The sequence below is a fragment of the Oryx dammah genome, unplaced genomic scaffold, assembly GCF_014754425.2.
Source record: "Oryx dammah isolate SB20612 unplaced genomic scaffold, SCBI_Odam_1.1 HiC_scaffold_29, whole genome shotgun sequence".
NCBI classification, from domain to species: Eukaryota; Metazoa; Chordata; class Mammalia; order Artiodactyla; family Bovidae; genus Oryx; species Oryx dammah.
In genome coordinates, this window is record NW_024070213.1 from 21216521 (window position 1) to 21277468 (window position 60948).

At 42.7% G+C, this 60948-nt stretch overlaps 1 protein-coding gene and 1 pseudogene across 1 annotated transcript; one reads left to right on the top strand and one right to left on the bottom strand.

Moving 5' to 3' along the window:
- Positions 1-30597: 30597 nt before the first annotated feature.
- MANSC1 (MANSC domain containing 1) lies at positions 30598-54116 on the bottom strand. The gene is made up of 4 exons (XM_040235200.1): positions 53901-54116; positions 46775-47087; positions 41757-41897; positions 30598-31942 (listed from the first exon to the last, which is right to left on the bottom strand). Exons 2-4 carry the CDS (start codon positions 46995-46997, stop codon positions 31065-31067), a joined length of 1242 nt encoding a protein of 413 aa, XP_040091134.1. The 5' UTR covers positions 46998-47087; positions 53901-54116; the 3' UTR covers positions 30598-31064.
- A 3102-nt stretch (positions 54117-57218) lies between these two features.
- On the top strand, positions 57219-57576 carry LOC120858860 (annotated as a pseudogene).
- The last annotated feature ends 3372 nt before the right edge of the window (positions 57577-60948 follow it).

Genomic DNA, 60948 nt, shown 5'->3' on the forward strand with positions numbered 1-60948 from the left:
GGTCAGGAAACTAGATCCCACATGCTGCAACTAAGAGTTTGTATGCTACAACTAAAGATCCTGCAGGCTGCAACTAAGATCTGGTGCTGCAAAAAAAAAAAAAAATTACTGCATTTAAATTATCTGTGTTGTTGGTCATCTCTTCCAGAATATATTTTACTCCTCTGTAAAGCATCTTTTTATCCCTATTCCTAGTAGAGTTCCTGGCTTATGGTAGGCAGGTTATAAAGGTCTACGAGCAGATCAAATGGTACTAGAACTCTGTAAGAAATTTTCTCAGTTCCTTCCACATACTTCTTGCCAAACAGAAGAGGTCCCCCTCATGATTCATGCTTGCACTGCAGGGGGTGCAGGTTCAATCCCTGGTCAGGGAACTAAGATTCCACATGCAGCGTGGTGGGGCCAAAAAGAAAAAAAAAAAGTGTGTGACTTTTGTCCCGTAGGCACAAGGGAATCATTAAAAGGCTATAAGTGGGGTGTGATCTGACTTGGCAGATAGTCAAGAAGTGGGCAGAGGCAAAGTCACAAGAGCCTTGACCTTCCGTTCTCAGGAGTACAGACTTTCATGGTTTAGCAATGGAGACTCATTCATGGAACCGAGATGCACATAACACAATCAGTGGGCTTTTCTCTCTGAACACAAGAAAAGCCTGAGTAAGAATAAAGGAAACATGGGTAACCAGCCCCGCTGGAATAGAAACAAAGATGCTACATGGAATACTTCCTAGTCTATCTAGGGAGTTCTGCACACCCTCCTCAGAGGTAAAAGCACCTCAGAATGTGTCTACCTGGGCCCACAGGTATACCTGGCTGGAGTGAGCAGTGAAGAACAAAGAGGGAAACATTTCCCGACAAGAAGACCTCAAATAGTTCAGTTGCAGAGGCACGCAGAAGGCAGATACTGTATAAACAATTTCCTGGCACAGTGGTTCTCAAACTCTGAGCGTGCATCAGACTCACCTGTGGAGCTTGTTAACACACAGATGGCTGAGCCCGTCCCTGAAGATTCTGAGTGGGTGGGTCTGAGGTGTGGCCAGTGAATTTGCCCTTCTAAGTTCCCAGGAGGTGCTGCAAATGAGGGGACAATAACATGAGGACCACCGCCCTAGCATCCACTCCATGTCTCTCCTCAACAGGCCTGTCCTTTCACAGAGGCCAGCAAGGTCTCCTGTGAGCCAAGACTTAGCAAGACCTCTGTCTTTGCTAACAATCTCCATCATTTTCACCGACTCATTTTTCTCTCCACATTGTCAGATCTCTGCTATGGGGGTTGAGGGGACAGGGGACAGACAAGAGCACCTTCCCTTAATAGCAGGGATGGACAGTTACTCCTTGACTGTCACTCTATTCCTCTCTCTTTTCCTTGCAAACTTTTTTTTTTTTTTTTGGCCATGCCACATGGCTTGCAGGATCTCAGCTCCCTGACCAAGGATTGAACCTGGACCATGGCAGTGAAAGTCCAGAAGCCTAACCACTTGGCCACAGGGAACTCTCTTTTGCAAACTTTTAAAATTGTTTACAGCAGCTATTTTTATTTCCTCACCCTTCATCTCTCTTTAGCGTCCTGTAATCTTTCTCCTACTTACATCCTCCACTTTACTGATCGTCAGGATTATTTGTAACTTTATGATCACCAGATCCAGTTGTTGTTTTTCAAATGTGTTACAAGATACAAATTTGATTTTATCAACCACTCCTCAGTATTTATAAGCAAAAGCTCTGTGTTTAGAACTTTCCCCAAATGCCTCCATCCCTTCATTAATTCATGTTACTTCTGCCTACTACTACTATTAGCTTCCCTGAAATATAGGCTCAGTGGTAAAGTATCCACTTGCCAGGGCAAGAGATGTGGGTTCAATCCCTGGGTCTAGAAGTTCACTTGGAGGAGAGAATGGCAACCCACTCCAGTATTCTCGCCTGGGGATCCCATGGACAGAGGAGCCTGGCGATGTTACGGTTCATGGGGTCTCAAAAAAGCTGGAGACAACTTGTGACTAATCAACAAGAACAAGCTACTTCCCTGACACGGATGAATGCTCCTTGATAACAGAACCCCAATTTGGTTCAGGTGTCCAGATGAGAAAAGTTCCCCTATCTCCAGGGGATAAGCCATGATTGAGCTAAGCCACCACATTAATCGCTTTGCCCATTACCAGTGATTAGTTGATCATTCTGCTCTGGCCAACGAAACAAAGGAGAAGCCTGGTGCGGAACTCCTGGGAAATACTTTTTTTCTTTAAAAAAAAAAAAGCGCAAGGAGAGATTACTTTTCAATGCGGGTGTGATGGAGCTGCAGCAACCATTCTGTTACAATGAAGGGTTATATCCGAGGACAATAGCGAACACGTGGAAGATGTGAAAGCAGAAAGTTGGAAAGCGTGTGGGTTATCAGCAACATCATTTTGCAAGTGAATTCACAAACCCCAGAATTATCTATCTCCAGACGTCTGCTACGAGAAATAATAAGCCCCTCTTTGGTCTGAGCAAGTGCTTCTCAAACTTTAATGTGCATGTGAGTCATCTGGGGTCTTGGTAAAATGCACCTTCTTCTGATTTAGTAGGACTGGGGTGGGGCCTAGCTTCTGCAGTTCCATTAAACAGCCAAGTGATGCCTCAAGGACCACACTTTTGAGTGGCAAGGATCTAAAGTATTATTCTCAAGCATTCTGTTACTTGCCACATAATACATCCCGACCTCTTAGGAAATCTGATTATTTGTTACAAATGCAGTTGAAGTGCTCCTCACGGATTCCTTAAAAAAAAAAAAAAAAGCTTAAAGGCCCAAATCAAAGGAAAGAAAAAAAAAAAAAGAATTCTGAAGGCCATAAGATCCAGAATATTTTGGGTCCTGGGTATATGTTAGTCAGACACAGATAATTGTATCATTGTATTTGGGGTGACCATGAATGAGGTTAAGGACTAATTTTTTTTCTCATTGCTTAGGTAGACTTCTGAGAAACATTTCTCTTCCTGTTTTCACATAGAGAAACCTAATTTCTCTGTGCTTTTTTTCCTCCCCATTGGAGTTAAAAATAGCATGGATCTATTTATTTTGTGCCAATTTCCCTTAGGATGTCTGCAGATGGTAGCAGATACTTCAAAGTCGATAAAGGAACCTCAGATTTTCACATTGGAGTGGGTGGAGAATGGAAGCCCTTGATCCCTATTAATTAATCTAGCTGGGTGCCACCATCGTTTTTACTGCTAAGAAATTTTTCTTTAATGAAAATATGGATATTTAAATTTTAATGGCAGTTTTATATCTACAGTAAACTTACAGGCATTATGTATACTTCTCAGAAATGTATACTTCTCAGAACCAAGACACACAGGCCATTTAACAAGATACATTTAACATAAGAATAAATTAGACAAGCAGGAAAAATGAAAATTACATCCATCTAGAACTAAAGAAAGGACTTCAAATCACCAGATTGCATGTTACTGCCAATTTTTTTTAACACTAAAATAAAATACTTTAATTAATTTATTTATTTTTGGCTGTGCTGGGTCTTTGTTGCTGCCAAGGCCTTTCCCTGGTTATGAAGAGTGGAGGCTACTCTCTAGTTGCAGTCCACGGGCTTCTCATTGCAGTGGCTTCTCTTCTTGTGGAGCACAGGCTTCAGGGCACTCAGGCTTCAGGACTTGTGGCTCCCAGGTTCTAGAACAGAGGCTCAGTAGTTGTGGTGCACCGGCTTACTTGCTCCATGAAATGTGGTATCTTCCCAGGTCAGGGATCGAACTCGTGTCTCCTGCATTGTCAGGCAGATTCTTTACCACCAAGCCACCAGGGAAGCCCACCAATTCTTAATTAGTGATATTCGTGCAGTCAATTCATTTATTGATTCATTAAAATCCTAACTGAGCACCTCTTTGTACACAGAACTTAGGTAACACGGATGAATACAAAAAAACAGATCTTGAAGTCAATTACATTTTAGAGAAGTGTAGTGTAGTTGAAGACATTTGACATATGCATAGGAAAAAACAATTAATAATTCATAATGGAAAACAACCATATAAGATATTTTGAGAAAGAGTGTGCCATGTAAGTGATGAAGACAGTCAGTGCTTGGAAATCACAGACATTAGCTCCTTCGTGACTTCATGAAGTAGGTGAGATTCCTTCACAGGAAATAGAGGGGGAAATAGAGTTAGAAAATATCTAAGATTTCATCAGCCAGTTCCCTGGAAGAAATCAAGATTGGAAGGTTAGTGTGATTGATCAGCATCTAGTGAAGATGAAAATGCACATCTCATAGGTACCGGTCAGTGTATTGGCACAAAAAATGTGCCCTCAGCCTGGGTCTTTGTGGAAAGTTTAATAAAAGGACTATTTACAGGGACTTCTCTGGCAGTCCCGTGGTTACTTTGTGCTTCCACTGCAGTGGACATGGGTTCAATCCTTAATCAGGGAACTAAGATCCTACATGCTGCACTCAGCCAAAAAAAAAAAAAAAAAAAGATTATTTACAGACACATGAATAGGGTTAATGGAAACTTTAAAAAGTAATAGTAGGGTAGTAACAGTGGGGAGTTTGGGGAACTTCATTGCTGCCCTTAGGCCTGCAGGGACAAAGAAAGGAGTATCACCAGATCCAGACCCCAAGGGTCAGCGGCCTTGGGGAGCCTCAGGAAGGGGAATGCTGTCCATTTACAGACATCCAGCAGGAGGGGAGCCAGGAGGATAAATGCTCAGATCTCACTTTGCTCTTCACCCACCCTGCTTTCCTGATGATACTGCCCACTGGCCAAATGGCCAACAGGAAGCCGGAAAGGAAAGGGAATTCACTGGTGCAATCCATAGAGATCAGTGCAAGTGAAGGAGAGAGTGGCTCTGAGGAGCAAATGGAGATACCATGCGACCCACAATGCCCACATGACCCAGGTTTACACCATACAGAAAGTCTTCCAACATGTGTACAAAAGGACATGCACAGATATTGTCTTGCAGAATTGTTCACAATATATAGCGGGGAAACCTGAATGTTCATTAATAAATGGCCAGATAAATTGAGATATTTTCATTGGCTAAAATATCATGAAGCCATTAAAATGAATGAACTATATATACATATATACATGTAAGTATGTATGTACAGGCTCATGTATGTGTATTGTGGAGAGATACATGCAGTATGATAGATAACTGTATACAAATACTTATATTTGTAGAGAAGTAGAGAAGGCAGATGTTTACACCTACGTATATGTAGTAGAAGATCTTCCCTGGTAGCTCAGTGGTAAAGAATCCACATGCAATGGAGAAAACTCAGTTTCAATCCCTGGGTTGGGAAGATCCCCTGAAGAAGGAAATGGCAACCCACTCCACAATTCTTGCCCAGGAAATCCCATGGACAGAGGAGACTGGCGGGGCTACAGTCAATGGGGTCACAAAAGAGTCGGACACAACTTAGTGACTAACCAACAACAATATGTAATAGAAGTACCAAAACGTGAGAAGAAAAATATGTGAAGTCAGAGAGACCAGAGTTGGTTTTCTTTGGTAGAGCAGGGAAAGGGAATGACCCTGGGGATAGATGGACTAAAGGACCTTCATGTATATTCTTTACTTTAGAAAGATCCAAAGCAAATATGGCAAATATGATAACTTCCAGGAAGGGCAGAGGGAGAGAAAAAAAAAAAAAAAAAAACAGAGAAATGAGACAGAGAATATGGTGGATAATACTTAAAATGTAGATGGAATGATTACAAATGGCCCCTCTGGGGAGGTGACGTTGGAGGGGAGATGTAAACGAAGGGAAAGAAAAGCAGGCAAACACCCAGGGCAGGCATGCTGCAGGCTGAGCACAGCAAGTCAAACACTGAGGGGCAACGGGTTTGGCCTGCTCAAGTTCAAGGCCAAGGTCAAAATTTTATAGTCACATTATTCATAATAAACAAAAGATGGAAACAATTCAAATGTTCATCAACTGACAGATGGTTAAACAAATGGTCTGTCTGTTTGTTGTTGTCATTGTTCAGTCGCCAAGTTGCATCTGATTCTTTGTGACCCCATGGATTGCAGCACGCCAGGCTCCCCTGTCACTCACTATCTCCCAGAGTTTGCTCAAATTCATGGTCTGTCCATAAACAAATATTCAGTTCAGTTCAGTCTCTCAGTCGTGTCTGACTCTTTGCGACCCCATGAATCGCAGCACACCAGGCCTCCCTGTCCATCACCATCTCCCAGAGTTCACTCAGACTCATGTCTATCGAGTCCGTGATGCCATCCAGCCATCTCATCCTCAGTCGTCCCCTTCTCCTCCTGCCCCCAATCCCTCCCAGCATCAGAGTCTTTTCCAATGAGTCAACTCTTCACATGAGGTGGCCAAAGTACTGGAGTTTCAGCTTTAGCATCATTCCTTCCAAAGAAATCCCAGGGCTGATCTCCTTCAGAATGGACTGGTTGGATCTCCTTGCACTCCAAGGGACTCTCAAGAGTCTTCTCCAACACCACAGTTCAAAAGCATCAATTCTTTGGCGCTCAGCCTTCTTCACAGTCCAACTCTCACATCCATACATGACTACTGGAAAAACCATAGCCTTGACTAGACGGATGTTAGTTGGCAAAATAATGTCTCTGTTTTTGAATATACTGTCTAGGTTGGTCATAACTTTTCTTCCAAGGAGTAAGCGTCTTTTAATTTCCTGGCTGCAGTCACCATCTGCAGTGATTTTGGAGCCCAAAAACATAAAGTCTGACACTTTTTCCACTGTTTCCTCATCTATTTCCCATGAAGTGATGGGACCAGATGCCATGATCTTCGTTTTCTGAATTTGAGCTTTAAGCCAAATTTTTCTCTCTCCTCTTTCACTTTCATCAAGAGGCTTTTTAGCTCCTCTTCACTTTCTGCCATAAGGGTGGTGTCATCTGCATATCTGAGGTTATTGATATGTCTCCCAGCAATCTTGATTCCAGCTTGTGTTTCTTCCAGTCCAGCGTTTCTCATGATGTACTCTGCATATAAGTTAAATAAGCAGGGTGACAATATACAGCCTTGGCGTACTCCTTTTCCTATTTGGAACCAGTCTATTGTTCCATGTCCGGTTCTAACTTTTGCTTCCTGACCTGCATAGAGATTTCTCAAGAGGCAGGTCAGGTCGTCTGGTATTCCCATCTCTTTCTGAATTTTCCACAGTTTATTGTGATCCACACAGTCAAAGGCTTTGGCATAGTCAATAAAGCAGAAATAGATGTTTTTCTGGAACTCTCTTGCTTTTTCCATGATCCAGCGGATGTTGGCAATTTGATCTCTGGTTCCTCTGCCTTTTCTAAAACCAGCTTGAACATCAGGGAGTTCACGGTTCACATATTGCTGAAGCCTGGCTTGGAGAATTTTGAGCATTACCTTACTAGCGTGTGAGATGAGTGCAATTGTGCGGTAGTTTAATCATTCTTTTGCATTGCCTTTCTTTGGGATTGGAATGAAAACTGACATTATCTAGTCCTGTGGCCACTGCTGAGTTTTCCAAATTTGCTGGCATATTGAGTGCAGCACTTTCACAGCATCATCTTTTAGGACCTGAAATAGCTCCACTGGAATTCCATCACCTCCACTAGCTTTGTTTGTAGTGATGTTTTCTAAGGCCCACTTGACTTCACTTTCCAAGATGTCTGGCTCTTGATTAGTGATCACATCATGATGATTATCTGGGTCGTGAAGATCTCTTTTGTACAGTTCTTCTGTGTATTCTTGCCACCTCTTCTTAATATCTTCTGCTTCTGTTAGGTCCAGACCATTTCTGTCCTTTATCGAGCCCATCTTTGCATGAAATGTTCCCTTGGTATCTCTAATTTTCTTGAAGAGATCTCTAGTCTTTCCCATTCTGTTCTTTTCCTCTATTTCTTTGCATTGATTGCTGAAGAAGGCTTTCTTATCTCTTCTTGCTATTCTTTGGAACTCTGCATTCAGATGCTTGTATCTTGCCTTTTCTCCTTTGCTTTTTGCCTCTCTTCTTTTCACAGCTATTTGTAAGGCCTCCCCAGACAGCCATTTTGCTTTTTTTGCATTTCTTTTCCACGGGGATGGTCTTAATCCCTGTCTCCTGTACAATGTCACGAACCTCAGTCCATAGTTCATCAGGCACTCTATCAATCAGATCTAGGCCCTTAAATCTATTTCTCACTTCCACTGTATAATCATAAGGGATTTCATTGAGGTCATACCTGAATGGTCTAGCGGTCTTCCCTACTTTCTTCAATTTGAGTCTGAATTTGGTAATAAGGAGTTCATGATCTGAGCCACAGTCAGCTCCTGGTCTTGTTTTTGTTGACTGTATAGAGCTTCTCCATCTTTGGCTGCAAAGAATATAATCAATCTGATTTCGGTGTTGACCATCTGGTGATGTCCATGTGTAGAGCCTTCTCTTGTGTTGTTGGAAGAGGGTGTTTGCTATGACCAGTGCATTTTCTTGGCAAAAATCTATTAGTCTTTGCCCTGCTTCATTCCGTATTCCAAGGCCAAATTTGCCTGTTACTCCAGGTATTTCCTGACTTCCTACTTTTGCATTCCAGTCCCCTATAATGAAAAGGACATCTTTTTTGGGGTGTTAGTTCTAAAAGGTCTTGTAGGTCTTCATAAAACCATTCAACTTCAGCTTCTTCAGCGTTACTGGTTGGGGCATAGACTTGGATAACTGTGATATTGAATGGTTTGCTTTGGAGATGAACAGAGATCATTCTGTCGTTTTTGAGATTGCATCCAAGTACTGCATTTCGGACTCTTTTGTTGACCATGATGGCTACTCCATTTCTTCTGAGGGATTCCTGCCCACAGTAGTAGATATAATGGTCATCCGAGTTAAATTCACCCATTCCAGTCCATTTTAGTCCACTGATTCCTAGAATGTCGACGTTAACCCTTGCCATCTCTTGTTTGACCACTTCCAATTTGACTTGATTCATGGACCTGACATTCCAGGTTCTTATGCAATATTGCTCTTTACAGCATTGGACCTCGCTTCTATCACCAGTCACATCCACAGCTGGGTATTGTTTTTGCTTTGGCTCCATCCCTTCATTCTTTCTGGAGTTACTTCTCCACTGATCTCCAGTAGCATTTTGGGCACCTAACGACCCGGGGAGTTCCTCTTTCAGTATCCTATCATTTTGCCTTTTCATACTGTTCATGGGATTCTCAAGGCAAGAATACTGAAGTGGCTTGCCATTCCCTTCTCCAGTGGACCACGTTCTGTCAGACCTCTCCACCATGACCCGCCCGTCTTGGGTGGCCCCACAGGCATGGCTTGGTTTCATTGAGTGAGACAAGGCTGTGGTCCTAGTGTGATTAGATTGGCTAGTTTTCTGTGAGTATGGTTTCAGTGTGTCTGCCCTTCGATGCCCTCTTGCAACACCTACCATCTTACTTGGGTTTCACATGCTACAACATGGATAAATCTTGAAAACCTAGTACATGGAAGAAGCCACACAGAAGGCTGTGCATCTTATGATTCCATTCACATGAATTTCCACAGCAGGGAGATCTACAGAGATTGGAAGCGAATTCGTAACTGAGGAGCCCCAGGTGGCTCTAGTGGTAAAGAGCACGCCTGCCAGTGCAAGAGATGTAAGAGACGCGGGCTCAGTCCCTGGGTCAGGAGGATCCCCTGGAGAGGAAAATGGCAGCCCACTCCAGTATTCTTGCTGGAGAATCCCATGGACAGAGGAGCCTGGCTGGCTATAGTCCATGGGGTCACAAAGAGTTGGGCAGGACTGAAGCAACTTAACACAGAGAACAAGGCTGAGGATGCCGGGGACATATGGAGGTGACAGCCAAAGGGCATGGGTTCAATCCAGTGATGATAAGATGTTTAAAAATTGAGTATGGTGATGGTTGCACATATTTGTGAATAAAGGAAAAACCGTAGAATTATCCACTTGAAATGGGTGTATTGTATACCTATGGATTATATATTAGAGTTGTTTTTAAAAAGGAGGGGAGAGATGTTAGAAAACAGAATTTTGAATTCATGAGCAACTAGTTACGGTGCTAGAGGAAAAGGAGACAGAAAGTGCCTAATACCAATCCATAATGACAGGGAGAATGTGATAGAAATAGGGCAGTGTGGAAACAGAGGCAAATAAAAAATGCAGGAATGTAGGAAGAAGAGCTCTAATAAGGTTAAGGAAAAATATCAGCACACTCTTATTTTTAGGTTGATTTGAATTTTCCTAGCTTCTTTCCCAGAAGCTCCCAGAAAATGTCTTTTTCACATATTTTTATACCACATGGGCCTATGTTAAGTCATGGCCCTGGACCAAACATCAAATCAATCTAGGTGTGACTCAGTTGCCCCACTTCCCTTTTTCCACTTAACAGAACCATCCCTTGCTCCAGTTTTGGCTGAGAACACGGCCATTTCCCAGCTTCTCTTTCACCTGAGACTGAGTTCAGCAGGGAAAATGATGTTCTACAAGTTCTAGATCATCTCCCTAAGAACAAAAAAACTGCTGGCCGTGAACTCCCTCTGCTCTTCCTTCAGACTGGAATGTGGACCTCAGCCTCCCCTGCAGTATATGTAGTTTTATGGAGAAAAGGGAACATTTGAATGGAAAATCAAGTTGCTTTTCCAAAGAAGAATAGGGGATGGACACTAAGCCACCAAAAGCAGAAACTGTTTACTAAACCCTAGATCAGGGTTTCTTACCTTCGGGGCTGCTGTCATTTGGGGCTAGATAACTGGGCTTCCCTGGTGGCTCAGACAGTAAAGTGTCTGCCTGCAATGCGGGAGCCCCGGGTTCGATCCATGAGTTAGGAAGATCCTCTGGAGGAGGAAATGGCAACCCACTCCAGTACTCTTGCCTGGAAAATTCCATGGATGGAGGAGCCTGGTAGGCTACAGATTGCAAAGAGTTGGACACAGATGAGCAACTTCCTCGGTTCACTGGAATTTTTTTTAATTGGGTTATAGTTCCTTTACAATATCGTGTCAGTTTCTGCTGTACAATGAAGTGACTCCACTATCAGTATACATATATCCCCTCCCTCTTGGACCTCCCTCCCACTTCCCCCATCCCACCCATCTAGGTTATCACAGAGCACCAAGCTGAGTTCCCTATGCTATATAGCAGCTTCCCACTAGCTACCTATTATTAATGCATATATGTGGAATCTAGAAAAATGGTTCAGATGAATGTATTTGCAGGGCAGGAATAGAGACACAGACATCAGAGAATGGACAGGTGGACATGAGGAGCAGGGAGGAGGGGTAGGATGAACTGGGAGATGGGGACTGATGTATATACACTACCATGTGTAAAATGGAGAGTTCTTTACTGGGGCTCTTTATTGCCCTGTACATTGTAAACTGTGAGCTGTACCACTGGCCTCTACCCACGATATACTCTCCGGTTATGAAATAAAACATTTCTCTAGGTACTGCCAAATGTCCCCCAGGATGGGGTGGGGGGCAAAAATCTCCCCTGGTTGAGAATCACTACTCTAGAAAGAGTCTTGAAGCTGGCTTTTCTGCCTCGCATCTTTAGTCTTTTTCTTCCACGGCTGGTAGATAAACATGTCATGCTTGGAAATGATTTTTTTTTTCTGTGTACTCATAGCACAAAATCTAAACTTTCAAGCAAGGCCTACAAAAACGCCTCACCCAAAACTACTTTGCTAATCTTATGTACAATTTTATTCCCACATACCCATTGCTCTGGGGCTTTCCAGGTGGCTCAGTGGTAAAGAATCTGCCTGCTGATTCAGGAGATGTAGGAGACTCAGGTTCGATCCCTGGGTGGGGAAGATTCCCTGGAGGAGGGCATGGCAACCCTCTCTAGTATTATTGCCTGGGAAATCCCATGGACAGAGGAGCCTGGTGGGCTACAGTCCATGGGGTTGCAAAAGAGTTGGACATGACTTAGCAACTAAACAACAAAACGCATTGCTCTAGTGATATTGAATTTCTCACTATTCTCAAAGTTGCCCTGCTTTTTCTTTCTTTCTTTCTTTTTTCTTTTTTTAAACTCATATGCCTTTGTATATCGTATTCTTTCTGCCTAGAATACCATTCTCCACTTTTCTTTTAGGGGAACTCCCTTATACTCTTTAAGACCCAACTTGAACATGCTTCCTGTGTTCAAAAGAAAGTCTTTAATTTTCTAAGAAAACTGTCTCTCTGCACAGCTTTGCTCCTCCCTCTAGGGTCATGTATGGCACAATTTGTTGTAATTGTTCATTCATTGTGTTTTTTTCATTTTGGGGGGCGGGGTTCTGGCCACACCACAAGGCATGCTGGATCTTAAGTCCCCCAACAGGGCTTGAACCCGTGCCCCTGCAGTGGAAATGCAGTCTTAACCGCTGGCCCTCCAGGGAAGTCCCCATTCCTTGCGTTTGAATCTCTGGTATGCCTGACACAGAGAAGGGGCTCCATCGCTGATGGTAAATGGATGCATGAAGCAAGGAAAACCGTCTCAGGTCCCTTTGGATTTCACCAATACAAAGGCAGCTTGGCTAGAGATCACTGGCTTTTAAGAACTCAGAGAAGTTTACAACAGGCATCTCTGCCACTGAACTGGAAAGCAGGCGGGAGGTGAACCACGGGATGTGGAATTAAATACTTTCTGCCCTGCGCCTTGGTAGCTGATGGATCAGTGAGCACGAAACATGCGAGCAGGCGTTTCCAGCTGCTGCTGCCAGGGAGATAGTGAACGATGTTCCCCAGTGAAGACCATGGTCTAATTTGTTACGGGGGAATCTCTGTGAGACAAAACTGGGCACAGTGTGTGCATTCCAGAGCACGGGCTCAAACAAATCCATGTGTCCATTATCTTTTAAAGTCTTGATTTATTGATATTTTAATTATTTATTTGGCTGTGCTGGGTCTTAGCTGTGGCGTGCAGGATCTTAGTTACATGCAGCATGTGGGATCTGGTTCCCTGACCAGGGATTGAACCCAGGCCCCCTGCATAGGGAGCATGGAGTCTTAGCCACTGAACCACCAAATCTTGATTTAAAGAATTTAAAATATATGTTTTGGAGATAGGACAAGAGGAGTCCTACATCAGTATCTGAATCATAATTCTAGTGTCCATGTGGCTCTATAAGTCCAAAAGTATGTCCTTTCACATACTCACAAGGCTGGTTTTAATATTATTGCATCACAGGTCTATCTCCACTATAGGAGAGGTTTCCTAGTAGAAGATGCCCATGACAACCTAGAAACAGCCTCTGAACTGCCTTTGCTGCTTCTCATCACTAGTCTTCTTGCCAAGCTGGCAGAATAACATTCCCATTAACACAAATATGCCATGTTTGGGAACGGCAGAGTCTGTTTAGGCTAACAGAAACCCAAGTCGGGTCTGAGAATAATAAAAATGTCACAAGTGATTCACCAACTCTGGTGAGTTTTTTTAAAAACTAAAAATCTTAATTCCGTAGAACTTTACAGCACAACTCTCCACTTTATAACACGGATAAGCCAGATGGAAATTCACCAGCGAGAAGATGGAGAATGGGCAGGGGGTAGGAGAGTCCCTTGAGCTGGTGAGAGATAGGCAATCCCAGGGTCCCACTGTCACAGCTTGATTGCCCTGTCTAGTGGATCTCAACCTGTCTTCTGCATACTAGGACCATCTGGGGAACTTAAAAAATAATGATACTCCTGCCCCTGTTGAATCAGACTCTCAGGGCATGGTGAATACAGCCTCTGCTTAAATGTCTAATCATATAATATCTGGAGTCTGAAAAGTCTTCTGTTTCATAAGCAGAGTACTGTGAGAGTTCCACCAAGTCTATATGGGGCCAAGGAGGCATTGACCCTCTGACCCCACACTCTCTGATCCCCTAAGTTCACCAAAAAAATAAAAAGGATAGCATTACCCAAGAAGTAGAAGGGATGCTGGGCAAGGGGAAAAAAAAAGAAAACTAATTACTGTAGGTTTTATAATTTTGCTAGTGTGTAAAGTTCATAACACTGGGCCCAAGCAGAAATTACTAGCTTCCTGAATCCTGGTGGCTCAGTGGCAAAGAATCCATCTGACAATGCAGCAGATAGGGGTTGGATCCTTGGGTCAGGAAGATCCTCTGGAGGAAGAAATGACAACCCATTCCAGTATTCTTACCTGGAGAATCCCATGGACAGAGGAGCCTGGGAGGCTACAGTCCAAAGGGTTGCAAAGAGTCAGCCACAACTTAGTGGCTAAACAACAAGTCCTATTTTAAAATGGTTCCAAACTTGCATGGATTTGAGCTTGAACCTCTAAGAAAACAAGGCTGCGGAGCAGAATCTGATACAGGTAACAGCAAAAGGTGTGGGCTTATTTTCTTAACTTTGAGTGAAGGGCATAGAAATTGGTAGGGGAAATTCCCCCTTTTTTTTCTTTGTTATGGTTCTATCTTATACTGTTGGAAATTTGAAGGTAAACATTTATAACACCTCAAAAAAGGTTATACACGGTCTAGTCAACTGGATTAAGGTATGATTCATAACTTACATGTGTAATTCTGTTTCTTAATCCAAAAAGGCATGATGTTTGTCAGCATTATAGCTTAAAGCTTAGGAGAAGAACGTGAATGCTGCTTTGGCTCCCTCCTGTTCCAGAGACGCAATAATGAAGGTGGTAAAGCTTCATTTTGTGGCTGTGTATACGGGTGTGATGCAGAGACGGTGCTGACACTCCGCATGAGAAGACCAATAGCCAGCGATGTCACTATGAATCACCCTTGACCTTGGTTCCTGTCTGGACGCCACCTGGATGATATTTTTTTAATTTTAATTTTTATTTATTTTACTATTATTGGCTGCAGTGGGTCTTTGTGGCTGCACGTGGGCTGCAAGGGTATCTCATTGTGGTGGCTTCTCTTGTTGCAGCTCAAGAGTTTAGGATCCCACGGCACATGGGATCTTCCTGGATCAGGATCGAACCTGAGTGCCCTGCCTTGGCAGGCGGCTTCTTAACCACTGGACTACCAGGAAAGTCCTCACCCAAGTGGTCTTTAGTGAAGAATGTCTAGGCTTTGTCTGTTAGGCAAAGTGTCACCTGAGGAACCATGATTCTTACTCACATATGCCCAAGCCCATTTTATGAGAGTCAAGAAAGGCAGAACAACAACAATCATAAATATAACAACAATAATGAATATAAACAGTAATGTGCCTTGGATTTAGTTGTACAATGGGGGCTGTCTGCTGAATATTTCACCTGCCATATTTCATCTAACCCCACAATAACCCTGTGCAACAGAAATTAGACCCAGGTCACTTGGCTGAACTTTGTATGTCTGAGTGAGGTCTTTCAAATGTATCTCTGAAACCAGGCTTTCCCACTTTTATCCACGGCCCCTTGAATTGGGGACCGTAGCACTGGCTCCTTAAATGCCTCAGCCACCGCTGGGATCGATGCCTGACGCCCTATTACCATATCTCCCTGTTGCCAATGGCTTCTTTGGTCTTCTTCCAATCACCTGCTGCTGCCTGCCCCACCCCAGCTCTGGCTGACTCTCAGATTCTGCAGGGACTTGGCTTATAGAAGTGAGAGTCCATCTATCTTCCCCCCTCAGGCTTATCTTTTCATCTTGGCATTTTCTCCAAAGCCTGTGTCCTTAGTCATACATCTATACTGAGGTCAATGACCTCTGCCCATTCCCCCTGGTGTGACTGATTTCTGGACTATCCCATGGTAGTTTACAAAAAGAGGTGTTTTATGAAAAAGATGACTTTTCAGACTCCAGGCACATGATTATATATTTAAGCTGTAGCGGGAGACCCGGGTTCCATCCCTGGGTTGGGAAGATCCCCTGGAGAAGGAAATGGCAACCCACTCCAGTATTCTTGCCCGGAGAATCCCATGGACTGAGGAGCCTGGTGGGCTGCAGTCCATGGGGTCACAAAGAGTCGGACACGACTGAGTGACTTTACTTACTTACTTACTTAATTACTTACTTACTTACTTATATATGCTTTTGGCTTCCCTGGTGGCTCAGTGGTAAAGAAACTGCCTGCAATGCAGGAGACGCAAGTTCAATCCCTGGGTCAGGAAGATTCCCCTAGAAAAGGGAATGGCAACCCACTCCAGGATTCTTGCCTGGAAAATCCCATGGATAGAAAAGCCTGGTGGGCTACAGTACATGGGGTCTCAGTGAGTCAGACTCAACTAGGCGACTAACATACATACATACACATACACACTTTCACGCTTATTGTAGCAAATGCTTCTTCTCCCCAAAAACGTAAATTATGGATCCTTGTCCTTTGGGAAGGTTAGATGCTTCTGTATTAAAAATATAAATGTGATGTTCTAAGTGTTTATAAAAATAACTTCTGCATTTTAAAATTATGTTGTTATAATTATAACAACATTATAACCTCAGATATGCAGATGATACCACACTTAAGGCAGAAAGTGAAGAAAAGCTAAAGAGCCTCTTGATGAAAATGAAAGAGGAGAGTCAAAAAGTTGGCTTAAAATTTAACATTCAGAAAACTAAGATCATGGCATCCAGTCCAATCACTTCATGGCAAATGGGTGGGGAAACAATGGAAACTGTGACAGACTTTATTTTCTTGGGCTCCGAAATCATTGCAGATGGTGACTGCAGCCATGAAATTAAAAGACTCTTGCTCCTTGGAAGAAAAGCTATGATCAACCTAGACAGCAAATTAAAAAGCAGAGACATTACTTTGCCGACAAAGATCCATCTAGTCAAAGCTATGGTTTTTCCAGTAGTCATGAACATATGCCACAGTTGGACTATAAAGAAAGCTAAGCCGAAGAATAGATGCTTTTGAACTGTGGTGTTGGAGAAGATTCTTGAGAGTCCCTTGGACTGCAAGGAGATGCAGCCAGTCCATCCTAAAGGAAATCAGTCCTGAATATCTATTGGAAGGACTGATGCTGAAGCTGAAACTGAAATTCCAATACTTTGGCCACCTGATGTGAAGAGCCAAATCCCTGGAAAAGATCCTGATGCTAGGAAAGATTGAAGGCAGGAGAAGGGGACGACAGAGGATGAGATGATTGGATGGCATCACTGACTCAATGGACATGAGTTTGAGCAAGCTCCGGGAGTTGGTGATGGACAGGGAAGCCTGGCGTGCTGCAGTCATGGGGTCACAGAGAGTCAGACACAACTGAGTGACTGAACTGAATTATAACATGATATTTTTTGTTTCTTATAGAAATTTGTAGAATACAGGTGAATGTAATGAAACAAAATCACCTGAAGTCCAATGACCCAAAGATGGATAATCACTGTTAAGTTTGGTGTATCTGGTAAATGGTCTTTAAGCCTTTACACACCCATAAAACAACATATATACAAAATCGGGATTATACCTAATATAGTTTTATATTTCATTTAATATTTTCCTGCTAGCATTTACCCATGTCATTAACATTATCTTTCCCAGATTTCTTAAGGGACAATTAACAAATAAAATTATATTTAAAATGTACAATGTGATGCTTTCCCATAAATACACGATGCAAAATTATCACTACAAACTGAGTTTCCCTGGTGATCCAGAGGTTAAGAGTCTGCCTTATAATGCAGGGGACTCAGGTTCCATCCCTGGTCAGGGAACTAAAAAGTCCACATGCCTCAGAGTTACTAAGCCTGTGGGCTGCAATTAGTGAGCCCGCGAGCCACAACTAGAGGGTTCCCGCACCACAAGGAAAGATCCCCTGTGCCGCAACTGAGACCCAATGTACACAAATAAATATTTAAAAAAATATTACTACGATCAAGTTAATTTACACATTCCTCACTTCACAGTTACCTTTTTGAATGTATGTGAGAATGCTTAAGACTCACTGTCCTAGCAAATTTCAAGAGTACAAATTTAGTTGTAGCATACAGAATCTTCAGTCTTCGTTGTGGCAGGTAGGTTCTTTCCTTGGGGCATAGGATTTATTAGCTGTGGCATATTATATCTATAGTTTCTTGACCAGGGATCCAACCCTGGCCCGCTGCATTGGGAACAGAGTCTTAGCCACTGGACCACCAGGGAAGTCCCCAAGAGTACGGATATTATTCATCATAGTCACTATGCTACACACTAGATTTTCAGAATGTATCCATCTTAGATTTGAAATTTGTTCCTCCCTCTCCCCGCCCCTGATCCCCAACTGGCTTTTTTGGTCACACCACTCAGCTTGCTCAGATCATTGTTTCTGGGCCAGGGATCAAACTCATGCCCTCTGAAGTGGAATCATGAAGTCCACCACTAAACTGCCAAGGAATTCCCTGAAATTTGTACCCTTTGACCAACATCTCCCTGTTCCCCCAGTGCCACCAACTTCTGGCACTACCATTCTGCTCTGTTTCTATGAGTTCAACTCTGTTTTTTTAAGGGTCCATATATAAGTGATAGCATACAGTATTTGTCTTTCTCTATCTGACTTATTTCAAGCACAATATCTTCCAGGTTCATCCTTGCTGTTTCAGATAGCAGAATATCCTTTTCTTCTAAGTCTATATAATATTTTATTATAGATGAATAGATAGATAGGTGTTAATAGATACCACATCTTCTTTTTCCATACATCTGTTGATGGACATTTAAGTTGCCTCCATATCTCGGCTTTGGAAATAATGCTGTAATGAACATGGGGGTACAGATATCTCTTTAAGACCGTGATTTCACTTACTTTGGATGAAAACCTAGAAGTGGAATTGCTAGATCAAATGTTAGTTTTATTTTTAATTTTTTGAGAGACTTTCACACAAGTTTCCATTATGGCTGTACCAGTCTACATTCCCACCAACCGTGTACAAAGATTCCCTTTTCTCTGTACATCCTTACCAGAGCTTATCACTTGTCTTTCCGATAATAAACTCCCTAATTGGTGTGGACTGATACTTCATTGCAGTTTTTATTTGCATTTCCCTAATTAGTGATACTGAGCATATTTTCATGTGCCTGCTGACCATCTGTATATCTTCTTTGGAAAAATGTCTATTCAGGTTCTCTACCCATTTTTTTAATCTGATTGATTATTTTTAAAATTTTGAGTTGTATGAATTCTTTGACTATTTTAAATATTATCCCCTTATTGGATATATCATTTGCAAATATTATATTCCCATTCAGCAGACTGCCTTTTCATTTAGTTGATGATTTCCTTCTCTATGCAAAAGCTTTTTAGTTTGATGTAGTCCCACTTATTTATTTTTGCTTTTCTTGCCCTTGCCTGAGGAGACAGATCAAAAAAGATATTGCTGACACTGATATCAAAGAGTTTACTGCCTGTGTTTTCTTCTAGGAGTTTTATGGTTTCACATCTTAAATTTAAGTCCTTAATCCATTTTGTGTTGATTTTCTTTTACAGTATAAGATAAGGGTCCAATTTCATTCTTTTGCATGTGGATATTCAATTTTTCCAACACCATTTATTGAAGAGATAGACCTTTTCCCATTGTATATTCTTGGCACCTTTATGAAAATTAGTTATCTGTATCATTAAAATTCTTTGCATGTTCACTAATTATATAATACTCTACCTTATAAATGTACTATGAATTATTTAATCATATTCAGATAAACTAATCATATCCAGAGTCTTAGGTTGATTCTACCAACAAATGTGCTGCAATAAACAAACTGCATTAATTTTTATGTGCAATTCTATGTCCTTAAATGGAATCCTAGGTGTAGAATCATTAGATGAAAAAAAAAAAGGATAAGATTATCTAAAAGTAGTTAATGGATTATCTAAGTAGTTAATGGATATTTTGGTCTCAGGGTACCTTTGCACTCTTAACTACTGTTGATCTATAGAGATTTTGTTTATATTGGTTATAACTACCAATATTATATTAGAAGTTTTAATGACAAATTAAAGATTTATTACTTCATTTAAAACTAACAACAAGGTCTTCCTGGGTGGTTCAGTGGTTAAGAATCCACCTGCCAATGCAGCAGACACCGGTTCAACTCCTGGCCTGGGAAGATCCCACACGCTGAGGGGCAACTAAGCCCATGCACCAGAACTAGCGTGGAACCCTGTACACCCTAGAGCCCAAGTTGTGCAAAGAGGAGCCGCTGCAATGAGAAGCCCAAGCCCCACAACTAGAGAAATCCTTCACGTAGCAGTGAAGACCCAGCAGTCAAGTGAAGTGAAGTGAAGTGAAGTCACTCAGTCGTGTCCGACTCTGTGCAAATCCATAGACTGCAGCCTGCCAGGCTCCTCTGTCCATGGGATTTTCCAGGCAATAGTACTGGAGTGGATTGCCATTTCCTTCTCCAGGGGATCTTCCCAACCCAGGGATCGAACCTGGGTCTCCCACATTGTAGACAGACGCTTTACCATCTGAGCCACCAGGGAAGTCCAAAGACCCAGCAGAGCTGAAAGAAAGATTAAAAAAAAAACCCAAAACCTTACAACAAGACACCCATTCTTTTTGAACAGATGGATGAATCAGTGGGGGTACAAGTCGAGCATGCAAACTGCCTGCAAGGAACTAAAGAAATTTTTAAGTTTCTAGTGACTCTACTCACAAAGATGGAAAATGGAGGTGCAGGGAATTCCCTGGTGGTCCCAGTGGTTAGGACTCCGAGCTGCCAAAGAAGAGAGCACCAGTTCAGTCCCTGGTCAGGGAACTAAGATCCTGGAAGTCGAATGGCGTGGCAAAAAGAAAAAAGAAAACGGAGGCACAGAGGTGTGGGGATGAGGCAGCCCTAACAGAGGCAGAGGTGGGACAGGTGGGGAGTCTGAGAGTTAGTCTGTCTTCCCATAGGACACACAGAAACTTCTCAAGACTCCAGCCCATGCAGTGAAACTTCAAAGGCTTAAGCTACAGTCTTCCTTCTCAAACTTCTAAAATGCCTTATAAAATACCTCCTTTACAGAGTTTTAAATACCTGCTTTATGGGATTCTTTTACAAACATGAAGCCACTTATTCTCAAAACCCAACTATGAGATAGGCTAGACAGATAGGAATTCTCTCCCTATTCACAAGAAAACTGAAGCCCTGAGAGGTTACCTGACTCGGCTCAGGTCCCTGGGGTGTTTTGGGGGGAGGACTAGAGTCACCACCCACCCATCCGCTCTCCCCACCCCTCTCATTGTTCACCCAGCCACGGTGCCCATTGATTTCACAGAGTGAAATTGTTGGCTCATCAGTCTGGCTTCTAAATCTGCTGCTTCTAAAAGTGAAGAAAAGGTATAAAAAGTAAAAGTTATTCCCTAGGCTACTAGGCAGGTGTCTAGTTTTGATCTGGGGTGATCAGACCCCTCTCACCTTCTATTTTTCACTGAGACCGAACATACAAATAGACAATGGCCAAACTGTCTAAGACAATAGAACTCTGACTCACAACTTTTACCACAACTAGCTGGGAAAACCAAACCAGTCAGCTTCCAACTCAGCAGCCCCAGTACCAACCTGAGAAAGCCGAAGATGCCCCCCAAACCAATCACACAGGATGCCTCACTTTTTGGTAGCCCAAGTCCACCCTCCCCATGCCAAGGACCTCCAGCCAGGGCACCTCCAAAGCCTCCCCTTTTTCTCATTATGAAGCTTCCCCCCCCCACTCTCTCTGCCCTGAGGCTCTGCCTAATGCAAGTGGCGGTGGCTGCCTCCCTCCCCACAGCAAGCTCCACATAAATAGCCTCTGTGCTCATTTGGCTCCTCAGCTTATTTCCACACCACTGAATGGGTAATGAAGGATGTTACAAAACCCAGTTATGAAAAAAGCATCAGTTCTTCAGCATTTGTAAAGCGCTTTACAGTCGTCCTAGGATGACTTACAAAAACCCTTTGTGAAGTCCTGCTAGCCCCATTTTAGAGCTGAGAAAATTGAGAAGGAACCAGAAGATTAAGCCCGTTGGCTGATTTGCTGGAGCTGGGATCAGAACAGAACACCACCCCCACTGTTGTTTGAGGTCTGTTGTTTATCCACCGAGCTCAGCCTGCACTTTGGGATCATTACCATTTTAAAGCATTTTGCTCTGGGTTGAGTGAATATTAAGAAGTAGATCACATTTCAGCCTGGCGGGTGCTAAAGTATTGTTTTTAGTTTGTTTTTCTAAGTCTTAGTAGACGCCATATGGGCTCCATTAACTTTACTATGTAGCACAATTTGGAAGATCGTTTCTTTTCCAAAATATTTTTCACCGTCATTTAGCATTTTAAAGTTCAGCACACACATCAACCCTTGATACTTGTTTTTCTCAAAGCTGTGCCCTTTCTCTCCCCGGCAAGGGGGGAGCGAGGGAGGCCATAAATCCCGCCAAGGGTATATTGTGTTTTGCGGCTGGGTGGGGTGATGGGGGGGGAGTGTAACCTGCCCTTGCAGGACAAAGTCCTCCTAATGCGAAGGCTTTCCTTTTTTAAAAAAGAGAGCAGCTTTTGGCTTCCCCTCTCCCCTGCCCCGCTTCAAGGCCAAAGATTGCTGATGATGTTGACTGAAGGAGATGAGAAGAAGCCAAGATGCTCAGAAAACTGACTTGAGTTTCGAGAAGGCCTGCCTGGAAGGCAGGGGCAGGAGGGACTGGATAATTGTAGTTCCATGCCAGCTCCCCAAAATGCAACAGCCCCTGCTCCTCTTCACCTGGGGGCATCCAAAAAGGAGGCTGTGTGGCAGCAGTGTTTGGTCTGTATGCCGCCACACCTGGTGGGCCCAGCAAGGGACACTGTAAGTGCTTTGTTATGGACATGGGCTGAGGCTGATAAACTTTGCATCATGTATAGTTTCATTAGTGCTTCCCCGATAGCTCAGCTGCCAAAGAATCTGCCTGCAATGCAGAAGACCCTGGTTCGATTCCTGGGTCAGGAAGATCTGCTGGAGAAGGGAAAGTCTACCCATCCCAGTATTCTGGCCTGGAGAATTCCATGGACTATATAGTCAAACATGACTGAGCCACTTTCACTTTTCACTTTTATAGTTTCATTAAATATTAAACAATGACATCATTTGTGGGCTAATGGTTCATCTGGAATCCTCTTGTTCACCTATGCACCCTCATTGTCTCCCTAGCCACATCTTAGTTGCAGCATGTGGGATCTAGTTCCCTGATCAGGGATCGAACCCAAGCCCCCTGCATTGGGAAGGTAGAGCCTTAACCATTGGACCACCAGGGAAGTCCCCTTCATTTCCTCACTTCTTATATGCTAGGGCCTACTTCTACTTTTTTATAATATCATTTTAGATTTCTTAGGTTTTGGGTTATTTTATTATTATTATGTATAAAAATGCATCAAGGGGATTCACTGGTGGTCTGGTGGTTAAGACTATGCTTCCACTGCAGTGGGTACAGGTTCCATCCCTGGTCAGGGAACTAAGATCTTACATACCATGAAGTGTGGCCCATAAAATCAAATGTCTGCAAATGTGTGTGATCAGGTATGTGTTGTGATGGCTGGTCAGGGCTTCCTTTTACCTCTGATGCTGGGAGTGAGTTTTCAGTGACTGTGAGAACAGGCCAAACACTGAGGTGGCACAGGGTTAAAGAATCTGCCTGCCAATGCAGGAGATGCGAGAGACTTGGGATTCCTTCCTGGGTCGGGAAGACCCCCTGGAGAAGGGAATGGGTACCCACTCCAGTATTCTTGCCTGGAAATCCCATGGACAGAGGAGCCTGGCAGACTACAGTCTATGGGGTCGCAAAGAGTCAGACACAACCACAACTGTGCACGCACACACACGCTCACACACACACACACACACACCCCTAGATCAAAAACGGTAACAAGTCTAGAAGAGGTTCAATCTAACAGACATTTACTGGCAACTTATTCAACGCATGAGCTGGCAATACTTGTCACAACATCAAAAGCAAGGATGGAGAGGCAGAGGAGACTGGGCAAGGCCTTCCATTCTCTGAGCTGTATCTTTCTTATGCCTCACTGCACTGTAGTTAGGACTGATGAGAAAAAAATAGGCGTGAGCGCCAGCCACAGGTGGCAAACAATAAGTGACGCTAGTAGATAAGAAGAGTGAGATGGAGTGCTGGTTTTCCAGTGTTTCTCAGTATTGCTGGAAAAACAGACTGTCCATATAAAAAGGTGAACACAAATATAATGTTACAGAATCATGCTGCTGGCTCTTAACAAAGACAGCATTTGCATATAAGCACTGACACAGAATTTAGACTTTAACCAGTCCTCTGCATCCTCATTTTCGAATATTTAATTGTAATGGACATTTCTCATTGAGAACAGATGAAAAACAAAGGTTTACTGGGATTTCCCTGTTAGTCCAGTGGTTAAGACTCTGTGCTTCCACTGCAAGGGGCCCGGGTTCAATTCCTGGTCGGGGAACCAAGGTCCCACCTGCTACACATGCGCACATGCTGGATTGCTCAGTTGTGTCCGACTCTTTGCAACCCCGTGGACCGTAGCCCGCCAGGCTCCTCTGTCCATGGGATTCTCCAGGCAAGAGTACCGGAGTGGATTGCCGTGCCTTTCTTCAGGGCATCTTGCCCTTCATTGCAGGCAGATTCTTTACCATCTGAACCACCAGGGAAGCCCATGAGGGACAGCCAAAAACAAAATGTTTACTAAAGATATTATGAATTACATAAGATATAATGAGATTGAAACTCAAAATTAAACACCTCCTTCCCCAATGTCTGGGTATGTGTATTACAAGATGTGCTATTTCAATAGAGACACAGTCCTGCTCACAGTAGGACAGCTTGGTGGAAAGAATATGAATTAGAAGGTTTTGACTCTTTTGCTAACCAACATTATAATCTGGGGACAGATAACTTAGATTCTGGGCTTTATTTTGGCAATAAATGTGCTTTAAAAGTTGCCTTAAAATTAAACAAAAATGTAGCCACTGTGGAAAAGAGTATGGAGGTTCTTCAGAAAGCTAAAAATAAAGCTGCCAAATGATCCAACAGTCTCACTCCTCAGCAGATATCTGGACAAACTCATAATTCAAAAATATACATGCATGCTTATGGTCATAGCAGCATTATTCACAATGGCCAAGACATGGAAGCAACCTAAATGTCCACCAACAGATGAATGGATAAAGATATGGTATACACACACACACACACAAAGGAATATTACTTAGCCAAAAAGAAGGCAGTAATGCTATTTTCAGCAACATGGATGGACCCAGACATGATCATACTAAGTAAAGTAAGTCAGAAAGACAAATATCAAATGACATCACTTACATGTGAAATCTAAAATATGACATACATGAACTTATCTATGAGACAGAAACAGACTCACAAACATGGAGATGAGCAGTTGCCACAACACTGTACACCAACTATTCTTAAATAAAATAAACTTTAAAAAATTAACTGAAAATATAAAAGCACCCACAAAACCCCATTCTGGAAGCTCACCTTCTCTGAAGGCTAAGTAAACTGTACTGCTTTAACTCTAAGAAGAGAGATAAACGGAATCAAAATGCTTATCTACTGATTCCTCAGCACATGGTCTTCATTAAAATAAGAGTACACATTTCATCACTGTGCACCTGGATTGTATTCCATTCTCCTAAAAACTAGGCATAGGAGTGCGGTCCTGCTGGATTTTCTCTTCATGATATAGAAGCTGTTACACATCCAGTCGATTACATTACTGCCGGTTGCTGAAAGGCATGAACTTCAACAAACAGGTTTTAAAATTCACTCATGATCATTTATTGGGTGTAGTGAGTTCCAGGCACACAATGAATATAAAAGAACCAGAGGACTATTGCTCTCAAACACATAATATTATATATAAACTGATACACCCTAAGAGACCATGGAAATGTCCTGCTGATGGTATATATCGAGAACCGTGCCAGAAATCCAGGAGGAAGAATACCTTTCCTGGGGGATGCTGGGAAGACTGCGGTGGAGGTGATGTTTGAGTTGAGTCTTGAAAGAAGAGTGGAAATTTGCCAGGTGAAGGGGGGCTATTTACAAGCAGAGGGAATAGGATGTCTCATGAAGTACCTGGCACTTTTGTGAAATAGTGAGAAGGTGTGTGTAGCTGCAGCCCAGGTTTCATGGGAGGGAAGGCAGCCGGAGGACCCTTAGGTTGGGGCTAGAACATGGGAGCCTTGTTAGTCTACATTCAGTGGGGGATCGCCCCTACAGGTGATGGGGCACAGAGCTGTAATGCACGATGTTGTGCTTTTAAGGGAACTAGAGGTTGAACGGAGGGAGTACGTAATTTGGGAGCAGAGGAAGGAGAAACAGGTTAGGGAGACCAAACAGGAGGCAGCAGCGGGAAGGGTTGACTTTGAGAAGCATTTTTGAAAGAAAATAGATAACACATGGTAAACACTGGTTCTGGAGGCTGAGGGACAGGGAGAACCCAAGTATGACTCGAAGCTGCTCAGTACAGGGGAGACTGGGTGGCTGGTATTAACCCAAATGCGAGAACATGGATACGATGGATTCTCTACAAAGAGTGACCACTAACTTTGGCACAGGTGGCCAGTGACCAATCAGGAAAATAGGACAACAGCAGCTGAGAAGCCTGCTCCAGAATGAGACCTCTGATCTCTTAATTTCCATGCTCTGGCTCATGGTATCTATTATTTGGTTCAATACTACTTGAAAGCTGTTATCTAAAATATATCTGATCTCCTGCAAACTTCTTTTGTTGTTGTTGTTACACTGCTTATCTTTCCAGTTATAAGACTCTAAGAGTGGGAACTCTGGAGCCAGATCACCCAGCGAGTTGTTCTTGTCCTAGTTGATCAGTTGTGCCCGACTCTTTGTGAACCCATGGACTGTGGCGGGCCAGGTTCCTCTGTCCATGGAATTCTCCACTCAGGCAAGAATACTGAAATGGGTTGCCACTCCCTTCTCCAGGGGATCTTCCCAACCCAGGGATCAAACCCAGATCTCCTGCATTGCAGGCAGATTCTTTACTATCTGAGCCACCAGGGAAGACCTCACCCAGCAAGTAAGCTCAGGCAAATCAGTTAAGCCTTTCTGTGCCTCAGCTTCCTCATCTGCAAAATGAGGACAAAAATTCCTCATGAGCTTGTTACAGGAACAAAGTGAGTTAATATACGTAAAAGGGTACCTGGCATACAGTGTAAGTATCTTGTGAGTGTTTGCTATCCTTATTAATAAGTAATGGAATATTTGACTGGAAGTAGTACACATCAGTTCAGTTCAGTTGCTCAGTCGTGTCCAACTCTTTGCGTCCCCATGAACCTCAGCACATCAGGCCTCCCTGTCCATCACCAACTCCTGGAGTCTACCCAAACTCATGTCCATTGAGTCGGTGATGCCATCCAACCATCTCATCCTCTGTTGTCCCCTTCTCCTCCTGCCCTCTGTCATATTAGAGATTTATTTTCACAGAATAAGATTGGAAGTGGGCAGTTACAGGTTGGAGCTGTTGCTTCACCAACTTATCAAGGACCAGACTCTTTCCACATTCCACTCTTCACTGTCAGCTTGTTAGGGATTTCTTCCTCATGGTGGCAGAAAGGCTGCAGTAGCTCCAAGTAGTAAGTCCTCACATGAGCATCATTCCAAGCAGGAAATAGGGGCTCTTTACCTTGTGCAGGCCTCACTTACCAAGGAGGGTAACCTTTCCTAGAAGCCCCCAGTAGGTTTCCTTTCAGCTAGAAGGGTCATAGGCCTATCCCTAACTGCAGGAGGGGCTGGGAAAGAATCTGGCACTTCCAACCAAAAAACAAATGAGGCAAAAGTGGAGCTGGGCTGCCTGCTGCAAGGAAAATCCACAGTGCCCCCCACAGTCTGGAAGCCAAAGATTTCCAGGCTGCCTCACTCAGGCCAGGGGGAACTGAGAAATAAGAACATAGCGGTATTCATCCAGAGTCAATAAGCTTCACAGGCTTTATCCTTCAGGTTTATCCTTTGTTCCTTTATCCTTCTTTAGCTTTCTTTTCTAAAATAATTGCTGCTTGTTTGTTTATGGCTGTGCTGGGTCTTCGTTGCTACGTGGACCTTTCCCCAGCTGTGGCGAGTGGGGACTACTCTCTCGTTGGGGAGTGTGGGCTCCTCACTGCAGCTGCTTCTCTTGTTGCAAAGCATGAGCTCTAGGATGCCCAGGCTTCAGCAGCTGGGCTCCAGTGCACAGGCTGAGTAGTTGTGGTACACCGGATTCGTTGCTCCGAGGCAGGAGGGATCTTTCCAGACTAGGGATGGAACCCAGGACTCCTGCACTGGCAGGTGGGTTCTTTACCACTCAGCCACCAGAGAAGCCCTGGTCGTTCGCTTTTGTGAGAGTTTGCTTTTTAACCTAGGTGAGCCACTTGATGAAATACGGAGAGAGGATATCTTTGAGCTGGGGGACCTTCCTAGTCTTCTCATCTGTTCTAGGCTGTCACTTTCCTTCGCTTGAACCAAAAGAAGAGGTACATAAATTTAGTTCACTTGGTCAAGAAGCTTGGACAGGCCAGTCACTCTGAAAGGTATTTCAAAGGAAACAGATGCAGGCTTTTCCCCTCTTTGACTGCCCAGTGCAGCATCTCACCCACAGTGATGGGTTAATAAGCAGAGAATGATGTCAGAAGAGCTATTCTCTCTCCCAGGAAAGGATGTCTCAGCTCAGCGGTTCCCCTACCATCCAAACCCTCACAGTCACAACCAGAGGTGTGGTCCATAGCATCTCTTGTCCAGGTTCCCAATTCAGGTTCTCCATCACAGGAAAGACTGCGAGCTGGGTGGAGAACTACAGAAGAACCAGGAGGAGGCCTTTATAAAAGCCATTGAAAGCCTTATTCCCACTATCCAATTCTGTTAACAAAAAGAGGAGAAATGTTCAAATTCCAAGGCACTTAGTTACTAATCTGATTCTGGTGTACATGTGGATATTCAATAAATACTTGTTAAATTAAATTGAGTCAAGGTTTTATTTATTCAACCTACTTAAAGCTTATGTAAACCCCTTGGAGATTTGTGTCAAGCTGTTAAGTTGGAAAATATATGAAAAGTAGTATTTTCAATAGGCCAGCTTTCCTCTTAATGAGCTTTATGAGCTTAGTGTAAACCAGGGAGGAGCGGGAGGGGGTACCAGGCAAGGGGATGGGAAGGAGGGAGGAGAAAAACCAAGCCTGCTTCTGTCTTTGTCTACATTTGCCTTCCTGGGCTCTACTTATTAACCAGCTACTGCCCTCTAGCGGTCACTGTATAAATTCTCACATGAATCCCACTTTCATCTTTAAAAACCCTGATGACACCAGGAAGGGACCAAAATCTCTTGCTTTGCAAGTTAGTAAATTAAAGTTCAGAGAGGTGAGGTGTCAAAGTGACTCAAGCAGCCTCCTGGATTCCCAGTTACCCCAGTTTCACTTCAGACGCTGTCATAACTAATCAATAAAAATTACAGCATACTAATCAAAGGTCCGTAAAGTCAAAGCTATAATTTTTCCAGTAATCATGTGTGGATGTGAGAGCTGGAGCATAAAGAAGAGAGCCAAAGAATTCATGCTTTCAGACTGTGGTGCTGAAGAATACTCTTGAGAGTCCCTTGGACTGCAAGGAGATCAAACCAGTCCATGCTAAAGGAAATCAACCCCGCATATTCACAGGAAGGACTATTGCTGAAGCTGAGGCTCCAATACTTGGGCCACCTGAAGTGAAGAGCTGACTCTTTGGAAAAGACCCTGATGCTGGGAAAGATAGATTGAAGGCAAAAGGAGAAGGGGAAGATGAGATGGTTAGATAGCATCACTGACTCAATGGACGTGAATTTGAGCAAACTCCAGGAGAAAGCGGAGGACAGAGAAGCCTGGTATGCTATAGTCCACGGGTTCACAACGGAGTCCAATATGACTTAGCAACTGAACAACAATAAAATCATTCAATAATGCAGGCAGACCTCAGAGATGCTCTGGGTTCGGTACCAGATCACTGCAGTAAAGTGACTACGGCAAGAAAGTGAGTCACACAAATTCTTTTGTTTCCCAAAGCCTACAGAGTTACGTTTACACCACACTGAGTAGTAAGTGCCATAGTAACTGTCTTAAAAAAAAAAGTATACACTTTACTTAATATTAAAATATTGCTAAAAAGAATGCTAACCATCATCTGAGCCTTCAGCAATTCATAGCAGTAATATCAAAGACCATTAATTACAGATCCCGAGAACCAATACAATAATTATGAAAAAGCCTGAAATATCATGAGAATTAACAAAAATGTGACACAGAAACAGGAACTGAACGAATGCTGTTGAAAAATGGTGCCAACAGACCTGCTTGAAGCAGGGTTGTCATAAATCTTCAATTTGTAAAAAATGCAGTGTGCAGGGTGCACACTGCAAAGTGTGATAAAGTGAAGAACAATAAAATGGGGAATGCCTGTCATTTTAAGTGTTATCTGTTATTTCCATTGTTATTCCAAATAAGGCCAAAATTGACTATTGGTCAAGTTTAGATAAGGAATTATAAATCATACTGTTACATTTTAAACTTACTTAAGTTTAGAAAATGCCTGTGTATTTTATGTCTTTGAAAAAAAAAATAGCTAGAACAGACCCAAAGTAGATTTGGCCATGTATCAGAACTCACTTATCACTGTCTCCATGCAGGCTAATATTCTCCTAGAATTCTCCCTAAGGACACCCTTTTGCTCACTGATGGGAAAAGGCGGGGGGGAGGGGGTTGTCATTTTAACTTAGAATACATATTTTCATCATTTAATCATTTTGCTGGTGGGAATAAATTTAAAGTTATCCAACGGGATGTGTCATTTACAGGAACACTACTGAGTACCAAAAGATTTATTCAAATACTTAATTGGAAGGAACTACATCTGGAATCAGTTTTATTGGAATTCTTATAAAAAGGAGAGTAAATCCATTAGAATTAATATCATAAACAGTCAACTTTATCAGGAACCAGAAACATTAGTGAAATGGAGCCTAGGAATCCTAACCCTTTTTCCCTGTTAAAAAAGCCAGTCGCTTTCCAGTTTATGTGGCAATTATTCTTTATTGCTTTAGGGAGAGCTTTGCTTTCATCTAATGGTTTAGAGACAGATCACTCAGGCCACCCCATTTGTTTCTTTGCCCCCTTTCTCTTTAAAGAACAAGCAAAAAGAATGCAGTAAGAGGCATCTACCTGTCTTCAAAACACTTGAAAAATCCTGCAAAGATCAGAAAGTCCCCAGAAACTTGCTGCAGTGAGGCTAGCAGTAACTACACAAATTAAGAGACAGCTAGTGTTCTCTTTAGATGTCAATGTAGATGCCATTGATCAAATAATCAAGCCTCGAGTAACGTCTTCTGCGGAGGGATTCTAGGAGCATTCTGCCCAACAGGGCCAGGCCTATGGCAAGAAAGAGGACCCCGAAGAGCACAGTCCCAATCAGGAGCCACTGCTCAACGGTAAGGCCTTGCTGGCTTCCTGGGGGATTGCTCAGGGAGGGGTCGCCTGCACTGGCCTTCCCATTCTCTTGGGAAGCTGTCATATTTGTAGCAGGAGAATCCACATTTGACAAAGGAAATGTAACAGAGTCCCCGGCATCCTCCGCGCTCCAAGTCAGATTGGCGATGTCTCGAAAGGGCACCGTGGTGGGTGGGCCTCGCGAGTCCGTGGATGCCCTGGAGAGGGAAGTCGAAACCGCAGTTGTGGTCGTGCTAGTGATCGTGGCTACAGCTGGGGCGGAGGTAGCTCTCTGAGGCTGCCAAGTCAGAGGTGGCATCACTGCCGTGTTGGTGGCAGGGAGGGACGCAGAGAGAGACTTCGGAGTGGCCAGGATGGTGTGCAGAGAAGACACCGCCATTGTAGAGGGGAATGCTGTCACATTTCCAGGCAGCAGATTAGCTCTTGCTGGTCCTGAGGAAGACTGTGACGTCTGAGAGTGGCCTTCTTCTTTATAATCAGATGATGGTGGACTCTCCAGATCAATCTTGAGTAGCTTCTCCAAGTGATCCGAGGATCCAGACGTCTGAGAAAATGAATCCCTCCATAAGACCGTGGGCTCTGAGTCATGGGTTGGAGGCTGGGGAGTGGGAGTGACGGCATGGGAAGACCCACCAGAGAAGATGGAGTTTTCCTGGGCTACCCCTGGGCTTGGCAAATCAGTTCTGGCCAAAGATGGGAAATCTGAAAATGGAAAGAAAATAATAGGAAGACTTCGACATTTTCATATGAAGGGAGGACAGAAGAGACAAATGTTATCAGCTTATTCAATAAGACCTCAGACTGTTGCTACCTGATATTTCATGGTATGTGCATGGGGGCTAAGTCACTTCAGTCGTACCAGACTCTCTGTGACCCTATGGGCTGTAGCCCGTCAGGCTTCTCTGTCCATGGGATTCTCCAGGCAAGAATACTGGGGTGGGTTGCCATGCCCTCCTCCAGGGATCTTTCAGATCCAGGGATCAAACCTGAGGCTCCTGCATTGCAGGTGGATTCTTTACCACCGAGCAGTCAGGGAAGCCCAATATTTCATGGTGCAAGGACCTGGCCTCTCCTGCAGAAGCTCTGGTTTATTTCTAGAGAGATGGCACACAGGTTTATTTCTAGAGTGATGACACCTTCCTTCTAGAGGAAGAAGGAGGTGGGAGGGGCCAGAAAAGATGCTAAGAGGAGTTCAGTGGGGGCAACAAGGGCTTCCCAGGCTGCACAGCAGGAAAGAATGTGCCTGCAATGCAGGAGACAGGGGTTCAATCTCTGGGTCGGGAAGATCCCCTGGAGGAGGAAATAGCAACCCACTCCAGTATTCTTGCTTGGATCTTAGTTCTCCAACAAGGAATGGAACCCATATCCCTAAGTGTGAAGTCTTGATCACTGGACCACCAGGGAAGTCCCCTCGTTTTGACTCTTGAAGATTAAAATTATATAGCCAGTATCTCAGGTTCTGAAGACTATGGACCAGTATTTGAAGTCATGCTGGCCACGTGGCTGACATAAAAGGCAGACAATCACAGTCCCAACTCCTGCAGAGGAGGAACTAGCCTCAGATGCTCCTCCTGCTTGAGAAAGGTTAGAATTTTGCTCTTTGTCACACATGCTGTTTATGACAACTCAAACTGAAAAGGCCAGTTAAAGCAATCTGGGGCAGGGAAAGGCCAGTTGAATTGCACCATATTATTCTGCTACTTAGGATTTCCCAGGTGGCATTAGTGATAAAGAACTCACCTGCCATTGGAGGAGACATGAGACTTCGGTTCCTGGGTTGGGAAGATTCCCTGGAGGAAGGCATGGCAACCCACTCCAGTATTCTTGCCTAGGGAATTCCATGGATAGAGAAGCCTGGCAGGCTACAGTCCATAGGGTTGCAAAGTCGTGCACACAACAGAGGCAACTTAGCATGCGCTCACTCTGCTACTGGGCTAATCATTACACTTCAGTAAGAACTGCAGAAACACAAGGAAGGAAGCAGAGGAATTTTCTAGAATTCACTGGTTCATTCTCCTCTGGTCTCTCTTCCCTCTTCTACTTCAACTTCCCTCAATACCAGTTCTAAACCAGCCCTCACTCTCCTCTCTCCTAAAATAGATCCAGAGGCACATTCACACTTGTGACATCTTTGACTACTCTCTAAACTTCACCATTTGAGGTCCTTTAGAACTGTCACTTATTCATCCATCTAGGACAGGGGTCAGCAAATTATGGCCTGAGAGCCAAATCTAGCCTGCCATCTCTCTCTCTCTAATATTTTTTTTAATTGATTTGCCTGTGCTGGGTCTTAGTTGCAGCACTCGAACTCTTAGTTGCAGCATGTTGGATCTAGTTCCCTGGCAGGGATCAAACCCAGGCCCCCTGCATTGGAATTGCAGAGTCTTAGCCACTGGACCACCAGAGAAGTCCCTGCCACCTCTCTTTATAAGGCTTGCAAGCTAAGAATGGCTTCGACATTCTGAAATGATTGAAAAAAAAATCAAAAAGGATATTTTGTAACACATGAAAATTATTTGAAATTTACATTTCAGTTTCCATAAATAAAGTTTTATTGGCACACAAGCATGCTCATTGGTTTACATATTGTCTATGGCTGTCTTTACTGCAAGGACACAGGTGAGGATGTCTGACAAACTGCATATGGCCCACTAAGCCTAAAAGACTTACCTGAAAAGCCTAAAACACTTATTATTTGGCCCCTGACAGAAAAAAGTTTGTGGGCATCTGCTCTGGGACACTCTCAAATAGAATGCTGATGCCTGAAATTCTTCCAACAAAGCTGAAGAAAAGAGTTTCTGCTGCAGGTGATATGACATTGGCAGGCATAGTGTCACCGTGAGATAAACAGCATCTGTATTTTTAGGCTGTGTCAGATATTTTTAAAAAGAGCAGGACTCATCATATTTCATTAAAAAAAAAAAGGCTAAGTAAATGCTCTGTGATGTATGTGAACTCAGAAGTTAAGCCCATTGACAAGAATGACCAAAACAGCTGTTTCCTTTCTCAAGAATGCAAGGTTATAAATAAAACAAAGTGAGGGCTAGTCCCATTTCTTGATAAGATTCATCTATTGGCTAAGGTCCTAGAACCACGCTGGGATCCTCCACACCTGTTCCATTTACCTCACCCTCTGATGTTTGCCATTGGGGTGTGGTGTTTTCTCTCAGTCACATAGACATGAGCTACAGAAGGTGCTGGGAAACAGCCCTGTGTACTCAGCCCCTCTTTTGAGTTTCATATGTGAGCGACTTCACTAGATAAAACAATTTAAGTATTTACTATTAACTTGGAGACCAGCTGAGCCAACAGACTCTCAATTTATTCTATTTCTGAATTCCCCTATTCTAGTCTATTCTAGTCCTTGGTGGCATGACAGACCACCAAGCTGCAAAAACAAACAAACTGACATTAAATAATGTCCAGCTGCAATGGTTTTACAGAATGAACAGAGTGTATTATCATCTTTCGAACTTTTGGTCTGTAAATATTAATCACAGGAAATTGAGTTCATCTCTAAACAAACCGCCAAAAATATCTACTGGATTTCACTCGAACCGAGAGGCAGATAATTCATTTTTATGGGGTAATCTCAATCCAGCAACATGGGCAGATTCAGAAATAGTATTACAAACACAATTTGTAAACATCTGTGAATACAGACAGGACACCCAGTCCGGCGTAGGTGACAGTTTGTCCCTAGGTATCAACCTGCTCTGGGCTGGTGGTGCCCCCTGGTGGCTGCCACAGGAACTGTTGGATTCTAATTTCACTTCATTACCTTCACACTGGTGGCTCAGCCGGTTAAGTGTTTGCCTACGATGCGGGAGACTAGGGTTCGATCCCTGGGTCACGAAGATCCCCTGGAGAAGGAAATGGCAACCCACTCCAGTACTCTTGCCTGGAAAATCCCATGGACACAGTCCATAGGGTTGCAAAGCGTCGGACACGACTGAGCGACTTCACTCTCACTTTCACACTGAACCCACTCCAGTATGGCTTGAAAAATCCCATGGACAGAGGAGCCTGGCACGCTACATACAGTCCATGGTGTCGCAGGAGTTGGACACGGCTTAGCAACTAAACCACCACATGCTGGCCCTTAAAAAAATGGTTTCTGCAAGAGCCAAGCTTTCCCTCCCACTTCCAGTGGAGAAAATCTTTACCACTGCTCTCTGTCTCTAATATATGTATCATCAAAGCAACAACATGACAGAAGTATTATGAAAGTTATAAAATAAATTCGACTATCATGTCCATCATGATGTCCCAACAACTATTAAAATTTATGTATACCTTAAAACTAAAACTTTTTTCATGTAACTTAAGAACAATTGTGTGTTTTTCACCTGGAATTTAGGTGACCTTTTACTTCTACATCTCAGATTTATTCTTTAATATCTGCATCATATTCCCTCAGGTGGATACATCATGTTTTACACCCTACCATTCCCTAGCATTTGGACATCTAAGCTGTAGAAACTTTTAAACCAATTTCCTTTAACAGTCACTCCCAGAGTGCTACTTTCACTTTTAAAACTAATTACACAATAAAAAGTTTCACACCAATGCTTTTTTCTTTGTTATAGATTTTACGGATCAATAATCAATGCAAAGAAATAGAGGAAAACAACAGAATAGGAAAGACTAGAGATCTCTTCAAGAAAATTAGAGATACCAAGGGAACATTTCATGCAAAGATGGGCTCAATAAAGGACAGAAATGGTATGGACCTAACAGAAGCAGAAGATATTAAGAAGAGGTGGCAAGAATACACAGAAGAACTGTACAAGAAAGATCTTGATGATCCAGATAATCATGATGATGTGATCACTCACCTAGAGCCAGACATCTTGGAATGTGAAGTCAAGCGGGTCTTACGAAGCATCACTACAAACAAAGCTAGTGGAGGTGATGGAATTCCAGTTGACCTATTTCAGGTCCTAAAAGATGATGCTGTGAAAGTGCTGCACTCAATATGCCAGCAAATTTGGAAAACTCAGCAGTGGCCACAGGACTGGAAAAGGTCAGTTTTCATTCCAATCCCAAAGAAAGGCAATGCCAAAGAATGTTCAAACTACCACACAATTGCACTCATCTTACACATCACACACTAGCAAAGTAATGCTGGAAATTCTCCAAGCCTGGCTTCAACAGTACGTGAACTGTGAACTTCCAGATGTTCAAGCTGGATTAAGAAAAGGTAGAGGAACCAGAGATCAAATTGCCAACATCCATTGTATTATCAAAAAAGTAAGAGAGTTCCAGAAAAACATCTACTTCTGCTTTATTGACTATGCCAAAGCCTTTGATTGTGTGGATCACCATAAACTGTGGAAAATCCTTCAAGAGATGGGAATACCAGACCACCTTACCTGCTTTCTGAGAAATCTGTATGCAAGTCAAGAAGCAACAGACATGGAACATGGACATACAACAACAAACTGGTTCCAAATCGGGAAAGGAGTCCATCAAGGCTGTATATTGTCACCCTGCTTATTTAACTTATATGCAGAGTACATCACAAGAAATGCTGGACTGGATGAAGCACAAGCTGGAATCAAGATTGCTGGGAGAAATATCAATAACCTCAGATATGCAGATGACATCACCCTTATGGCAGAAAGCAAAGAAGAACTAAAGAGGCTTCTGATGAAAGTGAAAGAGGAGAGTGAAAAAGTTGGCTTAAAATTCAACATTCAGAAAACTAAGATCATGGCATCTCGCCCCATCACTTCATGGCAAATAGATGGGGAAACAGTGGAAACAGTGACAGACTTTACGTTTTGGGACTCCAAAATCACTGCAGATGGTGACTGCAGCCATGAAATTAAAAGATGCTTACTCCTTGGAAGAAAAGCTATGATCAATCTAGACAGCATATTAAAAAGCAGAGACATTACTTTGCCAGCAAAGGTCCATCTAGTCAAAGCTATGGTTTTTCCAGTAGTCATGTATAGATGTGAGAGTTGGACTATAAAGAAAGCTGAGCACCAAAGAATTGATACTTTTGCACTGTGGTGTTGGAGAAGACTTTTGAGAGTCCCTTGGACTGCAAGATCCAACCAGTCCATCCTAAAGGAAATCAATCCTGAATATTCATTGGAAGGACTGATGCTGAAACTGAAACTTCAATACTTTGGCCACTTGATGTGAAGAACTGACTCATTGGAAAAGACCCTGATGGTGGGAAAGATTGAAGGTGGGAGGAGAAAGGGACGACAGAGGATTAGATGGTTGGATGGCATCACTGACTCAATGGACATGAGTTTGAGCAAGCTCCAGGAGTTGGTGATGGACAGGGAGGCCTGGCGTGCTGCAGTCCATGGGGTTGGCAAAGAGTCGGACCCGACTGAGCAACTGAACTGAACTAAACTGATAGATATTATGGAAGTATAGAATTACCAGATTGCATTATAATTTCCAGAATATTCCATCATTTCTTTAATATTCTGCTTTAATCATGAAATAGATGAGAGAAAGAAAGATGACAAAGGAAGAAAGGACACAATGAGGAAGAGGCAGCGAGAAGGGATCAGAGAGAGGGATGTGATGGCCCAGCTTCCAACTGATGGGAGCTCTTGAAAGAGAAAAACCAACATTCCAATTAGTGTCCTGCGCCCTGCCACCTTTGGAAACTCAAACCAACGTGTTCAGATCTTGCTAGATACTATCCCCAGGTGTTCAACAGGCTCTGCAGTGTTCCAGGTGATGAAAAAAGAGGACCAGCTATATCCATACATTACTGGTGGTCCCGGTGTTTTCATTCAGGATTATATATAGACACGAAGAAGCCAAACAGTTAGGGGCAGCCGCCCTGGCCAGCGTGAAGCCCAGAAAGTGCAGGAGGCAACAAGACTCTTTCCATGCAAGGTAAGATCCTGGATGTTCTGAGAAACCTAATTTGTTCTGTTACCATATTTCACAACTGTAGTAAAATATACTTCATACAACATACTACTTAAACCCTTTTTAGGAGAACAGTTCCATGGCATTGAGTGTATTCACATGGTTATACAACCATCACCCTTATCCACCTCCAGAGCAAAACTGAAACTCTGTACTTTATCTGCCAATTTTTTAGGACCTGAGCTTCTCTCACTATGTAGGAAGAATTTACACAAGCAATCTGAGCTTTATGCTCCTATTCAAAGGAATGTTGGATATATCAAGCTTTCCTAGTTCATGAACAAAACTCAGACATAGCCTCATCCAGGGGGCAAAGCAAGGTCAGTGTCCGGGTGCCCTGGGCAGCACCATGCCCCAGAAAATCTTCATTACACTCTCCCTCCAACCCCCAAACCGCTTCTCTTCAAATCTTCCCTAGTTCAGCAGACAGCGCTACTGTCCAGCTAGATGCTCAAGTCAAGAACTACAACTCGGGGCTTCCCTGGTGGTCCAGTGGTAGAGAATTCGCCTGCCAATGAGAGGACATGGGTTCAATCCCTGGTCCAGGAAGATCCCACATGCCAAGGGGCAACTGAGCCCATGCATCACAACTACTGAGCCTGCACTCTAGAGCTCGGAAGCCACAGCTACTGGGACCATATGCCCTAGGGCCTGTGCTCCACAACAGGAGAAGCCACCGTGATTAGAAACCCATGCATCGCAACGAGAGAGTAGTCCCCACTTTCTGCAATGAGAGAAAGCCCACGTGCAGCAACGAAGACCCAGCACAGCCAAAAATAAGTAAATTAAAAGAAAAAAAGAACTAGGATTCAGCTTCACTCTTCTCTTTTCCTCATTCCCCACATCCAGGCCAACCAGTAAGCCCTGCCAACACTACCTCTGAAATGGCCCATAGTTTACTTCCCTCCATCTCCTCCACCGCCTCCCTGGTCCCCAAGGCCATGGCCTTCCACTATGATCTTCATCCTGCCTCCACGCCAGCCTTCCCACTTGCCCTCTTGCTGATGATTCATGCTTGTCCATTCCGAACAGAGCAGTCAGGGTGAGTTTTGAGAAATCACCATGAAAACAGCACGTTATGGAAGGGGGATGAACTGGGATTAACATATACACACTATTGATACTCTGTATTAAATAGATAACTAACGAGAACCTACTGTAGAGCCCAGGGAGCTCTACTGAAAGCTCTGCGGTGATCTAAATGGGAAGGAAATCCAATAAAGAAGGGATACATGTATACCTATAGCTGATTCACTTTGCTGTACAGCAGAAACCAACACAACATTGTAAAGCAACTATGTTTTTGTTTAGTCGCTAAGCCACGTCCAACTCTTTGCAACCCCATGGACTCTAGCCCACCAGACTCCTCTGTCCATGGAATTCTACAGGCAAGAATACTGGAGAGGATGGCCCTTTCCTTCTCCAAGGGGTCTTCTCAACTCAGGGACTGAACCTGTGTCTCCTGCATTGGGCAGGCGATTCTTGACCACTGAGCCACCAGGGAAACCAAAGGAGCTACACTCCAATAAAAATTAATCAAAACAAAACAAAAACCCAGCATGTTACATGCCTCCTGAAAAACTCCCAATGGCTTCTTATCACGCATCTGAAAAAAAACTCCCTACCCTCTAACAAGTTTGATGGGCTCGCCCCACTTTCCTCCCTTCTTGCATATCACTCTTCGAATGCTTCACTATGAGTCAGCCACTGAGACTGCAGTGTTTGAACAAACACCCCCAAACCATTCTGCCTTAAGATACTGGATCAGGTTGTTTCCTCAGCCTGGAAGGTCTTCCCACTGTTGTCTCACATCTGGCTCCTCAGTGTTCAGATCTTGGCTTAGGGCTTACAGCTTCGCAGATGTGTCCCCTGAGCACCTAATCGAGACCGTCCACTCAGTGATAATCTTTTATGTTGTCTTAGCTTAATTATCTGCTCTTGTGACTCTATTTTTTTTTAATGGGAATTTTATGTTTTCAGTTTCTCTGCATTGAAAATGTATAAAGGCCCTGTTTCATTTTTGCATGATCACTGTTATTTTTTTAAATGGAGGCTAACTGCTTTACAATGCTGTGTCAGCTTCTGCTGCACAACAGCTATAAGTATATATTGATATATATCCTCCTAGTTGAGCCTCCCTCCCTCCCACCCCAATCCCACCCTTCTAGGTCATCACAGAGCACCAGGCTGAGCTCCTTGTGCTATACAGAAGCTTTCCACTAGCTCTCTCTTTCACTAAGTACTATTTTTTAATTTAAAACTTCTTATTGAAGTATAGTTGATTTACTATGTTGTGTTAATTTCTGCTGTACAGCAAAGTGATTAAATTTTGAATATAACACATTCTTTTTTATATTCTTTTAGGATACATTCTTATATTCATTTATATATACATTTTATAGTCTTTATAAATTTTTATGTAAAATGTATAATCTTTTACACATTTTATATTCTAATACATTCTTTTTTACATTCTTTACCATTATGAATTTTCATAGGATACTGAATATAGTTCTCTGTGCTATACAGGACTTTGCTCTTAAAACGGTTCAAGTAGTGCGTTTGTATATAGGACCTTATGCTGTGTATCCATTCTATACACAATAGCTCACATGTGCTAGCCCCAAGCTCCAACTCCACCCCTCCCCCAAAGCCATACTCCCTAGCAACCACAAGTCTGCTCTCTATGCCCATGGTGACCCTATTTTAAAAATTATTTATTTATTAAGGTTATCGTCTCTCTCTCCTAAAACATTAGTGCCAGAAGTGAGAACCGTGTTTTTCATATTTAATATCATATCTTTGTATCCTTAGGGTATTAAAAATGCTTGGCACATAAGAGATGCTAAGCAAAATTTGTTGCTTATTGAATAAATGAAAAAAAGATAATCTTGTTTCTACCTAAGGGTATAAGGATAAAAACTTTCTAAAACTTAAAGGAAACTTGAAAGCATTGCATCCTGAGAAATTAACAAGCCAAAGTCTCACCAAGACAGATCCAAACGATTATATTATTTTTAGTTGGTTATTTTCTGTATTCTGAGCAAATACGTAATTTCCAAGCATAGACACTATCTCCAATGCCTTGCACAAAACTTGGCACGTGGCAGATTCTCAAGAACTTCTTAAATGTGCTTCTTTTCAGGTCTGGATAACAAAATCCAGTAAGTTTGATTTCAGCAAATGTGCTAATAAAATAGTAGTACCTAATAACAAATGGAATTTTATATACTGTATTTACACAGGTCTTAACTCTTTCAAAATAGTCACCCTGGAGACCTATATACTTATTCCAGTGTTGCTGGCATAGTTTACAGAGGTGTTTCAAAATGTTTTCAAGAAAGGTCTGGTGTCTTTTATCTTACGAAGAAAAAACAGAAATAAAAGCAAAACAAAACACTATCATTCATAAGTCTTTCACTGGGAAAAGAAAAAATGTTGGGTTGAATCAACTGAAATGTGAATCATGAGAATTTTCTGATGTGCCTCTGTATTTGTGATCCCCTTTGGTAGTTTTTCTTCAACTCTTTGGTAGAAAACCTTTCTAAGTGAACCATATCCTTAAATAATTCCAATCACAAAAGACAAAGAACAAGGTTCTTATTACCTCGAATTATCCTGTAACTCATAAGTCCCTTTGCTGGTTTCAGGGGACAGGCTTCCTCACTGGGACAGAAGAACAGGTAGCAGTTGGGTAGTTTAATTTTTTTTTGAGTGTCGAAGATCATCAAGTTACATGCTTTGTCCCCTGTAATGAAAGGTTTCACAAGTAACTATTTTGAAATAGGATTTTCCAAAGAGTATGGAGAGCAGGAAAACTTCATTTATTCTGGTAGCCAACACAAAACCCTTTTTGTTTGCTGCCTGCTGGCTGCTGAGTCATTTCCTTTTCCTTAGTTTAATCACGGAACGCAATTTTTAAAGACCTTGGGTTTAAAACTGAATGAAGGTGACTTTGGCAAAGCATATTAAAATTTTTTAATTAAAAAAATTTTTTTGGCTGCACGGCATGTGAGATCTTAGTTTCCCAACCAGAGATTGAATCCCTGCCTCCTACATTTGAAGCTCAGAGTCAATCACTTGGCTACGAGGGAAGTCCTGGCAAAATACATTTTTTTTAAATTATGAAAGTACAATAACACATTAACAGGAGACTTGGAAAATACAGAACACAGTTACATATAGTTCTACTATATATTACAATTATGTTTTTAAGTAGATAAAGATTTTTAGTTGGAGTTTCAATATCAGGCTCTCAAAAATTAATAGAAGAAATAGAACAGTAGAAGGATACTGTAGACTTGAAAAAAAAAAAAAACAATTCAACCTAAATAAAGATTTATACAGTTTTCACACAATAGCAGGATACAAAGTTCTATTCAAGTTTCCATAGACTATAAACCAGGAGACACTGGAACATATCAAGGTGCATAAACTTCATGGTCTAAAGGCATTGCAATCATACAGAATCTGCTCTCTTGTCACTGTGGAATGATGTTAGAAATCAATATCAAAAGAGATTTGAAAATAAGACACATTTTCAAGTGTAATGTGATATTTACCAATTGAGATCATCACAATAGTAAAAGATGCTGGCAAAACCCATTTTTAAAAGTACATTTAATTCTTTAGAAAGAAGCCTTCCATTTGCCAAAATATTTATCAAAATATACATAGAAATGCTGACTTTACAATTCAGTACTGAGTTGGACTTTGGGAAATGGATTGAACTCTAATGATTTTACAAGTCTCTTGCATCCTGAAGGCATCTTAGATGCCTATGAAGCCATCAGTTCCGGTTTTCTTGAGGGGAGTAGAAACCGTAAAATTAGCCTTATATATATCATGCCTCCTTCCAATGAATGAATCTGCAAATCTTTACTTTTATCAGTACCATTCTTCCTTTGGGTCTTCGAATTTCCGCTCTTCGTTATCATTTTTGTTTGTCTCCCAATCAGGCAGAGGTCATAGATCACCATTGAGTCCCTCAATGGGAAATCAGACTGAGTTCGCTTCTGCAGGGGTTTTTATCCTGTCGTCTCTCCACTACCCAGATAACAAGAAAGGCACTCCAGTTACTCTGACTTCTCTTCTCCCCGCAATGTGATAATCCTGCAGTACCATTTACGGTGTCACTTAGGTAAAGGGGAGGGTCCATAGGGTCCACGTTGTACACAGAATTTTGTGTCCTTTGTATCTGTGGGCATTTTTCTAGAGTCTGTGGCTATGGGCAAATTATCAAACTGTTTTTTTGAGCCCCAAACAGTTAAAAACCAATGCCCTCTGCGTAGGGCATGGCAACCTTCTCCAGTATTCTTGCCTGGAGAAACCCATGGACTGAGGAGCTTGGGGGGCTACAGTCTATGAGGTCACAAAAAGTTAGATATGACTGAGCAACTGGGTATGCACGCATGCACAGTAAAGCAGCAACAGCGTTTTTGCTTGTAGGACAAAGTCATAAACCCTAATTTCTTACTGAACACCCCTCAAGGAACTGAAGAGAAAGGCCAGGTGTCCTGTGTGGCCAGAAAACGCCCACGTGGCATTCAGTCCTATTTGCAGGCTGTGTTTCTATTTCACATAAATGTTGGTATCAACATTTAGAGAAAAACTAGAAGTTTAAATGAGAGCTCTATCAATTACTTCTCTATAAAGAGTGTCCAAAAGCATGCTTGTCAATTTGAGATCACTGAAGGATTTGTTTTCTCCTGACAGTAAATATAGGTGCTTTCCAGGTGGTGCAGTAGTAAAGAACCCACCTGCCAGTTCAGGAGATGCAGAGATGCAGGTTTGATCCTGGGGTGGGAAAGATCCCCTGGAGGAGGAAATGGCAACTCACTCCAGTATTCTTGCCTGGGAAATCCCATGGATAGAGGAGCCTGGTGGGCTATAGTCCATGGGGTCGCAAAACAGTCAGGTACAACTGAGCAACTGAACAGGCATGCATGACAGCAAATATATGTTGTCCTTTCTACGTGAATTCTCTAGTTCTCTAACACCAATGGGGTGTCGTACAATTCAGCTCGATTCTGATGCTAATTGCCTGCAGTGTCAGACCCCACAGGTCTAAGGCTCAGTCCCCAAAGACTGTTCCCACTCAGACGCCAGCCACAATGCCCCAGGTCACTCACACATACGCCCAACTAGGCTACCACCTCCCATCCCAGGCTCAATAATTTGCTAGGGCTACTCACAAAACTGAGGAAAATGCAGCACTTACTGTTACACTTTATTATAAAGGATACAAATGAACAGCCAGATGAAGAGGTACACAAGGTGAGGTCTGGGAGGGTCCCAAGTGCAGGAGCCTCGGTCCCTGGTGGGGCTGGGGTGCCTCCCGACACATGGATGTGTTCACCAACTTGGAAGCTCCCCGAACTCACCATTTAAGGGTTTTCATGGCAGTTTTATTATGTAGGCAAAATGATTAAGTCATTGACCATTGTGACTGAATTCAGTCTCCACCCCACTTCCCTTACCTGGAGGCGGGTGGGAAGACTGAAAGTTTCAAGTTTCTAAGCAAAGCTTGGTCTTTCTGGTGACTAGCGACCCTCCCAAAGCTACTGGTGCTGGGCTTAGTCATTTCAGTCATGTTCAACCCCTTTGACCCCGTGGACTCTAGCCTGCCAGGCTCCTCTGTCCATGGGATTCTCCAGGCAAGAATACTGGAGTGGGTTGCCATTCCCTTCTCCAGGGGACCTTCCCAATCCAGTTCTTTACCACTAGAACCACCTAGGAACCCCATCTATCTAGGACCCCACTAAGAGGCACCTCATTAGCATAAGCTCAGGTATGGTGGAATGGGGCTCATTATGAATAACAGAAGAAGCTCCTTTGCTCAGGGAATTGCCAGGGTTTTAGGAGCTCTGTGCCAGGAATCAGGGACAAAGACTAGAAATAAATATGCAAAATTTGTGTCCTTCAATTTCATGTCCATATATATTTATATTACCATACCACAATCATTACAGAATGAAAAGGAAACAAAGATCTAAGAGAAAGCATTTGATTTTGTTGGCTGATAAATCAAGTAAGGATCACGAATCCAGTGTTCACTAGCTCTCCTAGGTTCCTTGACAATGGGCCTTTTCCATCTTATTAATGGTTTATCTCCAGCACCAGCAAGCCATTAGATGCTCAATAAATTTAGGTGGTTTTTTTTTTTTTTCCATTTAGGGAATTAGGACAGGATCATAAGGAACTAAAACATGATCATTGTTTTCACTTATATATATATTTCTGTTTTCAGGTCATATGTTTGGAACCTGAAATGTCCAAGCACGTTTCCAGCAATTCGTCTCAAGCCTGTGGGCCTCAGTTTTCTTTTGTGTATTGCCAATGGGTCACTCCAAGCCCCTTCCTGTACCTCTTAGAGTCCTAGAAGCTGCAATGAGTGGTCAATGGCTTGCTGACTCACCTATGCCACCAGCTCCAGGAAAGGGAGGGGAAATGGGAATTTTGTGCTTCCACTTAAAATGCAAATGCTGATTTTCCTATGAGATGACTGAAAGTTTTTATTTTTTGTCTCAGTTCCCTGTTTAAATGTTCTTTCTTTTTTAAAAATTATTCATCTATTATTTTTATTATTAATATTTTGGAATACAGTGTGACTTTAATTTTATTTAGTTATTGGCTGTGCTGAGTCTTTGCTGCTGCTCACGGGTTTTCTCTAGTTGCAGTGAGCAGGAGCTACTCTCTAGCTAAGCTTCACCAGTTTCCCATTGCGGTGGCTTCTCTTGCTGTGGGGCACGGGCTCTAGAGCGTGTGGGCTTCAGTAGTTGCAGTGCACAGGCTCCGTAGTTGCAGTTTGTGGGCCCTGGAGCATGGGTTTCATTGCTCCATGGCATGTGGCATCTTCCCAGACCAGGGATTGAACCCATGTCCCATGCATTGGCAGGCTGATTCTCAACCACTGGATCATGGGGAAAGTCCCTAAACGTTCTTTCTAAAGTCACACTGGGGTTTCCCCAGTGCCTTAGCAGTACAGGATCTGCCAACGCAGAATACATGGGTTTGATCCCTGGTCCAGGAAGATCCCACATACCATGAAGCAACTAAGTTTGTGTGCCATATCTACTGAGCCTCTGCTCTGTGCTCTAGAGCCCGGACACCACGACTACTAAGCCCAAGTCCCCCAACTACTAAGCCTGTGGGCCCCAGAGGCCACGCTCGGCAACAAGAGAAGCCACCACAATGAGAAGCCCACGCACCAAAACTAGTGAGTTAGCCCCCGCTCACCACAACTAGAGAAGAGCCCGAGCAGCAGTGACGACCCAGCACAGTCAGTAAATAGACAAATAAGACTAAAGTCACACTGTGTTTCCAATATTCCACAATAATGATAGCGAAGCATTTAGATAGGATTTTTGGTTTTACTATCTTAGATGCCTGTTAGACACCAGTGGTTTTCAACCTTTTTCTACCCAGATATCTAATAATACATAAACACTCATAGGCAACTTTGACTCAGCTTAGGCGAGAGGACAGCACACCGTGGAACACTCCCGAGTGACTGTGCCACCCATTTTTCTGAGAATCCCTAGTACAAACTATTCAGCCTCATCGACCAGGTACTTACATCACAAAACATGTGGAATAAAGAGTCATCAAGGCATTGTTACTTACCTGATATATTTTTTGTTGAGCAGCAAGAATTAATGCAGTCCTGGTGAGTTAATGTATGTATGGGCTCGTTGCCTCTGATTCCCTTGGAAAGAGACGACTGGATGTCAATGACCACATCTTCAAGGCTCTCAGTGAGGCAGTTCTGACTGGTGGACAGTCTGAGTGTCAGGAAACAAATTATTACAAAAGTGTAAGTCAAGCTCCATCTTCCCTGGAAGAACATGTTAAATTTCAGCTTAGTCTTCAAAGGTCGGATAAACTCTCCCTCCTGCTTGAGTCTGCTTCAAGAAGATAGTACAGATGATGGAATTCTCTAGGACAAAAATAGGAAATCATCAATGAGTTTTGTTTCTTTGAATGAACCTAGAGAACCTACATTTCATTTCCTTCAAATCAGTGTAAATGACTCACAATTCATAGAAGGCCAGAAATAAACGAATATTTTTTGTATTCATTTCACTTTTAATAGATTTGAGACAACCTTTCATTAAAAACTTGGCAAAAAGCTAGTAAGCACACACACATATATTGGGTTGGCCAAAAAGTGCATTGAGGTTTTTCTATAGGATAGCACAGGAAAACCCTAATGAACTATCTGGCCAACCTAATGCTATCTTATTAATTATTAAAATCTGACAAATGTCTAAGAAAGAGGAGTAAAATATCATAGTAGACTGCCTTTCAGTTTTAGAATCCTTCCTCTTCCTGCCTCTCCTAACAAGAGGGGAAGAGACATAAAATCTGCAGTCATTGATGAAGCGGTAAATGATCACTGATCATTGGTTTGGACATATTTTCTCTCTCAGTAATAACAATTAACATTTTAAATCACCTACTGAGTGGAAGGCAATGTGCTAAAATTTACATATATTATCCTAGTTAATTCTTACACGGGCTCTGCAAAAAAGCTATTATTTTTCTCATTTTACAGATGAGGAAACTGAGGCTGCCTTTTTTTATTGCTGTCTCCTTTTAAGTATCATACCAGAGGCAGGTTAATGCTAATAATCTAATTCTAGGAATTAGCCCGTCAGCAGGATGATCTAGCTTCATCTAGCTTAGTTGAAGGAAAGTGTAAGGGCAAGAGTTCTTTTTGACATCCTTAAAAACACAAAAGTCCTAATACGTATTAATCCCAACTCCATGGGTGAGCTGGTTCTTCCAGGAAGAAAAAAAAAAGTTAAACTGGCAATGCTATACCAGAAACTATCCTCATTTCCAGAATACAAATTGTTCACTAATGATAGCCTAGATCAGAATTACCAATTAAGTTTTCTTTTTAGGTCATGAAGCCTTTGGTAACCTTTCAGTCATGCACCCTTTGGTACTCTGGTGATGCTTAGGTTCTCTTCTGACATGTTTTAAAATGTATAAAACACATGTTTTAAAATGTATAAAATGAAATATATAGGATTACAAAGGAATATAGTCCTACTGAAATGTAATCATTGAAGAGTTTTCTTTTTTCAAGTGCCTTTACAAATCTAATGAAAGATACCAAGAATGAACTAAGAAATCAAGAGATATTCCATGCTCATCAACAGCACTACTCAATATTGTTAGGATGTCCGTTCTTCCAACTTAGTCTACACATTCAATGCAATTTCAATCAAAATCCCAGTACATTATTTTATAGTTCTCAACAAACTAATTTTTTTTAATTTATTTTATTTTTTGGCTACATTGTGTGGCTTGTGAGATTTAGTTCCCCAACCAGGGATGGAATCCTAGCCCTTGGCTGTGAGAGCACAGAGTCCTAACTACTGGACCACCAGGGAATTCCCTCAATGAGCCAATCTTAAAGATTACATGGAAATGCAGAAAGGCCCAGAACAGTCAACACAACACTGAAGAATAACAAAGCTAGAGGACTGACACTTCCTGACTTCAACACTTAACCATAAACCACCAGTAATCAAGACAACGTGCTATTGGCAAAAGAATAGATAAATAAATCAATGGGACAGAACAGTGAGCCCAGAAATAGACCTGAACAAATATAGTCAACTGATCTTTGACAAAGCAACAAAGGCAATTCAACAGACAAAAGGATAGTCTTCTCAAAAATGGTGCTGGACAATTGGACAAAAAGAAAAAAAAAATCTAGCCACTGACCTTATGCCTTTCACAAAAATTAACTCAAAATGGATCACAGACCTAACTGTAAAGTGCAAAGCTATAAAACTCCATGTAACATAGAATAAAGTCTCTGTGACCTTAGACTGGATGATGAGTTTCTAGATACAACACCAATAGCACAATCTGCAAAAGAAAAAATTGGTAGGTTGGATTTCATTAAAATTAAAAACTTCTGCTCAGTGCAAGACACTGTTAAGAAAATGAACAGCTAAGCCACAGACTAGGAGAAAGTATTTTCAAAACACATATTTGATAAATAACTGGTAGCTAAAATACACAAAGAACTCTTAAAACTTAACAAAAAGAAAACAAATAACCCAATTAAAAGTGGGCAAAAATCTGGACACCTCCCCAAAGTAGCATATAAAAAGGTGCTCAACCTCACTGTCATTAGGGAATTGCAAATTAAAAGAACGAGATGCAGGCTTTCCTAGTGGCTCAGTGGTAAAGAATCCACCTGGCAGGGCAGGAGACAAGGGTTCAGTCTCTGTTCTGCGAAGATTCCACATGTTGTGGAGCAAATAAGACCATGCAGCACAACTACTGAGCTTGTGTTCTAGACCCCGGAGCCACAACCACTGAAGCTCATGCAGTCTAGAGCCTGCGCTCCACAAGAGAAGCCCCTCAATGAGAAGCCTGCACACCACAGCTAGAGAGTAGCCCTCATTCACAGTAACTGGCGAAAACCTCACGCAGCAACGAAGACCCAGCACAACGAAAATAAATAAATCAATAAAATTACTTTAAAAAAAATAATGAGATGTCACAACACAAGAATGGCTAAAATTTTTAAAAAAAGTTAATACTAAATCCTGACAAAAACCCACAAACAAATATTTATAATAGTTTTTTTATAATTGCCAAAAAAACTAGAAATAGCCAAGATGTCCCTTACTAGGTCAAGGGATAAACAAACTGTGGTATATCCCTACAGTTAAATATTATTCAGCAGGAAATGAGTTATCAAGCCACAAAAAGAGGAACCTTAATTGTATATCATTTGGTGAAAGAAGGAAATGGCAACCCACTCCAGTATTCTTGCCTGGAAAATTCCATGGATAGAGGAGCCTGGTGGGCTACAGTCCGTGGGGTCACAAAGAGTCAGATGGGACTGAGTGACTAACAATTTCACTTTAAGTGAAAGAAGCTGGTATTTGATTCCAACTCTATGACATTCTGCAAAAGGCAAAACAACATTGACATTAAAAGATCAGTCGTTGTCTGGAGGAAAGGGTGGAGTACGAAGGATTTTGAAAGCAGTGAAACTATTTTATATGACTCTGTATTGAAAAGCAGAGACATTACTTTGACAGCAAAGGTCTGTCTAGTCAAGGCTATGGTTTTTCCTGTGGTCATGTATGGATGTGAGAGTTGGACTGTGAAGAAAGCTGAGTGCCAAAGAACTGATGCTTTTGAACTGTGGTGTTGGAGAAGAAAGACTCTTGAGAGTCCCTTGGACTGCAAGGAGATCCAACCAGTCCATTCTAAAGGAGATCAGCCCTGGGTGTTCTTTGGAAGGAATGATGCTAAAGCTGAAGCTCCAGTACTTTGGCCACCTCATGCAAAGAGTTGACTCATTGGAAAAGACTCTGATGCTGGGAGGGATTGGGGGCAGGAGGAAAAGGGGACGACAGAGGATGAGACGGCTGGATGGCATCACCGACTCGATGGATGTGAGTTTGAGTGAACTCCGGGAGATGGTGATAGACAGGGAGGCCTGGCATGCTAAGATTCATGGGGTCGCAGAGTCAGACATGACTGAGCAACTGAACTGAACTGAGTGATGAAAACATACCATTATATTTGTCAAAACCTATAGAGCTATAAAATACAAGAGTGTACCCTAATATAAACAGGTAGACTTTAGTTAGTAAAAAAATTAACATAGTTTAAAAAAAATATATGGTAACAAAGCACAATACTTTCCTTGCTAACTGTTATGTCTAACTTCCCAAAACAGCAAAGTGAAAAATAACACACTGTTTCTTTATGTAAGCACATCACGTACATTATGTCATTTAATCCTTACATGAATTCTAGAAGCTAAATCCCATTAGCTCCACTTTCAGTTAAAAAAAAAATAACTGTGTGATAAATGACAAATGGTACATCTAATCATTGCCATAATTTTTTGAATGACCCATTTTAAAATTAATTTTTAATGGAGTATAATTGTTTTACAATGTTCTAGTTTCTGCTGTACAATGAAGTCAATCAGCTCTAAGTATACATATATCCCCTCCCTCTTGAGCCTCCTTCCCACCCCACCCCTATAGATGATCACAGAGCACCTTGAGCTGAGCTCCCTGTGCTATACAGCAGCTTCCCACTGGCTATCTATTTTCCATAGGGTAGTGTGTATATGTCAATCTATTCTCCCAATTCGTCTCACACTCCCCTTCCCCCTCTGTGTCCACATGTCGGTTCTCTACACCTGCATCTCTATTCCTGCCTTGCAGACAGGCACGTCTGTACCATCTTTTTAGATTCCATACATATGTATTAGTTCACATATGATATTTTTCTTTCTGACTTACTTCATTCTGTATGACAGACTCTACCCAGATCCATCCACATCGACACAAATGACCCAATTTTGTTTCATTTTATCACTGCCATAATTTTGAAGTAGTGTCGAATGTAATGATTTTGAGACATATTCAGTAAGGAAGGCAATACGGAAATAAGTACCACTTCTGCCAGAGGCAAATCAGAGCTACCCTACCACTAATCCCACTGCGGCTTTTGCCTACACGCCTCTTAATGGAAATACGACACTGCATTTAGAGGTTGGCAAAATAAACTTTTCCACCCAATTTCACAGATTTTCTGAATGCCCATGGACTCCCCCCAACCCAGGGTAAGAATCCTGGCACAAGTTACTTTGTATGCTACCACACTTTGCAAATCTTTTCTAGTCACTGGAAGGAAAAAAAAAAAAAAAAAAACAGAAACAAAAATAACAAAAACCAGGCCAACACTTGGCTTTGAATGGATTCCAAGAGTCTCTCCTGAAGTTGCTGCAATGAAACGAACTGTAATGTGGGATGCAGGAGGAAAGCTGGGCTTCTAGTACCAGTATCTTTTTTGTGCCTGCAAGCAGGAATGAAGAGCTTATCTCATTAACAATACCCGACCATTACTAGGTAAATTAATTTTTCCAATCCATTTATTATTTAGGCCTTGAAGGTCCAAAGGGGAACAGATTTTTAAATGTGGCATACACATGCAATAGAATATTATTCAGCTACAAAAAGGAATGAAATTCTACTACATGCTACCTCCTGAAAACTTTATGCTAACTGAAATAAAATGGATACAAAAGGACAAATGCTGAATATGTGCACTTATACTAAGTATCTGGCTTCCCTAGTGGCTCAGATGGTAAAGAATCCACCTGTAACACAGGAGACCCAGGTTCAATCCCTGCGTTGGGAAGATGCCCTGGAGAAGGGAATGGCAACCCACTCCCATATTCCTGCCTGGAGAACCCCATGGACAGAGAGCCGGGTGGGCTACAGTCCACGGGGTGGCAAAGAATTGGACATGATTAAGGGACTACTAACACTAACACACCAAAGTCATAGAGATAAAAAAGTAGAATTGAAGTCACCAGAGGTTGGTGGAGGAGGGAGGGGGAGCTATTGTTTAACAGGTACAGAGTTTCTGTTTGGGGGTGCCCCAGATACACTGAAAATGGATAGTTGTGGTTCGGGCTTGGGTTGGAAAAGAATTTTCAGACATGAGACAGGAAAGGGAAATAAAGTTTATTAGATTGGGAGATGCTGTTAGAACAGCAGGCCAGCTCAAGGGAGAACCCATGTTGAACAGGGGTCCTTAGTCCACTTAATACCCAGCATACAAGGAGTGGGATAGGGTTCTTGTGGGTCATTTGCTGATTGGATGAGTCACGTATACTGGGTAGAGGGGAGAGTAAGGCAAATACCTTCTCCCTAAGGGGTAGGAGGGGAGCCAGGTTATACTGCTCAGAAGGATCTGACATTCATTAATAGTTATCATGGGGGAGGGAAGGACGATAAGGGTCTGGTTTTTCTGTTCCTGCATTCCAAGACCCTCCTTGGTTTTTTTCTGCTCTTTCATCCTTGGGTCACCACAGTAGTGATGGTTACCCAATTATGGGAATGTACTTAAAGCCACTAAACTCTACCCTTAAAAATGATACATTTTGTTACCTGTGAGGGAGTGAGTGAAACTCGCTCAGTCCTGTCCAACTCTTTGCGCCCCAAGGACTTTAGCCTGCCAGGCTCCTCTGTCCATGGGATTCTCCAGGCAAGAATACTGATGTGGGTTGCCATGACTTCCTCCAGGGGATCTTCCTGACCCAAGGATCCAACCCAGGTCTCCCGCATTGCCGGAGGTTCTTTACTGTCTGACCCACCAGGGAAGCCCTTGTTATGTGTATTTTACCACAATAAAAAGATCAAAACAAGCATATAATTAAACAAAAAAAAGGTTCAAAGTGAAGCTGAATTCTGTTGAAAACCAGTGGGAAAGGGATACAGGTGGGAAGAAGACGCACCTGAGCTTTCATACCTGCTGAGTAGAGTCATGGGATCTTACCAGCAATCACTCGGTCAAATATTGTAAATCGTTTTTTCTCATAGCATAATCTAACTTAATTTATCAAAGTGTTTATAATTGCACACACACACACCTTACAGAGAATTAGACAATCAGCAGGTTGGATGAATACAGGAGACAAAGAATACAAGAGAACAAGGGGAATTTGCCCTTTCCTTGAGGAAGTGTACGGGGCTCACGAAATGATTCTTCTGCCGCAGCAGCTGGCTTGCCCGGAGACCCCCTCGAGGATACAGGGGTCAGCAGCATCCGCTCAGCCCCTCCCCGCTCCAGCCCGGTGGCCCGAGCTCCCGGAGGGGCGGGGGAGCCTCGCTCCCGGAAAGGTGGTCAGGTGGTGATGCTGTCCGCGGGGGCTGGGGGCGAGGGAACGATGAAGAGCCTTTACCTGGCAACGGGAGGCCGAGGGCTTGCTGCCCTCCAGCTACAGGGCAGCCCCGCACGTTCCGGGAAGCAGCGGCGGGTCTGCGAGGGGCTCCGGAGCTCCGCAGCTCCCGCTTAGCCTCGGGTTTGTGGTTCCCGAGTTCCTGCTTCCGTTGCGGCGGCCGAAAGTTTGCCGGAGGGGGAAGGGCACGTTCCCGCCCTGCAACCCGGAGCTGCTTCCCAGCAACCTGGAAAGGTCCCCTGGGCACCGCGGAGAGCCGGGAGCCCCTCCCACACCTCCCTACTCACCCATCGATGCCCGGGGTCCAGGCTGTGCGTGCAGCCAGGACGGGGGGCTCAACCCTGGTGTATGCTTGAGGGTCTGCATCTTCGGATTCCCTGAGAACAGGGCAAATAACCCATGATGGAAGTCAAGCAATACAAAATATCATCAAACATACCTCCTTTGATTGCACTTAGCAGATTTTGCATTAAAAAAAAAAAAAAAAAAAAAACAAGGTTTGTGGCAGTCTTGCCTGGAGTGAGTCTATTGGTGCCATGTTTCCCACAGTATCTTTATCTCTGTGTCACCTTTTGGTGATTCTCCCAATAGTTAAAACTTTTTCATTATTATTATGTTTATTAGGATTGTGATTTGTCATCAGTGATCTTTGAGGTTACTGCTATGACTTGCTAAATGTTATGATGATTGTTACTGTTTAGTCAATAAATCCTGTCTGACTCTTTGCAACCCTGTGACTGTAGCCCACCAGGCTTCTCTCTCCCTGGGATTCTCCAGGCAAGAATTCTGGAGCAGGTTGCCATTTCCTTCTCCAGGGGATCTTTCCCCCCGCAGGGATGAACTCTCATCACATGCACTGGCAGGAGGATTCTTTACCACTGAGCCACCTGGCCTTGCCCAAACATAACTTTTATAGGCACTGGGAAACCAAAAAAAAAAAAAAATGTGTGATTTTATTGAGATTATTTCCCTTGTTTTGGTGGTCTGATACTGAACTGTGCTGAATCCAGATACACCTGTCGAGTGAAAACCCTGCCTCTTACCCTGTGTCCCAATCTAGTTCTCCTCCCCAGAGGCAACCTCTGATCAAACGTTCTTCACATTCAAGAGTTTGCAGTGCCTTCTATATGAGGCATAGTTGAGAGAATCCTATTCAATCGTTCAAAGCATGGAGAGTTCTTCATTAGGTTGGCAATACTTGAGCTAATGTGCAAATCAAGACCCCAGGAAGGCATTGGGATTTGGCAGGATTTATTGTTTATAGGTACGAATAATAATGATGAAAACAATGGTTGTTTTTCACTCGCTAAGTCGTGTCTGACTCTTTGTGACCGCATTAACTGCAACATACTGGGGTTCATTGTCCTTCACTATCTCCCCAGGTTTGCTCAAACTCATGTCCATTGAGTCAGTGATGTCATCCAACCATCTAGCCCTCTGTCGCCCTCCCTCTTCTCCTCCTGCCTTCAATCATTCCCAGCATCAGGTTCTGTTTCAATGAGTCAGCTCTTCAAATCAGGTGGCCAAAGCATTGGAGCTTCAGCTTCAGCATCAGTCTTTCCAATGAATATTCAGGATTGATTTCCTGTAGGATTGACCTGTTTGATATCCCTGCAGTCCAAGGGACTCTCAAGAGTCTTCTCCAGCACCACAATTTGAAAGCATCAATTCTTCAGTGCTCAGCCTTTCTTATACTCCAACACATGACCACTGGAAAAAACCATAGCTTTGACTATACGGACCTTTGTTGGCAAAGTGATGTCTTTGCTTTTTAATATGCCGTCTAGGTTTGTCATAGCTTTCCTTCCAAGAAGCTAAAAGCTTCCATCTTTTAATTTCATGGCTACGGTCACTGTCTGCAGTGATTTTGGAGCCCAAGAAAATAAAATCTGTCACTACTTTTACATTTTCCCCTTTCTATTTGCCATGAAGTGATGGGACCGGATGCCAAGATCTTAGTTTTTTGCCAGCTTTCACTCTTCTCTTTCACCGTCATCAAGAGGTTTTTTAGTTCCTCCTCACTTTCTGCCATTAGAGTTGTATCATCTGCATATCTGAGGCTGTTGATATTTCTCACAGCAATCCTGATTACAGTTTGAGTCATCCACATTTTGCATGATGTACTCTACATATAAGTTAAATAAACAGAGTGACAATATACAGCCTTGTCATACTCCTTTCCCAATTTTGAACCAGTTAGTTGATCCTTGTAAGGGTCTAACTATTGTTACTTGACCCGCATATGGCTTTCTCAGGAGACAGGTAAGGTGATCTGATATTCCCATCTCTTTAAGAGTTTTCCACAGTTAGTTGTGATCCACACGGTATCTATTATTGAAAACAATGGTGTCTGTTATTAAAATGTCACCCCTAATAGTTAGCATAGTACCTGGTACATAATGAAGGCTTCCCAGGTGGTACACTGGTAAAGAACCTGCCTGCCAATGCAGGAGACATAAGAGACTCTGGTTCCATCCCTTGGTGGGAAAGATCCTCTGGAGAAGGAAATGGCAACTCACTCCAGTATTCTTGCCTGGACAATCCCATGGACAGAGGAGCCTGGCTACAGGATTATAGTCCATGGGTTTTGCAAAGAGCCAAACATAACTGAGTGACTGAGCCTGCACTCACACACTGGTATATATAACAGGTAAATATTTTACACATGTAGTAAATATTTAACAAAAATATATTTGTTGATTGCATGAGTGGAAAAGAAGGACTAGGTTATAGATTTTATAAGTGTGTTTCTAAATCAGTGCTCGTTCCACCCACCCCCATATACAGGAGAACAAGTGCAATGTTACTAAACCTTTGACACTTAACTTGCTGAGGTTCTAACCTTTCACAGTATCTCTACTTTGGTCAATAGGAAAGAGCTTTCAAGCCTAAGGCACCGTGCAGCTGTAGATTGTTACTCTAGGCCTAAGAACCACAGCTCTAGTTTTAACCAATAGCTACTGGAGGCATGTGGTGCTAGAGATGCCTGTGAACAATGGTCCATTGTGTGAAACTAACTCGACTAGTTGTATCCAAAGGATGACCTGCTCTTGAATTTCAATAACATTGCAAATATTTGTTTTGAAAGCTTACCAAAGGAAACTCCAGAGTGAATTACCATTGGAGCAATTTTCCTATTGCAATCAGTGACTAATGTGCTCAGTACATTTTATCTCCATAGATGATATACACGTGGGTTCGGTACCTAGCAAGGTCACACTCTTGGACTCTCCTTTCACAGAGGATCCTCTCTAGGAGCTAAGTAGATCTTTCTTTCCCCACTTAGAAACTTCAGATTCAGGGGAAGGGGCAGCAGGTGCCATGTCAGGCTGCGAAGGTGGCCAGAAGAAGCCCCAAAGCAGCCCACAAAGCAAGCCAAGGAGATGGATGAGGAAGATAAAGCATTCAAGCAGAAGCAGAAGGAGGAGTAGAAGAAACTCGAGGAGCTAAAAGCAAAGGCTGAGGGGAAAGGGCCCCTGGACACCAGTGGAATTGAGAAATCTGGCAAAAAGTAAGCTGTTCCTTATGCCAGAGGCAATGATGACCTTTAGTTCCATTCCTGTTTAATCACCTGGATTCCCTGCCATAATATCTGTTGCCACCTATAGCTAGAATGACGTGTTGTCTTGGAACCTATTGTACATTTAAGAATAAACTTTTGTAAAAAAAAAAAAAAAAAGAAACTTCAGATTCAAGGCTTGGATACAATGAATGGTAATTGTTAAGTGATTTTTCAGTTATGACAGTGAACAGAAGACATTGATGAAAATAATAATTAAAGACAAATTTTCTATTGATACAGACTGGGAGTTTAAATCAGAGAAGGCAATGGCACCCCACTCCGGTGTTCTTGCCTGGAGAATCCCAGGGACGGGGGAGCCTGGTGGGCTGCTGTCTATGGGGTCGCACAGTCAGACACGACTGAAGTGACTTAGCAGTAGCAGTTAGCAGGAGTTTAAATTAGAAATGCCACCTCATTGCTGAAAAGATTCTTGTTTTAAAAATAATTTTTATTCGAATATAGTTGCTTTACAATGTTGTGTTAGTTTCTGCTGTACAGCAAAGTGAATCAGTTGTGTGTATACATATATCCCCTTTTATTTGGATTTCCTTCCCATTCAGGTTATCACAGAGCATGGGTAGAGTTCCCTGAGCTATATAGTAGGTTCTCATTAGTTATCTGTTTTATAAATAGTATCAGTAGTGTGGACAAGGGAATGGCAACCCACTCCAGTATTCTTGCCTAGAGAAATCCATGGACAGAGGATCCTGGAGAGCTACAGTCTATGGGGTCGCAGAGTTAGACTTGACTGAGCAACACACACACACACACACACACACACATCAATAGTGTATACGTGTCAATCCCAGTCTCCTAATTTATCCCACCCCTTCCTTCACCCTTGGTGTCCATACATTTGTTCTCTATGTCTGTGTCTCTATTCCTGCCCTGTAAATAAGATCAGGAGACCTGAGTTCGATTCCTGGGTCAGGAAGCTCCGCTGGAGAAGGAAATGGCAACCCACTTCAGTATTCTTGCCTGGAGAACCCCATGGACAGAGAAGCCTGGCAGGCTACAGTCCATGGCTTCGAAAGAGTTAAACACGACTTAGCAACTAAACCACCATACTATTTTTCTAGATTTCATATATATGCAATAATATATGATATTTTTCTCTTTCTGACTTACTTCACTGTGTATGACAGTCTCTAGGTCCATCTAGGTCTCTACAAGGAACAATTGTGTTCCTTTTTATGGCTGAGTAATGGCTTCCTGGTGGCTCATATGGTAAAGAATCTGCCTGCAATGCAGGACACCCAGGTTCGATCCCTGGATTGGGAAGATCCCCTGGAGAAGAGAATGGCAACCCTCTCCAGTGTTCTGGTCTGGAGAATTCCATCAGCAGAGAAGCCTGGCGAGCTACAGTCCATGGGGTCGCAAAGAGTCAGACACAACTGAGCGGCTGACACACATATGCAATATTCCACTGTATACAAAGAGAGTCTTAATCCTCTTCTGCCAATACATACCTCTCCATTTATGTAGAGGCAGATTTTTTTTAAGGTGTTTTAGTCAGAAAATATACATTAAGCACCTGCACTGGGAAATTAAAGATCAATAAAACACGGATCTGTTAACAAACACAAGTTCATGTGCCTGACGCACAGTGTGACCAAACAAACCAAAATATCAGAGTCTGGAGTGTGGAGCAGAGAAAGGTGTATGGCAGAGACATGCTAGGAAAACAGGTGGCTTGTGCCCCCCGCCCCCGCCAAAATTCCCTAACTCCTCACAGGATTTCAGCAAAGCATTTTAAAGGCCAGGTGATGGAGGGTCCCAGGGTGTGTGATCGTTTGGGCATATTTCTCTGATTGGTTGATGGTGAGGTAACATTATCAATCCTTAGGTGCCAAAAGGATTAAGAGCTATTTGCTTACTATCATCAAGTAGGTAATTTCTTCTATTTGGAAGAAATCGGTGGTGGTTTTTAGCATCTGAAAACCTCATGAAATATGCCTGAATTACCACAGAGGATGTTGGGGAGGGGCCTGTCCTGGGAAGGCCGCAGAGGGTCCTGCTCAGCTACACACCTACCTTCGAGATCCTTATAGTTCAGTTATAGTTCGGTGGGGAGAAACACAGGTAAATTAATGATTGTGTAAAGACTACACGTTATAATAGAAAAAGCTAGCTAAGGAAGCTCACAAGGGGGACGTCTAATCTGAACTTCTGGGAGGAGGTGCATAAGTTCAAAAATTGTTAAGACTTTGTGTTTTAAGAGCACCTTTGTTGTTTGGTTGCTAAGTCATGTTGGACTCTTTGCAACCCCACGGACTGCAGCATGCTAGGCTCCCCTGTCCTTCACCATCTCCCAGAACTTGCTCAAATTCATGTCCATTGAGTCAGTGATGCCATCCAACCATCTCTGTAGCTCTCTTCTCCTCCTGTCCTCAACCTTTCCCAGCATCAGAGTCTATTCCAATGAGTCAGCTCTTCACATCAGGTGGCCAAAGTATTGGAGCTTCAGCTTCAGCATCAGTCCTTCCAATGAATATTCAGAATTGACTTCCTTTAGGATGGACTGGTTTGATCTCCTTGCAGTCCAAGGGACTCTCAAGAATCTTCTCCAACACCTCAATTCAAAAGCATCAGTTCTTCGGTGTTTAGCCTTCTTTATGTTCCAACTCTCATATTCATACGTGACTACTGGAAAAACCATAGCTTTGACTATATGGACCTTTGCCGGCAAAGTAATGTCTCTGCTTTTTAATATGCTGTCTAGGTTTGTCATAACCTTTCTTCTAAGGAGCTAGCATCTTTTAATTTCATGGCTGCAGTCACCATCTGCAGTGATTTTGGAGCCCAAGAAAATAAGAACCCCATGAACAGTATGAAAAGAGCAACTTTAGGTTCATAGCCAAATTGAGAAGGTACAGCGATTTCCCATAGGCCCCGCCCCACCCCAAACATAGCCTGCTCTATTACCAACATCCTGTAGAAGAGAGGTATTTATTACACAGGTTTCCCAAGTGGCTTTGTAAAGAATCCACCTGCCAATGCAGGAGGTGCAAGGGACACAGTTTCGATCCCTGGATTGAGAAGATCCCCTGGAGTAGGAAACGGTAACCCACTCCAGTACTCTTGCCTGAAAAATCCAGTAGACAGAGGATCCTGGCATGCTATATAGTCCATCAGGCTGCAAAGTCAGACACAACCACACAACGGAGTTCACACACATGCACATACAATGAACCTATACTCACCCATCAAAATCCTTCCGAGTCTATAGTTGACCTTAGGTTCATTCCTAGTGTTGTACATTCTGTAGGCTTGGACAAATACATAATGATACGTATCCACCATTACAGATTTCTACAGAGTATTTTCACTGCCCCCCAAATCCTCTGTGTTTAGCCTATTCATCTCTTCCCCTTTTCCTAAACCCTGGCAAACACAAGTCTTTTTTACTATCTCCAAATTTTTGTCTTTTCTAGAATGTCATGTACTTGGAGTACAGCATGCAGCCTTTTCAGACTGGCTTCTTTCACT

Excerpts from the sequence above, each read along its gene's own strand:
- MANSC1 (XM_040235200.1), bottom strand. The coding sequence starts at position 46,997 with ATGTTCTTCCAGGGAAGATGGAGCTTGACTTACACTTTTGTAATAATT. Across the intron at positions 41,898-46,774 it reads CTCAACAAAAAATATATCAG|GGGACAAAGCATGTAACTTG; the intron begins GTAAGTAACAAT and ends CTTTCATTACAG. Across the intron at positions 31,943-41,756 it reads GAGTTACAGGATAATTCGAG|ATTTCCCATCTTTGGCCAGA; the intron begins GTAATAAGAACC and ends TTCCATTTTCAG.